Here is a 54,076-nt window from a genome sequence, read left to right as displayed (position 1 = left end):
ACCATGTTCCAGGCTGGTCTTGAACTCCTGACCTCAAGTGATCTGCCCGCCTCAGCCTCCCAAAGTGTTGGGATTACAGACGTGAGCCACGTTGCCTGGCCGCATTTTTTTCTTAATAGCAGTGTGTGAGAGTTCCCCTCTAAATTGCATCCTAAGCAGTATCTTTGTATTTGTCAGACTTTTAAAGTTCAAACTTCCTAGTGGCATGTGGTTGTATCCCATAGTTTTATTTCGCACTTCTTTGATTATGAATGATATAGAACACTTTCATATATTTATCAGTCTTTTGAATATTTTATGAGTTCTTTTTGAGTCTCTAGACCATTTTTCTATTGAGTTGTTTTACTGATTTGTAGAAAGACTTTATATATTCTGGATACAAGCCTTTTATTGGTTGCATATGTTACAAAGATATTCTCTACCTTTAATGGCTGCTTGACTTTTCTCTCTCTCTTAATGGTGATTTTTGATTTGTTTGTTTTGAGAAATATCAACCTTTCTTCCTAAGATTATTCAACAACAACAAAGTAACAGTGAGAAACTACTGTCAGTTTAAGTGGGTTTAGCTCCTCAGTTCCAAGGTATATAATCACTTAAATATAACCTGGAAAAAAACCCAAAATTACTTCTCTAAATCATGGTCTTTGTGAAAAAACGAATTAAACCTTCTCTGTTCTCTCATATTGTATTCCAATTTTGGATGTAGCCACCAGTGAGATAGCAGATGTCTAAATTTGGACACATCACTTAAATATTTAGAACACTGGTTTCTTCAAACAGTGGGAAAATTCTTGCCATGCCTACGTTATAGACTTTGTATAATGCTATATCAATGCTAGCTGATACTAACTTAGAAGATGATTATGCATTTTTAAAAAGCTCTTCCTATCCTGATTCCATAATAAGATACTGGACTCCACACATAATAAGACTCCACCACATACTGGATGACCTAGAGCAAGTTAACTTAATGACACTGTGCATTAATTTACTTTGCTATAACAATGGGATAATATATCAATTCCATGTTATTATTACAGCTAGTGTTCAGATAGAACAATTGAGAGAATTTATAAACAAAAGGACTAAGCATGATTTAGTTTTCCTAATTGGCCAGCTCAAGGGAGAGAGTTATAAGGGCTATAGAGTTCTAGATGAAATTAAACATCACCTCAAAGAGAGAGCAACTTACCTCTGGTCAGGCTTTCTTCCTGAAGTGTTTCTTGGGAGAGGGTGAGCAGAGTGGTCAAGAGCCTGTCTATTTATTTCAGTGGGCTAAGCATAGATGTCCTTGAGAGAAGACTTCCTTCGTCCTTTAGGTAATGTAAGTCCTTCAACTTCATTCTTTTTCAAAATTGTTCTGACTATTCTGGGTCCCTTTTATTTCCATGTGAATTTTAGGATCAGCTTGTCAATTTCTGCAACAAGCCCAGCTAAGATTTTGATAGGGTTTACCTTGTTCTTGCTCTCAGGAGCCAAGCAGCCCATCTTTCACCATTAAGTATGATGTTAGTTGTGAGAGTTTCGTATCTGTCTTTATCTCATTAAGGATGTTCTCTTCTATTCCTAGTCTGTTGAGAGGTTTTTTTGTTTTGTTTTGTTTTGTTTTTTTAAGACAGAGTCTCACTCTGTCACCCAGGCTGGAGTGCAATGGTACAATCTCTGCTGTCTGCTCTCTGCAACCTCTACCTCCCGGGCTCAAATGATTCTCCTGCCTCAGTCTCCTGAGCAGCTGGGGTTACAGGTGTGCACCACCACACCCAGCTAATTTTTGTATTTTTAGTAGAGATGGGGTTTTACTGTGCTGGCCAGGCTGGTCTCAAATTCCTGACCTCAGGTGATCCACCCGCGTTGGCCTCCCAAAGTGCTGAGATTACAGGTCTGAACCATCATGGCCAGCCTAGATTTTTAAAAAAAATCATAAATAGGTGTTGAATTTTGTCAAATGCCTTTCCTGCATCTGTGGAAATAATCATGTGTCCTTTATTCTATATAGTCTCTTACATTAATTGCATGTTAAAAAAACCTCATATTCTTGCAGAAATCCCACTTGGTCATGGTGTGTACATTCTTTTTACATATTCCTGGATTTAGTTTGCTAATAATTAAGGATTCTCATGATGATGTTCATGAGGGTTTTGTAGTTTTCTTTTTGTATGATGTCTTTAGCTTTGGGATTAGGGTAATAAGCATCTTACAGATTTAGTTGAGATCTGTTCTCTTCTCTATTTTCTGAAGACTTTGTGAAGGATTGGCATTATTTTTTGGTTAAATATTTGATAAAATTCACCAGTGAAGTTATCTGGGCCTAGAATTCTCTTTATGGGAAGATTTTACATTTCTAATTCAGTTTCTTTACTTTTTATAGGCTTATTTAGATTGTTCTGTATATTTTTTAGTTCATTTTGGTAATTTGTACCTTTCTAGGAACTTTTCCACTTCATATTAGTTGCCTACTTTGTTGGCATAAAGATGTTTACAGCATTTCCTTGTAATTTCTATAGGATCAGTAGTCTGTTCTCTCTTTCATCCCTTTATTGGGTGATTTTTATCTTTATTTTTTTCTTGGTCAGTCTAAAGGTTTGTCAATTTTGTTGATCTTTTCAAATAATCAACCTTTAGGTTTCTTTGGTTTTCTCTATTGTTTTTCCATTTTCTATTTTGTTGATTTCTGCTCTTATCCTTATTATTTCATTTATTTTGTTTGCTTTGGTCATTTTAACTTGCCCCTCCTTTTTTAGCTTCTTAAGGTGAGAGCCTGGGTTATTGATTAGAGACTTTTTTAAAAATATAGGCATTTAAAGCTGTACATTTTCTTCTAAGTACCACTTGAAACTGCATCCCATAAATTTTAATATATTGTAGTTTTGTTTTTATTTAGTTCAAAATATATTTTAGTTTTCACTGTGAATTCTTCTTTGACCTATGGGTTATTTAGAAGAATGTTGTTCAATTTCCAAATATTTGAAGATATTCAAGATTTCTTGCTATTTTTGATGTTATTTTAATTCCATGTGGTTGGACAGCATATTCTGTATGAGTTAAATCTTTTAAAATTTATCAGGACTTGGTTTGTGACCTAGCATATGGTCTTTCCTTGAGAATGTTCTGTGTGAGCTTGAAAGGAATGTGTATTCTGCTGCTTTTTGGTGGAGAATTCTATAGGTGTCAGGTGAAATTGGTTAATAGCATTGTTCAGATCTTGTATATCCTTCCTGATTTTCTGTGTGGTTGTTTTACCAATTAATAAGAGTGAGGTATTCAAATATCCAGCTATTATTGAATTACCTATTTCTTCTTTCAGCACTGTCAATTGTTGTTTTATGTCTTTTGGGGCTTTCATTAAGTGATATACATCTATAATTATTACATCTTTTTGATATATTGACTCTTGTTACGTTATAAAGTGTCTCCTTTTGTCTCTAGCAGTATTTCTTATCTTAAAGTATATTTTGTCAGATATTAATACAGCCACCCCATCTCTCTTGTAGTTGTTGTTTGCATGGTACATCTTTTACCTCTTTTTTTTTTTTTTTTTTTTTTTAGACAGGGTCTCGCTCTATTGCCAGGCTGGAGTGCAGTGGCGTGATCTCAGCTCACTGCAACCTCCGCCTCCCGGGTTCATGTGGTTCTCCTGCCTCAGCCTCCCAAGTAGCTGAGATTACAGGCACGTACCACCACGCCCAGATAATTTTTGTATTTTTAGTAGATATGAGGTCTCACCATGTTGGTCAGGCTGGTCTCAAACTCCTGGCCTCAAGTGATCCGCCCGCCTAGGCCTCCCAAAGTGCTGGGATTACAGGTGTGAACCACTGTGCCTGGCTTACCTTTTTTTTTTTTTTTAACCTTAAAAACCTTTTTAGATTATTTGAATCTAAAGTGTGTCTTTGTATGTAGCATGTATTTGGATCTTGTTTTATTTATTCAATCTGAAAAGCTCTGAGTTTGCTAAGAAAAATCAAGGTGGTTCAGTGATAGAGAATCTCAGAGCAGAAGGGTTTCAGATAGAATGTTCAGGGATGATCTCTTTGTAGAGGTGACATAAAGCTGATACTAAAGATTAGAAGGAATCAAAGTGTGAAGAAGGGAAGGAAAAGGAAAGAGCATTATAATAAAGAGAACAGACCCTGAGTGATAAGAGAGCTTGACATTTTTGAAGAACTGAAAGAGAAAGCTGGTTCATAGTGAGCAAAGGGAATGTGATGGCAGATGAAGGGTAGGATGCTAAACAAGGGTGACACTGCAGAATCTTGAAGTCTGTGGTGAAAAGTTTGTATTTTATTCAAAAAGTAGTGTGAAGTCATTGAAATTTTTGAAGAGTAGAAGAAACTTGATCCAATTTGTGTGTCCTAAATCTGAATCTAAACCTTGATAAGCAAGAAATAGCATATGGTAGGCTGGGCACGGTGGCTTACGCCTGTAATCCCAGCTCTTTGGGAGGCTGAGGCAGGTGGGTCACCTGAGGTTGGGATTTCGAGACCAGCCTGGCCAGCATGGTGAAACCCCGTCTCTACTAAAAATACGAAAATTAGCTGGGCATGGTGGCAGGTGCCTGTAATCCCAGCTACTCTGGAAGCTGAAGCAGGAGAATCACTTGAACCCGGGAGGTGGACGTTGCAGTGAGCCAAGATTGTGCCATTGCACTCCAGCCTGGGCAACAGAGTGAGACTCCGTCTCAAAAAAAAAAAAAAAAAAAAGAAATAGCATATTGTAAATTTTTTCCTAATTCAAATTAAATTGACTTAGAGACTCTTCCCTGCTGAGCTGGTGAGAAATGTATTGTCAGTCATTATTAGGGCTCTGTCATCTCAGAAGTTCCCACTAAACAAACTAACAAGGTTGCTAGAAAATAGAAGGAAAACTTCTAACTTTGAGTTTGTCATGGTCATTGGGATAGTATGTGGATGTTTGTCCATATCCACAGAGTTTCCTTAAAGGATGGTAGTTTTCTGCTTCTATGCCACTTTGGGGTTCATGAGACTGTGGAGATGACAAGTCCTGGTACTCTTTTTGGTGTACCATGGAACCATCATTTTTTAGGTCTCATTCTTTCTTAGAGATGCTGCCTGCGAGTATGGTAGTCAGTTCTCTTTATTATACTTTTTTCCTCCCTCTTCTGACCTTTTCTTTTGTTTTCAGAAATTACTCTAGACTATATACTCTTCTCTTGTTACCATTAAAAACTTAACAGGATTTTACTTTGATTTTTACAAAAGACAGGAAGTGCAATTACCTGGATTAGCTTCTTCTATGAAGAAAAATAAAGCAGCCTAACAGGGTAGAGATTGATAGAGTCTACTATCTTAAATAGAGAGAGTAGGAAACTCTCTCTTAGTAGAGTCATTTGAGTAGAATCCTGAATGCAGTAAAAGAAAATAACATTTCAAACAAAGGGAATAACAAATACAAAGTATCTGGGAATGGAGAGTAGTTGGTGTTTTTGGGGAAAAGTGAAGGTCAGGCTACTGTGGCTGGAGCGAATGAACAAGGTTAAGGAGCTTTAGTAAATGAAGTAGCCAGGTGTAGAGCATGCAGAACTTTGAAAGTCGGGGGAAGGAATTTGAGGTTTTACTGTGAGTGAGATCATAGAAGATTAATTTGTAAAGAGTAGACTTTAGAGGGGACAAGGGTATGCAAGAAAAAGCCAGACTGGACACCTAGATTTTGAACTTACTAAGTAAAGACATTAAGCCAACTGTTACAAATATTTTCAAAGAACTGAAGACAACTATGTCTAAGAATTAAAGTTTGAGAATGATGTCTTACTAAATAGAGAATATCAATTAAAAGATATAAATTATTTTACAAACCAGATGGATATTCTGGTTGACAAATACAATAACTGAAATAGAAAATTCACTAAAGGGACTCATCATCCTTTTTGAACTTGCAAAATAAAGAATCAGTGAACTTAAGATCACCCAGTCTGAGGAACAGAAAGAAAAAAGAATGCAGAAAAATGAACAGAGCCATACAGATTTGTGAGAAACCATCACGTGTATCAATACATGCGTAAGGAGAATCCCAAAAGAAAAGAAAAAGAAAGGGGCAGAAAGAATATTTGAAGATATGATGGCAAGAAACTACAAATTTGATGAAAAACACTAATCTGCACACTAAGAAACTAATGAACTCCAAGTAGGATAAACCTAGAGACACATCATAGTCAAACTATTGAAAGCCAAAGATCAAGAGAGAATCTTGGCCAGGCACAGTAGCTCATGCCTGTAATACCAGCACTTCGGGAGGCTGAGGTGGGCAGATTACTTGAGCTCACGAGTTTGAGAGCAGCCTGGGCAACATGGAGAAACCCTGTCTCTACAAAAAATACAAAAATTAGCCAGGCATGGTGGTGCATGCCTGTAGTCCCAGCTACTTGGGAGGCTGAGATGGGAGGATGGCTTGAGCCCAGGAAATAGAGGTTGTGGTGAGCCGAGATTGTGCCACTGCACTTCAGGCTGGGCAGTAGAACCAGACCTCTCAAAAAGAGAGAGAGAGAATATTGAAAATAGAGAAGGCAGCAAGGCATGTTCAATAAAATTAACAGCTTTCTTTTCATTAGAAACTGTGGATACCACAGAAGGCAGAGGGATGATGTATTCAAAGTGCTGAAAGAAAAGGACTGTCAACTAGGAGTTGTATATTCAGCAAAGCTAGTCTTCAAAAATTAAGGTGAATTTAAAACATTCCCATGTAAACAAAAACAGAGAATTCTTCACTAGCAGACATGCCCTATAAGAAATATGAAAGGGGGTTCTTTAGGTTGAAATGACAGGACACTAAATAGTAACTTGAATCCACACAGATAAATAAAGAGTACTGGTAAAGATAACTCTATAGGTAAATGTAAAAGTCAGTATAAATATTATTTTTGTTTGTAACCTTTTTCTTCTATCTGATTCAAAAGACAACTACATAAAGCAATAATTATAATTATATATTTAATAGTGTATAAGGATATTCTTTTAATGCCAATAATAATAAAAGGAGAGGAGAAGGAATGGAGCTGTACGGGAACAGGGTTTTTATATATTATTGAAATTATGTCAATATTACTCTGAGCTAGATTGCTTTAAGTTAAGATGTTAATTGCAATTTGCCCCAGGGCAAATACTAATAAAAGAACTAAAAAAAGTGGTAAAATAGCTAACAAGTGGATTAAAATGGTATACTAGAAAACTAACACAAAAGAAGGCAGTAATGAAAGGATAGAGGAACATAAAGGCATGTACAGAAAACAGCAAAATGGCAAATGTAAATCTCATCAGTAATTCCAAGAAATGAAATGGGCACTACAGTCAAAAGGCATAGATTAACAGAATGAATAAAATAACATAATCCAACTATATGCTATCTATGAGACAAATATATATTCAGACAAACAAATAGGTTGAAAGTGTAAAGATGGAAGAAGATATAGAATACAACAGTTCTCCAAAAAAGAACTGGAGAGGCTGTGCTAGTATTAGACAAAATAGACTTTGAGACAAAAATTGTTACTAGAGACCAAGAAGAACATTTTATATTAAAAAGGTCAGTCCATCAAAAAAAAATAACAATTATAAACATATGCACCTAAGAGCAGAGCCTCAAAATAAATGAGGCAAAACCCAGCAGAATTAAAGGGAAATAGACAATTCAACAATAATAGTTGGAGATGTCAATACCTCACTTTGAAAAATGAATACAACATGTAGGTAGATGATCACTAGGGAACTAGAAGACTTCAACAACACTATAAACCAACTAGGCTAATAGACACCTATAAAACACTCTACCCAACAGTGTAAGACACATTCTTCTCAAATACACATTTAAAATTCTTTTCTCCGTTTCTTTTTTTTTGGACAGGATATTGTTCTGTGGTCTAGGCTGGAGTGCAGTGGCATGATCACAGCTCACTACAGCTTCAAAGTCCTGGGCTTAAGCAGTCTTCCTGCTCCAGCCTCCCAAATATCTGGGACTATAGGTGTGCACCACCATGCTTGGCTAATTTTTTTGTTTTAGTAGAGAAAGGGTCTCACTATGTTGCCCAGACTGGTCTTGAACTCTTGGCCTCAACTAGTCCTCCCACCTGGCTTCCCAGATAGGGAATTATAGGCATGAGCTACTGCAGCCAACCTCTAGACCTCATGTCAGGCCATAAAATAAGTCTCAATAAACTTAAAAGAATTCAAATTATATAAAGTATGTTTTAACTACAACAGTATAAATTCGAAACCCATAACAAGAAAATTTGGGAGATTCACTAATATGTGGAAATTTATTAACATATTCCTACATAACCAGTAGGTCAAATAAGGAATCACAAGAGAAATTAGAAAATATTTTGAGATGAGTGTAAATGAAAATACAATACACCAAAACTTAGAGGATGTAGCTAAAGCAGTGCTTAGAGAAAAATTTATGGATGTAAACACCTATATTTAAAAAGGAGAAAAATATTAAATTAAAACATAATCTTTTACCCTAGGAAATCAGAAAAGAGCTAACTTGAGCCAAAGCAAACAGAGAGAAGGAAATAAAGACTAGCACAGAAATAAATTAAGTAGAGAATAGAAACACAGTAAAAAAAATCAGTAAAACCAAAAGTAGATTTAAAAAAAAAATTAACAAAATGTACAAACCTTTGACTAGATTAACCAATAAAAAAATACAGAGGACTCAAATTACTGAACTATTAGAAGAAAATATTGGACTAAATCTTCCTGACCTTGGGTAGGTAATGATCTTTCATATATGACATCAAAGGCATACAGAATCAAAGAAAAATTTGATATATTGGTTTCAAATATATATTGGACTTCATCAAAATTGTAAAATTCTGATGTTTTACAGGACACTGTTGAGAAAGTGCAGACAGACTCCAGAATAGGTAGGTGGTGGCGGGGGAGGGCAGCGGATATTTGCAAATCACATATCTGAACTTGTATCAAGAATATATAGAGAATTGACACCCTAACATCACAATTAAAAGAACTAGAAAAGCAAGAGCAAACACATTCAAAAGTGAGCAGAAGGCAAGAAATAACTAAAATCAGAGCAGAACTGAAGGAAATAGAGACACAAAAAACCCTTCAAAAAATTAATGAATCCAGGAGCTGGTTTTTTGAAAGGATCAACAAAATTGATAGACTGCTAGCAAGACTAATAAAGAAAAAAAGAGAGAAGAATCAAATAGATGCAATAAAAAATGATAAAGGGGATATCACCACCGATCCCACAGAAATACAAACTACTATCAGAGAATATTACAAACACCTCTATGCAAATAAACTAGAAAATCTAGAAGATAAATTCCTCGACACATACACTCTCCCAAGACTAAACCAGGAAGAAGTTGAATCTCTGAATAGACCAATAACAGGAGCTGAAATTGTGGCAATAATCAATAGCTTACCAACCAAAAAGAGTCCAGGACCAGATGGATTCACAGCCGAATTCTACCAGAGGTACAAGGAGGAACTGGTACCATTCCTTCTGAAACTATTCCAATCAATAGAAAAAGAGGGAATCCTCCCTAACTCATTTTATGAGGCCAGCATCATCCTGATACCAAAGCCGGGCAGAGACACAACCAAAAAAGAGAATTTTAGACCAATATCCTTGATGAACATTGATGCAAAAATCCTCAATAAAATACTGGCAAACCGAATCCAGCAGCACATCAAAAAGCTTATCCACCATGATCAAGTGGGCTTCATCCCTGTGATGCAAGGCTGGTTCAATATCCACAAATCAATAAATGTAATCCAGCATATAAACAGAACCAAAGACAAAAACCACATGATTATCTCAATAGATGCAGAAAAGGCCTTTGACAAAATTCAACAATGCTTCATGCTAAAAACTCTCAGTAAATTAGGTATTGATGGGACTATCTCAAAATAATAAGAGCTATCTATGACAAACCCACAGCCAATATCATACTGAATGGGCAAAAACTGGAAGCATTCCCTTTGAAAACTGGCACAAGACAGGGATGCCCTCTCTCACCACTCCTATTCAACATAATGTTGGAAGTTCTGGCCAGGGCAATTAGGCAGGAGAAGGAAATAGTGGGTATTCAATTAGGAAAAGAGGAAGTCAAATTGTCCGTTTGCAGACGACATGATTGTATATCTAGAAAACCCCATCGTCTCAGCCCAAAATCTCCTTAAGCTGATAAGCAACTTCAGCAAAGTCTCAGGATATAAAATCAATGTACAAAAATCACAAGCATTCTTATACACCAACAACAGACAAACAGAGAGCCAAATCATGAGTGAACTCCCATTCACAATTGCTTCAAAGAGAATAAAATACCTAGGAATCCAACTTACAAGGGACATGAAGGACCTCTTCAAGGAGAACTACAAACCACTGCTCAAGGAAATAAAAGAGGATACAAACAAATGGAAGAACATTCCATGCTCATGGGTAGGAAGAATCAGTATCGTGAAAATGGCCATACTGCCCAAGGTAATTTACAGATTCAATGCCATTCCCGTCAAGCTACCAATGATTTTCTTCATAGAATTGGAAAAAACTACTTCAAAGTTCATATGGAACCAAAAAAGAGCCTGCATTGCCAAGTCAATCCTAAGCCAAAAGAACAAAGCTGGAGGCATCACACTACCTGACTTCAAACTATACTACAAGGCTACAGTAACCAAAACAGCATGGTACTGGTACCAAAACAGAGATATAGATCAATGGAACAGAACAGAGCCCTCAGAAATAATGCCGCATATCTACAACTATCTGATCTTTGACAAACCTGAGAAAAACAAGCAATGGGGAAACGATTCCCTATTTAATAAATGGTGCTGGGAAAACTGGCTAGCCATGTGTAGAAAGCTGAAACTGGATCCCTTCCTTACACCTTATACAAAAATCAATTCAATATGGATTAAAGACTTAAACGTTAGACCTAAAACCATAAAAACCCTAGAAGAAAACCTAGGCAATACCATTCAGGATATAGGCATGGGCAAGGACTTCATGTCTAAAACACCAAAAGCAATGGCAACAAAAGCCAAAATTGACAAATGGGATCTAATTAAACTCAAGAGCTTCTGCACAGTAAAAGAAACTACCATCAGAGTGAACAGGCAACCTACAAAATGGGAGAAAATTTTCACAACCTACTCATCTGACAAAGGGCTAATATCCAGAATCTACAATGAACTCAAACAAATTTACAAGAAAAAAACAACCCCATCAAAAAGTGGGCAAAGGACATGAACAGACACTTCTCAAAAGAAGACATTTATGCAGCCAAAAAACACATGAAAAAATGCTCACCATCACTGGCCATCAGAGAAATGCAAATCAAAACCACAATGAGATACCATCTCACACCAGTTAGAATGGCAATCATTAAAAAATCAGGAAACAACAGGTGCTGGAGAGGATGTGGAGAAATAGGAACACTTTTACACTGTTGGTGGTACTGTAAACTAGTTCAACCATTGTGGAAGTCAGTGTGGCGATTCCTCAGGGATGTAGAACTAGAAATTCCATTCGACCCAGCCATCCCATTACTGGGTATATACCCAAAGGACTGTAAATCATGCTGCTATAAAGACACATGCACACGTATGTTTATTGCGGCACTGTTCACAATATCAAAGACTTGGAACCAGACCAAATATCCAACAATGATAGACTGGATTAAGAAAATGTGGCACATATACACCATGGAATACTATGCAGCCATAAAAAATGATGAGTTCATGTCCTTTGTAGGGACATGGATGAAATTGGAAATCATCATTCTCAGTAAACTATCGCAAGGACAAAAAACCAAACACCGCATATTCTCACTCATAGGTGGGAATTGAACAATGAGAACACATGGACACAGGAAGGGGAACATCACACTCTGGGGACTGTTGTGGTGTGGGGGTAGGGGGGAGGGATAGCATTGGGAGATATACCTAAAGTATAACAAAAATAAATAAATAAATAAATAAATAAATAAATAAACAAAAAAGAATATATAGAGAACTGTTACAAGTCAACAATAAAAAGACAACCCTATTTATTTATTTATTCTGAGACAAAGTCTTGCTCTTGTCCCCCAGGCTGGAGTGCAGTGGTGCCTCAGCTCACTGCAACCTCCGCCTCCCAGGTTCAAGTGATTCTCCTGCCTCAGCCTCCCAAGTAGCTGGTATTACAGGCGCTTGCCACCATGCCTGGCTGATTTTTGTATTTTTAGTAGAGATGGGGTTTCACCACGTTGGCCAGGCTGGTCTCGAACTCCTGACCTCAGGTGATCCGCCTGCCTGGGCCTCCCAAAGTGCTGGGAATACAGGCATGAGCCACCATGCCTTGCCAACAACCCAATTTAAAAGTAGGCAAAGAATTTGAATAGAAATTTCCTCAAAAAAGATATACAAATGGCCAATAAATACATGAAAAGATGCTCAGCATCACTAATCATTAGGGAAATGCAAATCAAAACCACAGTGAGATACCACTTCCTATCCACTAGGATGGCTAAAATAAAAAAAGACAGAAAATTACTAGTGTTGGCGAGGATGTGGAGAGATTGGAAACTTCATTCATTGCTGGTGGGGTTGTAAAATGGTGCAGCCACCTTGGAAAAGAGATTGGCAGCTCCTCATACAGGTAAACATACAGTTACCATATGACCCAACAATTTCATTCCTGAATACATACCCAAGATACATGAAAATATATATCCACACAAAAACTTGTATATGAATGTGCATAGCAGAATTATTCAGAATTAACCAGAGAGTAGAACAACCCAAATGCCCATCAACTGACCAATAAATAAACAAAATATGATATATCCATACTATGGAATATTATTCAGCAAAATAAAAAGGAATGAAGTACCAATACATGCTGTAATATGGATGAAACTTAGAAAAATTATACTAAGTGAAAGAAGCCAGACACAAAAGGCCACATATTGTTTAATTCCATTTATATGTAATATCTAGAATAGCCAAATCCATAGAAATAGATATTAGATTAGTGGTTGCCAAGGGATGGAAAAGGGGGATCAGGGAGTGATTGCTGATGGATACGGGCTTTCTCTTTGATATGACAAAAATGCTCTGGAATTAGAGGTGATGGCTGTGTAATTTAGAACTACGCTTTACTTTAAATGAATTTTATGGTATGTGAATTATCAGTAAAGCTGTTAAGAAAAGTAAGTTCACTCAGTTTTACATTTAAAACAAAAGATCCCTAATTGTGATGGATGGAAGAACATACTCACTCTTCAACAAGGCCAGTACATTAACCAAAGAACATTTGATGAAGGAGTCCATCAGTTCTTGAATTTCCTGATGAAGAAACAACTGGTTGGCTAGCAAAGAAAAGCTGTACTTTAGAAATTTATCTTTTTGTTTCTTAGATGGTCTACTAAACTATGCTTCAAAAATAGGATTGTAGAAATCTGAATATAATAGTAATTACAAGAAATATAAATGCATTGAACTTAGCAATTAGAAGAGACATATTCACTTAATGTTCAACAAATACTCAGTGCATATTATATGCCAGGCTCTGTTGTAAATACATGGGGCATCAGCAAGCAAACTAGACAAGAATTTCCACCCTCATGGAACTAATGTTCTAGTTAAGGGAAAAAGTCCAATGAAATACACTGGTTAAGTATGTTTTTTGTATGTTAAAATATATTAAGTGCTATGAATAAAATAGAGTAGGGTAAGCAAGGCCGGGGGTGCTGGGAAGTTGCAATTTAATGTTCTCAGATTCAATAAAAAGTTTAGCTATATTATGTTTACAAAAGACACAAAACTCAAGAATACAGAAAGGTTGAGTGTAAAGGAATTATATATACACTAGACAATTAGAAAAAAGTATGCTGATATGGCAATATTAGTATCAGACAAAATGATCTTTAAGGCAAATGATGTTAAGGATTTTAAACTTGCTTGGGCATTATAATATAGCATATAAATATTAAAACAAATACAAAATTATAGGGAATAATTGATAAAGCTGTAATTATTGTGGGATATTTTAATGTACCTATTCAATAAATAGAGCAAATCAAAAAATAAAGCAAATAAATAAAGCAAATCAAAGTGCAGTAAGGTTATTGATAATTTGAATAACACATTTCACAAGTTTGATACAATGAACACATAGAGAACGCTGCATGTTCATTTCAAGTCCTTATAGAACATTTTTTAAAAATTCCCCACATACTAGGTTATAAAACAAACCTCAGCTTCCCAAAATAAGGAACTGAACAGACCATGTTCTCTAATAATCATTCCTTGAAGTCAGAAAGTGACAAAAGTGACTTTTAAAAGCTCATGTTTTAAAAATTTAAATATACAGTTAAATAGCTAATGAAAAAGTTATGATGTCACTATAGAAATTAGAAAATATTAGAATGGAATGAATATAATAAAAATATATATCAGATCTTGAGGGATGCATTTAGATTGTCTTGGAGTGATATTTACAGCCTTAAATGACTAAATTTCAAAGGAAGAAAGCCTGGAATTAATGAGCTAAGTTTTGTTAAGTTAAGTGAAAATTCTGTATTGTATTTTAAGGTTCAAGTGCTGAAATCACTTTATTTTTTTAATTGCAAAATTGGGTTTTTCTTCCATTTAATCTCTTGAACCCAAATCTGCCTATCGACCTCCTTGGGTTTCTTCTACCCCTTGAATTGTTAGTGAACTCCAATGACATATACAGTGACAAACAGGAAGTATGCTGAAATCTGAGGCAATAAAATAGGTTTACAACCTAGTGTGATCCTAGACAGAATTAATAGTGGTCTGGCATTTAGAATGAGAAAGTGGTGGCTGTTTCTCAGTTGGACCAGCCCTCCAGATATATACTAATAGCTGTACATTATCGTTTAATTCAGAAGAAAGTAGCCTGGATGCTAAAGGGTTATGTGAACATAATATGAGAAACAGCACGTGGAATAGAGACATAGAGAATGAAAAAGAAAAAAACGTCATTGGATCATAAAGCAACAAGGCTCACAACTGGGGCATTCTCTCTTCTGAGAAATCTGCTCTGACATCCTTCTCCTCTCCCCAGCCTCCCAATAGGTGTATCTTCCATTTGTTCCGTAGTAGCCTGTGATTCCCTCCACTACACAAGTTTATTTTATTTAATTTTAATTGTCCATTTACATTTATATTGCTTTTATTAAACTGTTTCCCTCAGTAAGCAAAGACTGATTTTTAAATCATTTTTGCATTTTCAAGCCCAACTGTGGTGCTGAGTACTTAATTTGATCTGTATTGAATGAATAATTGAAGTTATTGAAGGAAGGAAGGATGAACTAATGAATTAAAGCAATTGATTATATTTTTTTCTCTGTGGCCCTGAGGATTAGCCCTAGAGCATGTATGTAGAATATGCAGACAGATATACTTGGGTTCTGTATGAAGATAAATCTTAACTGCCATGGGCTGGCAAGATGGCTGAATAGGAGCAGCTCCGGTCTGCAGCTCCCAGCAAGATCAATGCAGAAGGCAGGTGATTTCTGCATTTGCAACTGAAGTACCCAGCTCATCTCAGCCCATGGAGGGCGAGCTGAAAGCAGGGTGGGGTGTTGTCTTACCCGGGAAGTGCAAGGGGTCGGTGAACTCCCTCCCCTAGCCAAGGGACTGTGCCATAAGGAACGGTGCACTCCGGCCCGATACTATGCTTTTCCCACGGTCTTTGCAACCCATAGACCAGGAGATTCCCTCGGGTACCTACAAACCCGGGCCCCGGGTTTCAAGCACAAAACTGGGTGGCCATTTGGGCAGACACCAAGATAACTGCAGGAGTTTTTTTTCATACTCCAGTGGCACCTGGAACACCAGCGAGACAGAACGGTTCACTACCCTGGAAAGGGGGCTGAAGCCAGGGAGCCAAGTGGTCTAGCTCAGTGGATCCCACCCCCACGAAGCCCAGTAAGCTAAGATCCACTGGCTTGAAATCCTTGCTGCCAGCACAGCAGTCTGAAGTCGACCAGGGATGCTCAAGCTTGGTCAGGGGAGGGATGGGGGGGTGAGGGGGGTGGGGCATTGCCATTACTGAGGCTTGAGTAGGCAGGTTTCCCCTCACAGTGTAAATAAAACTGCCTGGAAGTTCAAACTGGGCGGAGCCCACCACAGCTCCACAAAGCCTCTATAGACAGACTGTCTCTCTAGATTCCTAGTCTCTGGACAGGGCATTTCTGAAAGAAAGGCAGCAGCCCCAGTCAGGAGCTTATAGATAAAACTCCCATCTCCCTGGGACAGAGCACCTGGGGGAAGGGGCAGCTGTGGATGCAGCTTCAACAGACTTAAACATTGCTGCCTGCTGGTTCTGAAGAGAGGAGTGGATGTCCCAGCACAGCTCTAGAGCTCTGCTAAGGGACAGACTGCATCCTCAAGTGGGTCCCCAAACCCCATGCCTCCTGACTGGGAGACACCTCCCAGCAGGGGTCAACAGACACCTCATACAGGAGAGCCCCGCCTGGCATCTGGCGGGTGCCCCTCTGGGACGAAGCTCCCAGAGGAAGGAACAGGCAGCATTCTCTGCAGCCTCTGCTGGTGTTACATAGGCAAACAGGGTCTGGAGTGGACTTCCTGCAAACTACAACAGACCTGCGGCAGAGGGGCCTGAGTGTTAGAAGGAAAAGTAAACAGAAAGAAATGGCATCAACATCAACACAAAGGACGTCCACACATAAACCCCTTCCAAAGGTCACCAACATCAAAGACCAAGGTAGATAAATCCACGAAGATGAGGAATACCAGCGCAAAAAGGCTGAAAATTCCAAAATCCAGAATGTCTCTTCTCCTCCAAAGGATCACAACTCCTCACCAGCAAGGGAACAAAACTGGACGGAGAATGAGTTTGACAAATTGACAAAAGTGGGCTTCAGAAGTTGGGTAATAACAAATTCCTCTGAGCTAAAGGAGCAAGTTCTAACCCAATGCAAGGAAGCTAAGAACCTTGAAAAAAAGGTTAGAGGAATTGCTAACTAGAATAACCAGTTTAGAAAAAAACATAAATGACCTGATGGAGCTGGAGAACACAGCACAAGAACTTCATGAAGCATACACAGTATCAATAGCTGAATCGATCAAGCAGGAGAAAGGATATCAGAGATTGAAGATCAACTTAGTGAAATAAATTGTGAAACAAGATTAGAGAAAAAAGAATGAAAAGAAATGAACAAAGCCTCCAGGAAATATGGGACTATGTGAAAAGACCAAATCTACGTCTGATTGGTGTATCTGAAAGTGACGGGGAAATTGGAACCAAGTTGGAAAACAGTCCTCAGGATATTATCCAGGAGAACTTCCCCAACCTAGCAAGACAGGCCAACATTAAAATTCAGGAAATACAGAGAACACCACAAAGATACTCCTCGAGAAGAGCAACCCCAAGACACATAATCATCAGATTCACCAAGGTTGAAATGAAGGAAAAAATGTTAAGGGCAGCCAGAGAGAAAGGTTGGGTTACTCACAAAGGGAAGCCCATCAGACTAACAATGGATCTCTGCAGAAACTCTACAAGCCAGAAGAGAGTGGGGCCAATATTCATCATTCTTAAAGAAAATAATTTTCAAGCTAGAATTTTCTATCCAGCCAAACTAAGCTTTATAAGTGAAGGAAAAATAAAATCCTTTCCAGACAAGCAAATGCTGAGAGATTTTGTCACCACCAGTCCTGCCTTTACAAGACCTCCTGAAGGAAGCACTAAATATGGAAAGGAAAAACTGGTACCAGCCACTGAAAAAACATACCAAATTGTATAGACCATCAACACTATGAAGAAACTGCATCAACTAATGGACAAAATAATCAGCTAGCATCATAATGACAGGATCAAATTCACACATAACATTATTAACCTTGAATGTAAATGGGCTAAATGCCCCAATTAAAAGACACAGACTGGCAAATTGGATAAAGAGTCAAGACCCATCTGTGTGCTGTATTCAGGAGACCCATCTCAAGTGAAAAGACACACATAAGCTCAAAATAAGGAGATGGAAGAATATTTATCAAGCAAATGGAAAGCAAAAAGAAGCAGGGGTTGCAGTCCTAGTCTCCAATAAAAGAGACTTTAAGCCAACAAAGATCAAAAAAGACAAAGAGCGGCATTACATAACAGTAAAGGGATCAACGCAACAAGAAGAGCTAACTATCCTAAATGTTTATGCATCCAATACAGGGCACCTAGACTCATAAAGCAAGTTCCCAGTGACCTACAAAGAGACTTAGACCCCCACATAATAATAGTGGGAAGACTTTAACACCCCACTGTCAATATTAGATTAATGAGACAGAAAATTAACAGGCATATTCAGGACTTGAACTCAACTCTGGACAAAGTGGACCTAATAGACATCTATGGAACTCTCCACACCAAATCCGCAGAATATACATTCTTCTCAGCACCATGTCACACTTATTCTAAAATTGACCACATAATTGGAAGTAAAACACTCCTCAGCAAATGCAAAAGAACAGAAATAATAACAAACAGTTTCTCAGACCACGGTACAATCAAATTAGAACTCAGGATTAAGAAACTCACCCAAAACTGCACAACTACATGGAAACTGAACAACCTGCTACTGAATGACTACTAGGTAAATAATGAAATTAAGAGAGAAATAAATTCTTTGAAACCGATGAGAAGAAAGACATAATGTGCCAGAATCTCTGGGACACAGCTAAAGTAGTGTTTAGAGGAAAATTTATAGCACTAAAATGCCCACAGGAGAAAGTGGGAAAGATCTAAAATTGACACCCTAACATCACAATGAAAAGAACTAGAGAAGCAAGAGCAAACAAATTCAAAAGCTAGCAGAAGACAAGAAATAACTAAGATCAGAGCAGAACTGAAGGAGATAGAGGCACAAAAAACCCTTCAAAAAATCAAAATCAGTGAATCCAGGAGCTGGTTTTTTGAAAAGATTAACAAAATAGATAAACCAGACAGATAAAGGAGAAAAGAGAGAAGAATCGAAGAGACACAATAAAAAATGATAAAGGAGATATTCCCACTGATCCCACAGAAATACAAACTACCATCAGAGAATACTATAAACACCTCTATGCAAATAAACTAGAAAATCTAGAAGAAATGAATAAATTCCTGGACACATACACCCTCCCAAGACTAAACCAGGAAGAAGTTCAATCTCTGAATAGACCAGTGACAAGTTCTGAAATTGAGGCAGTAATTAATAGCCTGCCAACCAAAAAAAGCCCAGGACCAGATGGATTCACAGCCGAATTCTACCAGAGGTACAAAGAGGAGCTGGTACCATTCCTTCTGAAACTATTCCAAACAATAGAAAAGGAGAGAATCCTCCCTAACTCATTTTATGAGTCCAGCATCATCCTGATACCAAAACCTGGCAGAGACACAACAAAAAATGAAAATTTCAGGCGAATACCCCTGATGAACATTGATGCGAAAACCCTCAATAAAATAATGGCAAACCGAATCCAGCAGCACATCAAAAAGCTTATCCAACACAATCAAGTCAACTTTATTTCTGGGATGCAAGGCTGGTTCAATATATGCAAATCAATAAACATAATCCATCACATAAACAGAACCAATGACAAAAACCACATGATTATCTCAGTAGGTGGAGAAAAGGCCTTTGACAAAATTCAACACCCCTTCATGCTAAAAGCTCTCAATAAACTAGGTATTGATGGAACACATCTCAAAATAATAAGAGCTATTTTTGACAAACCCACAGCCAATATCATACTCAATGGGCAAAAGCTGGAAGCATTCCTTTTGAAAACCGACACAAGACAAGGATGCCCTCTCTCACCACTCCTATTCAACGTAGTATTGGAAGTTCTGGCCAGGGCAATCAGGCAAGAAAAAGAAATAAAGCGTATTCAGATAGGAAGAGAGGAAGTCAAATTGTCTTTCTTTGCAGATGACATGATTGTATATTTAGAAAACCCCATCGTCTCGGCCAGGCACGGTGGCTCATGCCTGTAATCCCAGCACTTTGGGAGGCTGAGGCGGGTGGATCACGAGGTCAGGAGATCGAGACCATCCTGGCTAACACAGTGAAACCCTGTCTCTACTAAAAATACAAAAAAAAAAAAAAAAAAATTAGCCAGGTATGGTGGTGGGTGCCTGTAGTCCCAGCTATGTGGGAGGCTGATGCAGGAGAATGGTGAGAACCCAGGAGGCGGAGCTTGCAGTGAGCCTAGATCGTGCCACTGCACTCCAGCCTGGGCTACAGAGCGAGACTCCATCTCAAAAAAAAAAACCCATTGTCTCAGCCCAAAATCTCCTTAAGCTGACAAGCAACTTCAGCAAAGGCTCAGGATACAAAACCAATGTGCAAAAATCACAGGCATTCCTATACACCAATAATAGACAAACAGCCAAATCATGCATGAACGTCCATTCACAATTGCTACAAAGAGAATAAAATACATGGGAATAAAATTTACAAGGGATATGAAGGACCTCTTCAAGGAGAACTACAAACCACTGCCCAAGGAAATAAGAGAGGACACAAGCAAATGGAAAGACATTCCATGCTCATGGATAGGAAGAATCAATATCGTGAAAATGGCCATACTGCCCAAAATAATTTATAGATCCAATGCTATCCCCATCAAGCTACCACTGACTTTCTTCACAGAATTAGAAAAAACTACTTTAAATTTCATATGGAACCAAAAAAGAACCTGTATAGCCAAGACAATCCTAAGCAAAAAGAACAAAGCTGGAGGCATCATGGTACCTGACTTCAAACTATACTACAAGGCTACAGTAAGCAAAAGAGCATGGCACTCGTACCAAAACAGATATATAGGCCAGTGGAATAGAACAGAGGCCTCAGAAATAGCACCACACATCTACAACTATCTGATCTTTGACAAACCTGACAAAAACAAGCAATGGGGGAAGGATTCCCTATTTAAAAATGGTGTTGGGAAAACTGGCTAACCATATGCAGAAAACTGAAACTGGACCCCTTCTTTACACCTTATACAAAAATTAACTCAAGATGGATTAAAGACTTAAATGTTAGACCTAAAACCATAAAAACCCTAGAAGAAAACCTAGACAATGCCATTCAGGACATAGGCATGGGCAAAGACTTCATGACTAAAACACCAAAAGCAATGGCAACAGAAGCCGAAATAGACAAATGGGATCTAATTAAACTAAAGAGCTTCTGCACAGCAAAAGAAACTATCATCAGAGTGAACAGGCAACCCACAGAATGGGAGAAAATTTTTGTAATCTATCCATCTGACAAAGGGCTAATATCCAGAATCTACAAGGGACTCAAACAAATTTACAAGAAAAAAACAACCCCATCAAAAAGTGGGCGAAGGATATAAACAGACACTTCTCAAAGGAAGACTTTTATGCAGCCAACAAATATATGAAAAAAAGCTCATTGTCACTAGTCATTAGTGAAATGCAAATCAAAACCACAATGAGATACCATCTCATGCCAGTTAGAATGGCAATCATTAAAAAGTCAGGAAACAACAGATCCTGGAGAGGATGTGGAGAAGTAGGAACGCTTTTACACTGTTGGTGGGAGTGTAAATAAGTCCAACCATTGTGGAAGACAGTGTGGTGATTCCTCAAAAATCTAGAACCTGAACTACCATTTGACTCAGCAATCCCATTACTGGGTATATACCCAAAGGATTATAAGTCATTCTACTATAAAGACACATGCACATGTATCTTTATTGAAGCACTATTCACAATAACAAAGACTTGGAACCAGCCCAAATCAAATGTCCATCAGTGATAGACTGGATAAAGAAAATGTAGCACATATACACCATGGAATACTATGCAGCCATAAAAAAGGATTAGTTCATGTCCTTTGCTGGGACATGGATGAAGCTGGAAACCATCATTCTCAGCAAACTAACACAGGAACAGAAAATCGAACACCGCATGTTCTCACTCATAAGTAGGAGTTGAACAATGAGAACACATGGACACAGGGAGAGGAACTTCACACACCGGGGCCGGTCAGGGGTGGGGGACTAGGGGAGGGATAGCATTAGGAGAAATACCTAAGGTAGATGATGGGTTGATGGGTGCAGCAAACCACCATGGCACATGTATACCTATGTAACAAACCTACACATTCTACACATGTATCCCAGAACTTAAAGTATATATATAAAAAAATCTTAACTGCCAAAAAGTGGAAGGAACTGCTTGACAGGTAGTACACTCCATTTCTACCCAAGGAGATGTTCTGGATAAAGTAGACAACCAACAAATGGGGATACTACAGAGTCACCTCATTTTTATTGAATTCAGCAAACTTACTAAGATCTGTTACATACTAGGATGCTGTACTAGGCAAAAAAGTGAAACATTTATGGCCTGTGTCCAGAATACCTTATGGTCTATTTGGAGATGGTGGTGGTAGACTAGATATTTAAACAGACGTCTTCAGTTGATTGTGTGGCAAGTCATAAAATGGAGTACTGTGAGAGCTCAGGGAAATGTACTCAAATGCTGGATTTATAATTTTATAATCACTGTAGCTGACCAAAGGGCAACTTCTAATTTGACTGCAATATGTTTTCTTTTAGTTATACCATCATAAAAACCTGTTTTAGATAATCTTGGGAAGATTTTACACTCTTCTCTTTTTTTTTTTGAGCCAGTCTTGCTCTGTCACCCTGGCTAGAGTGCAGTAGCATGATTTCGGCTCACTGCAAACTGCGCCTCCTGGGTTCAAGTGATTCTCCTGCCTCAGCCTCCTGAGTAGCTGGGATTACAAGCGTCCACCACCATGCCCTGCTAATTTTGTATTTTTAGTAGAGACAGGGTTTAACCATGATGGCCAGGCTGGTCTCGAACTCTTGACATCAGGTGATCTGCCTGCCTCAGCCTCCCAAAGTGCTGGGATTACAAGTGTGAGCCACCATGACCGGCCGATTTCACACTCTTAGACTTTGCTGCGCTAACTCATGTTAGGAAAATCTTTCTTCTGTTGACACTATTGTCAGTGTCCTGTCTTTGACTTTGGCTAGCATGGGAGAATCCTTCATGACTGCTGTAAAAAATAAGCTTTGTAAATTCCTTCAATTATTTGGTAAGAGCCTTGGACTAGGAGTTAGACGTCTAGGCCCTAATTCTGATCTGCCCCTCTTTTTCTATATGACTTTGACCTAAGTTCCTTGATTACTTTGGGAATCAGTTTTCTTATCTGAAGAATGGGAAACCAAAGCATTGGCTGGACTTTTCTCTTGGGTATTGTGAAGGCACATGAGATGAGAATACCTGTGGAAATTATCAGGGAAGGTATAAGTTATCTGGGACTCTAGTGTACATTTTAACTATGGTCAGCGGTGTAAAACATAACATTGTCATGAAAACATGTTAGGAAGCAGATGTGATCACGTGAATGTGAATTGTGAGTGAGAGGTAGGACCACTGTCTGTCTGTCTATGCTAGAGTCCTTGGGACTAGTGGGTGAGGAAAGGTGGGATGGGTTTTCTCCACCCTAATCTTTATTTCTCTTTCCATTCTAATTCTGGACAATGTTCAAATTCTACACGGGTTTGTGAGAGTAGTTTGAAAAAGGGATTTGTAGAGCTTCTCTAAGTGACCTCCCTGATTGCTAGCCATTTCCTACCCTCTCTTCTTTCCAACGTCCAGACTCCTCTCACAAACAAGCTTAGCTGAATCTGCCAACTTCATGAAGTTGTTAGAGGAAGAAAGGGCAGGAAAGCTTGGATACAAGGCATCAAAGACCAAGAAGGAGACATTGAGTAGTGTCCTTGAGGATTCTCTGGACCGTCTGGAAAACTGGGAGGTCTATGAGGGCCTCTGCTGTGGAGAGGATATCAAACTCACTGCTATGCTCTAAATGTTTGTGTCCCCCTGGAATTCATATGTCAAAATCATAACCTGCAAGGTGATAGTATTAGAAGGTGAGGTCTTTTGGGAGGTGATTAGTGCGCTTGTTAAAGAGACCCAAGAGAGCTTCCTGACCCCTCCCATTATGTGAGAACACAGCTAGAAGGCTCCATATGTGAACCAGAAAGCAGGCTCTTACCAGACAATGAATCTGCTGGGTGCCTTCATCTTGGACTTCAAGCCTCTAAAACTGTGAAAAATAAATTTCTCTTGTTTATAAGTCACTCAGTCAAAGGTATTTTGTCAGAGCAGCCCGGCTGGACAAAGACACTTGTAAAAATGGGAAAGGAGGTGGATGGGGTTGAAAGGGCTGCTTAGGGTCCTTGAGAGACCTTCAGATCACCTGATAATATGAATGCTTGGGACCTTGGCTTTGAAGGTTGAGATTTGGTTGAGAAAGTATTCCAGTCCTCAAACCTGTCCCTTAAATGCACCTCTGGGTCTCTCTCAGTGTTACAGTTATATTGAACACTTATTTTTGTTGATGGCTAATTAGGTGCTAGGCATTAAGACCATTATTTATATTACTTTTTGACAATTTTTTATTAAATGCCTGTAGAAAAAAATTAAGTATTTTCTCAGTCTTTCATCATATCTGAATTATTGCACTCACTTTGATTAATTCATGGGACATTTTCTTAATAGCTTGTTAGTTTATTGCCTTTGTAAAGTTCCTTTTTGCCTGTATTTTGGTATGATTAGCATTAATGTTTTGTACTCACTGTGTTTCTGGCTCAGTACTAGTGATACATGTGGAAAAATAAATTAATATATGCCCCTTCTTTGGTAGAGTGTAGTCCATTAAAGGAAAATTTAAAATGTCAATCAGTGATTTTAATATGGTAGTGGTATGTGCAAAGTCTGGTGGCAACACAGAAGATGCAGTTAACTCTGCTTTAGGATAGAGAGGATTGAGAGTTCACAAGGAAAGGACTCTTGAATTAGAATTTCATGTAGACAGTGGTAGTAAGAGAAGTTTTAGGCTGATGCTGTTTCATGTGCAAATGTACAGTAAAAAAATTACACTATTTTGAGAACAGCAATAATTTTTTATATTAGAAGAACATAAAATTTGAAAAAGGAAACTATGGTGTTCAAGATGTTAATATATGCAGGCTTGTATTATGGAGGGTCAGGTGGATCATGACATAGAACTTGGATTTTGCTTTGTTGGGCAGTTCTCAAACTTAATTGTGCATAGGAATCGCTTGAGAATCTTGCAAAAGTACAGATCTTGATTCAGTAAGTTAGAGTAGAGCCTGAGAGTGCATTTCTAACAATCTCCCTGCTACATTGGGAGCAGCAAGGATATACAGAATAGAAAGCACTGTAAGGTTCAATCAGGGGAGTGAGCCAGTTACCTTGGACATTATAGAAAGACGACTCAAAGAGAAAGGCTGTTTCTTTCCAGCCCCATATAAATTGAATTGTTACCATTGTACAAGTCCTGTGTAAGGGTGGCTTCCCTCATAGAGCTTGTAGATGTGAGGAGGAATGTTCCTGGGAGATAAGAAGCCATTGAATTGTTTATGTTTGTCATTTGTGCCAACCAAGAAAAGGACTTTTGTTTCAGTTCTGAGGGGTGAAGGAGGTGGGCATAAGGAGTGGGGCTAGTGCCTACAGCTAGAGGAGACTGGTACTTAAGCGAGAGCCTGTTGCTCTGTGCTCCCCAGGCACCACAGAAGCAGCAGAGACTTTTCCGTAGGTACTACCATGGCAAGAGGGCTCTACAGCTTCTCATCACTCACTTGGAAGAGGATGATGAGTGGGACATCATCAGGTATTATAATGTCATGTCTGAGGAGGAAATCAAAAGGATGAAGGAGATTGTGAAGCTCAAAGTAAGTTTCTCAGTTGGTTCTCACCACATTTTCCCTCTGCCACTTCCTGAGACCTACCTTGCTGTCATTATTTTAGAGAAACTTAAGGGAAAAGCTGGTAGCAGAGTTTTTTATGGTTTGTTGCCTTTTTCTTTTTAATTGACATAATTGTATATATTTATGGGGTACAGTGTGATATTTTGATATGTGTATATAATGTGTAATGATTAAATCACGGTAATTAGCATATCACCTCAAACATTTATCTGTGTGTGTATGTGAACATTCAAAATCTGCTCTTCTAGATATATGAAAATAGAAAATTAATTGTTAATTATATTTACCTTACAGTGCTATAGAACACTAGAGCTTATTCCTCCTATCTAGCTTTTACATTTGTATCTATTAACCAACCTTTTGCTATCCCACCCTTTCTCTTACACTTCCCTGCCTCTAGTAACCACTATTCTACTCTCTTCTGTGAAATCAATTTTTTTTAGCTTCAATATGTAAGTGAGACCATATGTTATTTATCTTTCTCTGCCTGGTTTAATTTCCCTTAACATAATGTCCTCCAGGCTCATCCATGTTGCTGTAAATGACAGAATTTCATTCCTTTTGTGGTTAAATAATATTCCACATATATATATATATATATATATATATATATATATATATATATATACACATACCAGATTCTCTTTATCCATTCATGTTAATGGACACTTAGGTTGATTCCATATCTTGGCTATTGTGAAGAGTGCTACAATAAACATGGAATTGCAGATATTTCTTTGACATACTAATTTCCTTCCCTTTGGATATGTACCTAGTGGTAGGATTGCTGGATCATAAAGTAGTTCTATTTTAGTTTTTTTGAGAACCTCCATAATGTTTTCTATAATGGCTTTATTAATTTACATTCCTACCAACAGTGTGTAAGAGTTCCCTTTTCTCCACAGCCTTGCCAGCATTTGTTATTTTCTGTCTTTATTAAAATAGCCATTCTAACAGGTGTGAGAAAATATCTCATTGTGGTTTTGGTTTGCATTTGCCTGATGATTAGTGATGCTGAGCATTTTTTCATATACCTGTTGGCCATTTCTATGTCTTCTTTTAAGATGTCTGTTCAGCTTATTTGCCTATTTTTTAATCGGATTATTATTATTTTTTGCTATTGAGTTGTTTGAGTTCTTTGCATATTCTGGCTATCAATTCCTTGTCAGATGAATAGTTTGCAAATATTTCCTCCCATTCTGCAGGTTGTCTCTTCACTCTGTTGATTGTTTCCTTTGCTGTGGAGAAGGTTTTTTTGTTTGATATAATCTCATTTGTTTATTTTTGCTTTTGTTGCCTGTGCACAAAAGAGATCCTTGCCATAAAAATTTTTGCCCAAAGGATATGAACAGACACTTCTCAAAAGAAGACATTTATGCAGCCAACAGACATATGAAAAAATACTCATCATCACTGGTCATCAGAGAAATACAAATCAAAATCACAGTGAGATACCATCTCACTCCAGTTAGAATGGCAGTCATTAAAATGTCAGGCAACAACAGATGCTGGAGAGGATGTGGAGAAATAGGAATGCTTTTACACTGTTGGTGGGAGTGTATATTAGTCCAACCATTGTGGAAGAGAGTGTGGCGATTCCTCAAGGATCTAGAAGAAATACCATTTGACCCAGCAATCCCATTACTTGGGTATATACCCAAAGACTATAAGTCATGCTACTATAAAGACATATGCACACGTATGTTTATTGCGGCACTGTTCACAATAGCAAAGACTTGGAACTAACCCAAATGTCCATCAATGATAGACCGGATTAAGAAAATGTGGCACATATACACCATGGAATACTATGCAGCCATAAAAAAGATGAGTTCATGTCCTCTGCAGGGACATGGGTGAAGCTGGAAACCATCATTCTCAGCAAACTATCACAAGGACGGAAAATCAAACACCACATGTTCTCACTTATAGGTGGGAGTTGAACAATGAGAACACGTGGACACAGGGAGGGGAACATCATACACTGGGGCCTGTCGTGGGGTGGGGGGCTGGGGGAAGGATAGCATTAGTAGGAGAAATACCTAATGTAAATGATGAGTTGATGGGTGCAGCAAACCAACATGGCACATGCATACCTATGTAACAGACCTGCACATTGTGCACATGTACCCTAGAACTTAAAGTATAATAATAAAAAAAAAAGAATAAAAATATAAATAAAAGTAAGTCTTGGTGCAAAAAAAAAAAAAAAAAAACTTTGCCCAGACCAAATGTCTAGAAGTGTTTCCCCAATATTTTCTTCTCGTAGTTTCATAATTTGGGGTCTTACATTAAAGTAGTTCATTCATTTTGAGTTGATTTTTGCATATGGTGAAAGAGAGGGGTCTAGTTTCATTAATCTGCATGTGGGTATTCTGTTTTTCCAGCACCATTTATTTAAGAGGCTATTCCTTCCCCAGTACTGTTTTGGCATCTTTGTTGAAAATCAGTTGGCTGTAAATATATGGATTTATTTCTAGGTTCTTGGTGCTGTTCTATTTTTATGCTAGTACCATGCTGGGTTTGTTTAGCTTCTTGAATCTGTAATGTTTATGACTTTTACCAAATTTGTGAAAATTTTGGTCATTCTTTCTCTAGTTAGTTTTTCTACCACATTCTTTTTTTTCTTTTTCTGGGATTCCACTTATACATATGTAAGACCTTTCATTGTTGTCTGATAGTTCCCTGAGGCTCTGTTAATTTGTTTCTGTCCTCTCTTCTTCAGATTATATAAATCTATTGTCTACTGCTAATCTCAATGATTCTTCCCTCTGTCATCTCTATTTTCATGTTAACCCCATCTATTAAAGTTTTTAATTCAGACATTGTATTTTTCAGTTCTATAATTTTTAGTTATTTATTGTTGTTTTTTGTTCTTTTCTGAAACTTGTCTTCTTTTCACTATGAGTATTATTTTTCTTTACATCATTGAACATGACTGTAATTAACCACTCTGAAATCCTTGTCTGTGAATTCCAACATCTGTTTCATCTTTGGGTTGATCTCTGTGTCTTTTCTCTCGGAAATAGGTCACATGTTTCTGGTCCTTCACATGTCAAGCAACTTTCTATTGTATCCTGGTTGCTGCTGGGGGAACTCCAGATTCTGTTATATTCCTTTGAAGAATGTTGTCTTGAACTCCTGACCTCAAGTGATCCACCAGCCTTGGCTTCCCAAAGTGGTGGAATTACAGACATGAGCCACCATGCCTGGCCGGAAGAATGTTGTTGTTGTTAATTAGCAAGCAATTAACTTGGTTGGACACAAACTGCAAACTGTTTTTTTGTGCAGTATATTTCTTTTATTCTTGGCTGGGCTACTTGCAGTATAACCTACATATGTGTTGTTTAGCAGTCTGCCAGAGATTTGGGCAGAGTTTACACACAGATGGAGTGTCTCCATGCCTCTCTTTTTACTGGGATTTCCTTTTTACTTTTCAGAATTTGTGCTTGCTCCAGACTCTGTAATCTGATATTTTAGGTTAAGAAAACTGGGTTTTCTATCAAAATTTTAGCAGCTGTATATGCCATCAACTATGGTATGTCCTGAGGCTAATAGGCATTTTAAAAACAGGAAATCACCCTTTACTGTTCTCTTCATTCAAGGGTCAACTTCCACCCATTATCTGCCTGCTTTTGTTTACTCTCCATTGACTTCTACTAATTGTATTTTGTATTTTATCCAGAGTTTATAGTTGTTATCTGTGTGTGGGTCACTGTGATAGAAAAATGCTCAACCATATTTTTCACATCTTTTATTTTTAATAAAAATAATTTACTCATAGTAATTTTTTATTCTTATGATTCATATATTTGGTCTCAATTTGACATATTATTCTAGGTTAATTTTCTGTATTTATTATTTTATATTTTCCTGTTTTACTAGGATATATCTTGGAATTGGCCATTCTAGGTCAACTCCATTCTTTGATTTTTCTTCTTTCAAGGACTCCAGTTATACCTATGTTGCTCTTCTTTGTGATTCTTTTATATTTATCACTATTTCTGGCCCTGTTAACCTCTGTGTTCATTTTTGCTTCATTTTCTTGACTTTTCTCATTGTCCTCTGTGTTGTTTAGTACATTTTTGGTCATATCTCTTTCTTTCTTAGGCACATTATAATTTAGTATTTGTTTCTACGATTATTTTATCATTTTCTTCAATAACTTTCCTGAGTTTTATCAGTTTCTATTTTACGTCTTTTGTTGTCCATATCCATTCTGAGTTTTTAAATTTCTGATTTTTGGCATTCTTTCATATCTACAGTTGTTTGCTTAATTATATTTAATTAATCTTACTGTATTTTATTATAGTTCTCTTTTTTTTTGGACAGGGCAGGATTGTTTTGTTGTGTTTTCAACTCCTGAGAAATTTTGATTATATTTTATGTTTTTCTATTTATAGTAACTTATGTGGATGTTGGGTTTAATTTTATTTTTGTTGTTCATATGTTTATTTGTGTTGGATTTTCCTGAACCAGTGATCTTGAGTCAACTGTTTCTTTTATTTCCATAGTGAAATGCAGTTTTTTCAATTAAAGGTACTTTTATGGTATGTCTTCTTCAAATTGTTTCTTAATGTATAATTTTAATAGAGCTCTTACTCTCAGCCACTTCATTCTCTTCACCACCAAACCTCCAATGGACATTTCACTTTTCATGGTTCCTCTTTCACCCCAGGAACAGTGCCTTCCTTATACTATCTCTATGAGCTTTACAAGCTCTTGTGTTTAAAATATCCATAAGCCAGTTCTCTAATGCACTAAGTCTTAGATGTTCTCTCGGTACTTTTCCACTCAGGGTGGAGCCCTTTTCCTCTGAAAGCAGGACCTTAGATGATATATATGTTTACACCACATTAAAAGCACACTGCATCGTTTACTCTTTCTGCAGTCTGAGACTGGTTCTTGGCATAGTTGTCACTGGAGTACTCTGCTGACATTTAATATTTATTTATTCACTTCTAAGAAGACAGAAATTTGTACTATTCTGTGTTTCCCAGTTACAATGTAGGCATAAATAATGGGTAATTTTTTTCTTCGTTGGTGGTTTTCAGAAATTTATGTAGGTAAAGTTGCTTTTAGAAGGATATCTTCTTCTATGACACCCTGTTACATTTCAAATAATCAATGTCACTAACCAGAACTTTTTCAGCTGTTTGAATTTGCTTTTCTTTTCAGCAAATGACATATGCTATGCATGAATGTTAAAATAGCTGAAAAGAATTGCCTGTATTTAAATATTAAAAGAGTTGCCTATATTTAAATATTAAAAGAATCGCCTATATTTAAAGAATTGCCTTTTATTTGAATAAAATAAATATATTGCCTATGTTTAAATGAAATAGCTGAAAAATTGCCTATATTTAAATATTTAAATACATAAATCTACTATTTTTTATGTTAAGTATTTTTTTATCAATACTCATTTAGCCCTTACTAGATCATCCCTCAAGAGCAGTGCCGTCTTTGAAAATAGTCAAGGGATGGAAGAGGCAATCTTATTTGAAAAAACTTGTATCACTTCTACTGTCATACTTTGTAAAACATTTTTATTTAGAACATCTCAACAGGGGCCAAAATGCCTCATTTCTAACTGCCATACTTCACACAGAAATATAGGCATACCTCAGAGATATTGCAGGTTCAGTTCTCGACCACCACAATAAAGTTAGTATCACAATAACAAGAGAGCCTGTCCTTTGAAGCGTTGAAGCCAGGCATTGACATCTGCTCTCTAGCTATGAAAGTCCTAGATGGCACCTTCTTCCAATAGAAGAGTGTTTCATCTACATTGAAAATCTGTTGTTTAGTATAGCCACCTTCATCAGGGATCTTAGCTAGGTCTTCTGGATCACTTGCTGTAGCTTCTACCTTGCATTCTTGGGATCAAAAACTTTATTCGATCATGATGTCTTATCTGTCTGATATATTGATGGATTCAACTTACTAATGTTTTTCTTGCAGATTTTAAAATCTATGTACATGAGGTATATTGCTCTTTAATTTTCTTTTTCTATATTGTCTTTCTCTGGTTTTGTTATCAGGGTAATGCTCACCTCATGAATTGGGAACTCTTCCATACTCTTCTAGTTTCCAGATAGTTTATATAGAATTGCTAGTATTTCTTACTTATTTGGTAGAATTCACTAAATGGACCCATTTGTGCTGGAATTTTCTTTGTTGGAATATACTTTAATAAGTATGGGATCATTCACATTATTTCTTCTTGAATGAGCTTTTGGTAGTTTGTGTCTTTCAAGGAATGTGTTTGTTTCATCCAAGTTGTTAAATATATTAATGTCAGAGAAATCTGTAGTGATAGTCCTTTCATTCCTGATATAAGCAAGTTGTTTCTTCTTTTTTTCAATATCAGTTTGACTAGAAGTTTCTTTAATTGATCTTTTCAAGGAGTTAACTTTTTAAAAAATTTTCAATAGGTTTTTGGGGAACAGGTGGTGTTTGGTTACATGAGTAAGTTCTTTAGTGGTGATTTTTGAGATTTTGGTGCACTTGTCACCCAAGCAGTGTACACTATATCCAATGTGTAGCCTTTTATTCCTCATCCCTTCTCACTTACCCCCGAATCCCCAAAGTTCAGTGTATTATATCATTCTTTTGCTTTTGCATCCTCATAGCTTAGCTCCTACTTATGAGTTAGAACATACGATGTTTGGTTTTCTATTCCTGATTTACTTCACTTAGAATAATGGTCTCCAATTCCATCCAGGTTGCTGAGAATGCCATTATTGTGTTCCTTTTTTATGCCTGAGTAGTATTCCATCATATGATTTATTTTCGTATGTCTTATGCTACTATAAATATGCATGTGCAAGTATCTTTTTTGTATAATGACTTCTTTTCCTCTGGGTGGATACCCAGGAGTGGGATTTCTGGATCAAATGGTAGATCTACGTTTAGTTCTTTAAGGAATCTCGACACTGTTTTCTATAGTGGTTGTACTTAGTTCTTTAAGGACTCTCCACATTGTTTTCTATAGTGGTTGTACCAGTTTACATTCCCACCAACAGTGTAAAAGTGCTCCCTTTTCACTGCATCCACACCAACATCTATTATTTTTTGATATTTTGGTCATGGCCATTCTTTCAGGAGTGAGGTGGTATCATATGGAGGTTTTGATTTGCATTTCCTTGATCATTAGTGATGTTGAGCATTTTTTTTCATATGTCTGTTGGCCGTTTCTGTACCTTCTTTTGAGAATTGGCTATTCATGTCCTTAGTCCACTTTTTGATGGGATTGTTTTGTTCTTGCTAATTTGTTTGAGTTCCTTGTAGATTCTGGATATTAGTCCTTTGTTGGATGTGTAGATTGTGAAGATTTTCTCCTACTCTGTGGGTTGTCTGTTAACTCTGCTGATTATTTCTTTTGCAGTGGGGAAGCTTTTTAGTTGAATTAAGTCCCATCTATTTATCTTTTTGTTTGTTTGTTTGTTTGCTTTTGGGTTCTTGGTCATGAAGTTTTTGCCTTCTAGTCAGTGTCCAGAAGGATTTTTTCAATGTTATCATCTAGAATCTTTATGGTTTCAGGTCTTAGATTTAAGCCTTTGATCCATCTTGTTGATTTTTGTATAAGGTGAGAGATGAGGATCTGGTTTCATTCTTCTACACGTGGCTTGTCAGTTATCTCAGCACCATTTGTTGAATAGGGTGTCCTTTCTCCACCTTATATTTTTGTTTGCTTTGTTAAAGATCAGTTGGCTGTAAGTATTTGGCTTTATTTCTGGATTCTGCAATCTGTTCCCTTGGTCTATGTGCCTGTTTTTATACCAATACCATGCTGTTTTGGTGATTATGGCCTTATAGTATAGTTTGAAGTCAGGTAATGTGATGCCTCCAGATTGTTCTTTTTGCTTAGTCTTGCTTTGGCTGTGGGGGCTCTTTTTTGGTTTCATATGAATTTTAGGATTGTTTTTTCTAGTTCTGTGAAGAATGATGTGGTATTTTAATGGGAATTGCATTGACTTTGTAGATTGCTTTTGGCAGTATGGTCATTTTCACAATATTGATTCTACCCATCCATGAGCATGGGATCTGTTTCCATTTGTTTGTGCCATCTATGATTTCTTTCAGCAGTGTTTTATAGTTTTCCCTGTAGAGGTCTTTCACCTTTCAAGGAGTTAACCTTTGGTTTCACAGATTTTCTCTATTATGTCTTGCTTTCATATTTCATTGATTTCTGCCCTTCTACATAAATTTTTTCCTTCTTCTTGCTTTGCATTTAATTTGTTGTTCTTTTTCTAGGCTCTTAGAGTAGAAGGTTAGGTTATTGACTGGAAACTTTTCTTTTCATAAAAACATTTAATAATCTACATTTTCTTGTAAGCATTGTTTTGACTATATTGTGCCAAAATTTGAAAAAAAAATTCTTACATTGGGATAAATTTTAGATTTATGTAATAGTTTTAAATAGAATATAGAGTTCTCTCATATATTTCATCATTTGCTCTAATGTTAATAACTTACATAACCATGGTACATTTTTCAAAACTGAAAAATTAACATTGATATATTACTATTACCTTAAGATCCAGACTTTATTCAGATTTAACCAACTTTTCTGCTAATGTCCTTTTTCTGTTCTAGTATCCAACCCAAAATAGCACAGTGCATCTAGTCATCATGTCTCTTTCATTTATTCTTTCCTTATTTTTAAAGACCTTGATGGTTATTAAGAGTCATATGTTTTATAGAAGGGCCACCAACTTAGATTTTTCTGATGTTTTCTTATGATTACACCAAAGTTATCAATTTGAGGGAAGAATGTACCCTTCATGTTGCATAATTTTAGGGGAATGTGACTGATGAAGTAAACTTTGATCACTTGGCCAAGGTCATCACACAAGTATGATATGTTGTCCCTACATGTAAATGCAACTCAGAATGTTTTCTAATTTCCTTTATGACTTCCACTTTGACTCATGAGTTATTTAGAAGCATGTTGCTTATTTCACAAATATTTGGGGATTTTCCAGATATTTCTGTTATTCTAATTTTATTCTGTTGTGGTCAGATAACATACTTTGTGTGCTTTCAGTTATTTTAAATTTGTTGAGGATTGTTTTATGACCAAGAATATGATTTAGCTTGATGAATGTTTCATGTGCACTTGAAAAGAATGTGTATTCTGCTGTTGTTTAGTTGAATGCTCTATAAATATCAACTAGGTAAAGTTGGTTGATAGTGTTGTTCAGGTCTTCTGTATCCTTACTTATTTTTTCTCTATTTTTTCTATCATTTATTGAGGACTGTTGAGGTGTAACTGTAATTGTGGGTTTGTATGTTTTTATTCAGGTCTATCATTTTTGCTTCATGTATTTTGAAACTCTTGGTTAGGTAAGTACATAATTAGGATTGTTATGTATTCTTGGTTAATTTATCACTTTATCATCGTATAATGTCCCTGTTTATATATATATTTATATATATATAAATATATATTTTATTTTTATGTATATATATTTTTATATATAAATATTTATATTTATATATTTTATATATAAATATAAAATATTTCTTGTTCTGAAGTCTACTTTTTTGATACTAATGTAGCTGCTCTAGCTTTCTTTTGATTTATGTTTCAACAATATATCATTTTCCATCATTTTATTTTTATTAAATTAATATACTTTATTTTTAAAAGAAGTTTTAGGTTTACAAAAAACTTAGCATAAAGTACAGTGCTTCTATAATCCCCTACCCCCATATAGTTTCTCCTATTATTAACATCTTGCTTTCACGTCGTGTATTTGTTACAAGTGATGCACAAATATGGATACATTATTATTATTATTATTTTGAGACAGAGTCTCCCTCTGTCACCCAGGCTGGAGTGCAGTGGCATGATCTCGATCTCGGCTCACTGAAACCTCCACCTCCTGAGTTCAAGCTATTCTTCTGCCTCAGCCTCCTGAGTAGCTGGATCTACAGGCATGCACCACCATGCCTGGCTAATTTTTTCATTTTCAGTAGAGATGGGGTTTCACCATGTTGGCCAGGCTGGTCTCGAACTCTTGACCTCAAGTGATCCGCCTGCCTCAGCCTTCCAAAGTGCGGGGATTACAGGCATGAGCCACAGCACCCAGCCTGATACATTATTATTAACTAAAGTCCACAATTCACATTAGAGTTCTCTCTTTGTGTCGTACAGTTCCGTAGATTTTGACAATTGTATGACATGTGTCCACCGTTACAGTTTTATACAGCATAGTTTCATTGCCCAAAAAATGTTCTGTGCTCCACTTACTCATCATTCCCTCTGCCCGCAAACTCCTGGCAACCGCTGGTCTTTTTACCATCTGTATAGTTTTGCCTTTTCCAGAATGTGATGTAATTTGAGTCATACGTTATTTAGCCTTCTCAGATTGTTTTCTTTCACTTAGCAACATGCATTTAAGGTTTCCCCCTGTCTTTTTGTGTCTTGATAGCTCATTTCCTTATATTGCCAAATAATATTTTATTGTATGGCTGTATCAGTTTGTTTATCCATTCATCTATTGGAGGACGTCTTGGTTGTATCCGGGTTTTGGCAATTATGAATAAAGCTACTGTGAACATTTGTATGCAGGTGTTTGGGTGTACTTGGATTTTCAACTGATTTGGGTAAATACCAAGTAGCATGATTGCTGGATTGTATAGTAAGACTATGTTTAGCTTTGTAAGAAACTGCTGAACTCTCTTCCAAAATGGCTATAGCATTTTGCATTCCTACCAACAGTGTATAAGAGTTTCTATAGCTATATGTCCTCACCAATATTTGGTGTTGCCTGTGTTTTGGATTTTCATCATTCTGACAGATGCATAGTGATATCTCATTGGTGTTTTAATTTACAATTCCCTAATGACATATAATATTTAGCGTTTTTTTTTCCCCCTGAGATGGAGTCTTGCTCTGTTGCCCAGGCTGGAGTGTAGTGGTGCGGTCTCAGCTCACTGCAACCTCCGCCTCTCGAGTTCAAGCAATTCTCCTGCCTCAGCCTCCCAAGTAGCTGGGATTACAGGCGCCTGCCACCATGCATGGTTAATTTTTGTATTTTTAGTAGAGAAAGGGTTTCACCATGTTGACCAGGCTGGTCTCGAACTCCTGACCTTGTGATCTGCCCGCCTCAGCCTCCCAAACTGCTGGGATTACAGGTGTGAGCCACCACGCCTGGCCAATATTTAGCATCTTTTCATATACTTACTTGCTATTTGTATATCTTCTTTGATGAGGTGTGTTTGTTTAGATATTTTTGCCCATTTTTAAAGTTGGGTTATTTATTTTCTTATTGTTGAGTTTTGAGAGTTCTTTATATATTTTTAATAATAGTCCTTTATCAGATATGTGTTTTGCAAATATTTTCTCCCAGTCTGTGGCTTTTCTTTTTATTCTCTTGACATATTTTACTTTTAACCCATCTTTGCCTTTATGTTTAGGGTTATCTCCTTATAGAAAGCATATAATCATGCCCTTTTCATCCAATTGAACAATCTCTTTTAATTTGTATGTTTAGACCATTTATGCTTAATATAGTTATTGATATAGTTGGACTAAAATCTGTCATTTTTCTTGCTATTTTTTATTTGTTCCATCTGTTTTTTGTTCTTTTTTTCCCCTTTTCTGCCTGCTTTTGAATTGGCTATTTTTTTTATTATACTTTAAGTTTTAGGGTACATGTGCACAATGTGCAGGTTTGTTACATGTGTATACATGTGCCATGTTGGTGTGCTGCCCCCATTAACTCGTCATTTACATTAGGTATATCTCCTAATGCTATCCCTCCCCCCTCCCCCCACCCCACAACAGGCCCCAGTGTGTGATGTTCCCCTTCCTCTGTCCATGTGTTCTCATTGTTCAATTCCCACCTACGAGTGAGAACATGCAGTGTTTGGATTTTTTGTCCTTGCAATAGTTTGCTGAGAATGATGGTTTCCAGCTTCATCCATGTCCCTATAAAGGACATGAACTCATCATTTTTTATGGCTGCATAGTATTCCATGGTGTATATGTGCCACATTTTCTTAATCCAGTCTATCATTGTTGGACAATTTTTTATGCTGTTTTTTTCCTTCCATTATTGGCTTATTTATAACCTCTTTTAAGCAAATTTTAGTGGTTGTCCTTAAGTTTACAGTATGCACCTTTAATTAATCACAGTCAGCCTTCAAATAGTATGTATAATACATATAAGGTGTAAGAACTTTATGATACTCCTAATTTTTTCCTCCCAATTTTGTGCTATAGTTTTCATGCACTTTATTATATACTATGATCCAACATACTGCTACTATTTTTTGCTTTAGACAATTATGTTTTAGATAATTAAAAATAAGAAAAAATATTTTATGTTTATCTTCATTTATCCATTCCCAGACATCTTTATTACTTTGTGTAGATTCAAGTTCTTGTAGGGCAGGTCTGTGGATAATGAATTATCTCAGCTTTTATTTGTCTGAAAAGATATTTAGGAATTTGAGTTTCCAGTCCAGCATAAGGAGTTTTAAAAAGTTGCCACTCCGGCCGGGCGCGGTGGCTCATGCCTGTAATCCCAGCACTTTGGGAGGCTGAGGCAGGCAGATCACGAGGTCAGGAGATCGAGACCATCCTGGCCAACATGGTGAAACCCCGTCTCTATTAAAAATATAAAAATTAGCTGGGCATGCTGGCGGGCGCCTGTAGTCCCAGCTACTTGGGAGGCTGAGGCAGGAGAATCGCTTGAACCCGGGAGGTGGAGATTGCAGTGAGCCGACATCACGCCATTGCACTCCAGCCTGGGTGACAGAGCGAGACGCCATCTCAAAAAAAAAAAAAAAAAAAAGTTGCCACTCCATCCTAACAACAAATAAAAACTGAACAAGCTGAAGAATTCACAATCTTCTTAGATCTATAAGAGAGGTGAGGTCACAAGGTAAACTTCTGCCCCCAGAATTGGGGAGAAAAACAGGCAGATACAGAAAATCGCAACTTACCAGAGCGGAAACCCACCTCCATGAGAACAAGTACCAGGATAGAAAAACCTGAACTATAGTTGACAAATTGTGGAGGCTCAGTGTGGACAAGCCTGAGTAATAAAAACCCCAGGGGATTCCAGTCATCAGGTATCCCTCACGCTTCTGTAAGTTTTATGTGAAGATTGGAGAAAAATCTCCTTACGCTTCCAGCAGGGGGAGGAAAAAGGAACGTTTTTGTAATATGTCAGAGCATTCTGTTCTTGACCAGACCTGAGCCTAACCTGCTGAAGTTTTATAAGAGCTCGACCCATCTGGGGCAAGGGAAATAACTCCAGCCCCCTCTGTCTATCCTTTCCCATTTAAAGGGGGGATAAAAAGCTGAAAAGGACTGGTGAAGTTCACTGTCTAGCAACACAGGCTCACCAAAAGACCGAGATCTAATCATAGGACTATGGAACACTTCCCCACCCTCTGTATCTTACCACTACATTACTAAAAGCCTATGTAGCCAGGCGCGGCAGCTCATGCCTGTAATCCCAGCACTTTGGGAGGCCAAGGCGGGAGAGTCACTTGAGGCCAGGAGTTCAAGACCATCCTGGCCAATATGGTGAAACCCCATCTCTACTAAAAATACAAAAAATAGCTGGGCGTGGTGGCACACACCTGTAATCCCAGCTACTCGGGAGGCTGAGGCAGAAGAACCACTTGAACCCTGAAGGCAGAGGTTGCAGTGAGCTGAGATCATGCCACTGCACTCCAGCCTGGGCAACAAAGTGCGACTCTGTCTCAAAAACAAATAAACACACAACCTAAAAGCCTTTTTACCACAATTCCTTTTACCCCATACACCTTTCAGCAGTGTGCTACAAGGCATATTAAAAGGCAAAAAACACAATTGGAAGAGACAGAGCAACCATCAGAATCAGACCCAGATCTGGCAAGGATGTGAGAATTATCAGACTGGGAATTTTAAACAACTATGATTAATATGCCAAGGGCACTAATAGAAAAAGTAGGTAACATGCAAGAACAGATGAGTAATGTAAGCAGAGAAATGCAAACTCTAAGAAAGATTTAAATCAAAGGAAGATGCTGGAAATAAAAACATAGTAACTGAAATTAAGAATATCTTTGGTTAAGCTCATCAGCATACTGGACACAGATGAGGAAAGAAACAGTGAGACTAAAGATATGTCAATAGAAATTTCCCAAAATGAAAGGCAAAGAGGAAATAAAACTTTAAAAAACAGAATATCCAAGAACTGTAAGACAACCACAAAAATGTAAGTACATGTAATGATAGTATTGGAGAAGAAACTGAGAAAGGAACAGAAGCAATATTTGAAGCAGTAAGGAAATAATTTTCCTCAAATTAATGTCAGACATCAAACCACAGATCTAAGAATCAGAGAACACCAAATAGGATAAAATTTTAAAAAGCCCCCAAAATGAAAAACTATACCTAGGCATATCATATTAAAACTGCAGAAATTTTCGGATAAAGAAAAAAAAATCTTCAAAGAAAGCCGGGGGTGGGGGTGGGGGAATCTTATCTATAAAGGAGCAAAGATAAGACATATTTCTACCTTCTGAGAAATCATGCAAGCAAGAAAAAATTGGAGTGAAAAATTAAAGCATTGAGAGAAAAAAAAAAAAAAACCCACCAACCTACAATTCTGTCCCTGCAGAATTATCCTTCAAAAGTGAAGATGAGATAAAGACTTTCTCAGATAAACAAAAATCGAATGAAATTGTTGCCAGTAGATCTTCCTTGTAAGAACTGTTAAAAGAAGTTGTTCAGGGAGAAGGAAAATGATATAGGTCAGAATCTCAGATCTATATAAAGAAAGCATCAGAGAAGGAGTAAGTAAATATAAAATAAACACATTTTTCTTATTCTTAATTGATGTAACTGATAACACTTTGTTTAACAATATTAAAAAGATACTCCTCGAGAAGAGCAACTCCAAGACACATAATTGTCAGATTCACCAAAGTTGAAATGAAGGAAAAAATGTTAAGGGCAGCCAGAGAGAAAGGTCGGGTTACTCACAAAGGGAAGCCCATCAGACTAACAGCGGATCTCTCGGCAGAAACTCTACAAGCCAGAAGAGAGTGGGGGCCAATATTCAACATTCTTAAAGAAAAGAATTTTCAACCCAGAATTTCATATCCTGCCAAACTAAGCTTCATAAGTGAAGGAGAAATAAAATACTTTACAGACAAGCAAATGCTGAGAGATTTTGTCACCACCAGGCCTGCCCTAAAAGAGCTCCTGAAGGAAGCACTAAACATGAAAAGGCACAACCGGTACCAGCCGCTGCAAAATCATGCCAAAATGTAAAGACCATCGAGACTAGGAAGAGACTGCATCAACTAACGAGCAAAATAACCAGCTAACATCATAATGACAGGATCAAATTCACACATAACAATATTAACTTTAAATGTAAATGGACTAAATGCTCCAATTAAAAGACACAGACTGGCAAATTGGATAAAGAGTCAAGACCCGGGGGGAGGAGCCAAGATGGCCGAATAGGAACAGCTCCGGTCTACAGCTCCCAGCGCGAGCGACGCAGAAGACGGGTGATTTCTGCATTTCCATCTGAGGTACCGTGTTCATCTCACTAGGGAGTGCCAGACAGTGGGCGCAGGTCAGTCGGTGAGCGCACCGTGCGCCAGCCGAAGCAGGGGCGAGGCATTGCCTCACTCGGGAAGCGCAAGGGGTCAGGGAGTTCCCCTTCCAGGGGTGACAGACGGCACCTGGAAAATCGGGCCACTCCCACCCGAATACTATGCTTTTCCGACGGGCTTAGGAAACGGTGCCCCAGGAGAGTATAGCCCGCACCTGGCTCAGAGGGTCCTACGCCCACGGAGTCGCGCTGATTGCTAGCACAGCAGTCTGAGATCAAACAGCAAGTCGGCAGCGAGGCTGGGGGAGGGGCGCCCGCCATTGCCCAGGCTCGCTTAGGTAAACAAAGCAGCCTGGAAGCTTGAACTGGGTGGAGCCCACCACAGCTCAAGGAGGCCTGCCTGCCTCTGTAGGCTCCACCTCTGGGGGCAGGACACAGACAAACAAAAAGACAGCAGTAACCTCTGCAGACTTAAATGTCCCTGTCTGACAGCTGTGAGGAGAGCAGTGGTTCTCCCAGCACGCAGCTGGAGATCTGAGAACGGGCTGACTGCCTCCTCAAGTGGGTCCCTGACCCCTGACCCCCGAGCAGCCTAACTGGGAGGCACCCCCCAGCAGGGGCAGACTGACACCTCACACGGCCGGCCAGGTACTCCAACAGACCTGCAGCTGAGGGTTCTGTCTGTTAGAAGGAAAACTAACAGAAAGGACATCCACACCAAAAACCCATCTGTACATCACCATCATCAAAGACCAAAAGTAGATAAAACCACAAAGATGGGGAAAAAACAGAGCAGAAAAACTGGAAACTCTAAAAAGCAGAGTACCTCTCCTCCTCCAAAGGAACGCAGTTCCTCACCAGCAACGGAACAAAGCTGGACGGAGAATGACTTTGACGAGCTGAGAGAAGAAGGCTTCAGACGATCAAATTACTCCGAGCTACGGGAGGATATTCAAACCAAAGGCAAAGAAGTTGAAAACTTTGAAAAAAATTTAGAAGAATGTATAACTAGAATAACCAATACAGAGAAGTGCTTAAAGGAGCTGATGGAGCTGAAAACCAAGGCTCGAGAACTACGTGAAGAATGCAGAAGCCTCAGGAGCCGATGCGATCAAATGGAAGAAAGGGTATCAGCCCTGGAAGATGAAATGAATGAAATGAAGCGAGAAGGGAAGTTTAGAGAAAAAAGAATAAAAAGAAACGAGCAAAGCCTCCAAGAAATGTGGGACTATGTGAAAAGACCAAATCTACGTCTGATTGGTGTACCTGAAAGTGACGGGGAGAATGGAAACAAGTTGGAAAACACTCTGCAGGATATTATCCAGGAGAACTTCCCCAATCTAGCAAGGCAGGCCAACATTCAGATTCAGGAAATACAGAGAACGCCACAAAGATACTCCTCGAGAAGAGCAACTCCAAGACACATAATTGTCAGATTCACCAAAGTTGAAATGAAGGAAAAAATGTTAAGGGCAGCCAGAGAGAAAGGTCGGGTTACCATCAAAGGGAAGCCCATCAGACTAACAGCGGATCTCTCGGCAGAAACCCTACAAGCCAGAAGAGAGTGGGGGCCAATATTCAACATTCTTAAAGAAAAGAATTTTCAACCCAGAATTTCATATCCTGCCAAACTAAGCTTCATAAGTGAAGGAGAAATAAAATACTTTATAGACAAGCAAATGCTGAGAGATTTTGTCACCACCAGGCCTGCCCTAAAAGAGCTCCTGAAGGAAGCGCTAAACATGGAAAGGCACAACCGGTATCAGCCACTGCAAAATCATACCGAAATGTAAAGAACATCGAGACTAGGAAGAGACTGCATCAACTAACGAGCAAAATATCCAGCTAACATCATAATGACAGGATCAAATTCACACATAACAATATTAACTTTAAATGTAAATGGACTAAATGCTCCAATTAAAAGACACAGACTGGCAAACTGGATAAAGACTCAAGACCCATCAGTGTGCTGTATTCAGGAAACCCATCTCACGTGCGGAGACACATATAGGCTCAAAATAAAAGGATGGAGGAAGATCTACCAAGCAAATGGAAAACAAAAAAAGGCAGGGGTTGCAATCCTAGTCTCTGATAAAACAGACTTTAAACCAACAAAGATCAAAAGAGACAAAGAAGGCCATTACATAATGGTAAAGGGATTAATTCAACAAGAAGAGCTAACTATCCTAAATATATATGCACCCAATACAGGAGCACCCAGATTCATAAAGCAAGTCCTGAGTGACCTACAAAGAGACTTAGACTCCCACACATTAATAATGGGAGACTTTAACACCCCACTATCAACATTAGACAGATCAAAGAGACAGAAAGTCAACAAGGATACCCAGGAATTGAACTCAGCTCTGCACCAAGCGGACCTAATAGACATCTACAGAACTCTCCACCCCAAATCAACAGAATATACATTTTTTTCAGCACCACACCACACCTATTCCAAAATTGACCATATACTTGGAAGAAAAGCTCTCCTCAATAAATGTAAAAGAACAGAAATTGTAACAAACTGTCTCTCAGATCACAGTGCAATCAAGCTAGAACTCAGGATTAAGAATCTCACTCAAAACCGCTCAACTACGTGGAAACTGAACAACCTGCTCCTGAATGACTACTGGGTACATAACGAAATGAAGGCAGAAATAAAGATGTTCTTTGAAACCAACGAGAACCAAGACACAACATACCAGAATCTCTGGGATGCATTCAAAGCAGTGTGTAGAGGGAAATTTATAGCACTAAATGCCCACAAGAGAAAGCAGGAAAGATCCAAAATTGACACCCTAACATCACAATTAAAAGAACTAGAAAAGCAAGAGCAAACACATTCAAAAGCTAGCAGAAGGCAAGAAATAACTAAAATCAGAGCAGAACTGAAGGAAATAGAGACACAAAAAACCCTTCAAAAAATAAATGAATCCAGGAGCTGATTTTTTGAAAGGATCAACAAAATTGATAGACCGCTAGCAAGATTAATAAAGAAAAAAAGAGAGAAGAATCAAATAGATGCAATAAAAAATGATAAAGGGGATATCACCACCGATCCCACAGAAATACAAACTACCATCAGAGAATATTACAAACACCTCTATGCAAATAAACTAGAAAATCTAGAAGAAATGGATAAATTCGTCGACACATACACTCTCCCAAGACTAAACCAGGAAGAAGTTGAATCTCTGAATAGACCAATAACAGGAGCTGAAATTGTGGCAATAATCAATAGCTTACCAACCAAAAAAAGTCCAGGTCCAGATGGATTCACAGCCGAATTCTACCAGAGGTACAAGGAGGAGCTGGTACCATTCCTTCTGAAACTATTCCAATCAATAGAAAAAGAGGGAATCCTCCCTAACTCATTTTATGAGGCCAGCATCATCCTGATACCAAAGCCTGGAAGAGACACAACAAAAAAAGAGAATTTTAGACCAATATCCTTGATGAACATTGATGCAAAAATCCTCAATAAAATACTGGCAAACAGAATCCAGCAGCACATCAAAAAGCTTATCCACCATGATCAAGTGGGCTTCATCCCTGGGATGCAAGGCTGGTTCAATATACGCAAATCAATAAATGTAATCCAGCATATAAACAGAACGAAAGACAAAAACCACATGATTATCTGAATAGATGCAGAAAAGGCCTTTGACAAAATTCAACAACCCTTCATGCTAAAAACTCTCAATAAATTAGGAATTGATGGGACGTATCTCAAAATAATAAGAGCTATTTATGACAAACCCACAGCCAATATCATACTGAATGGGCAAAAACTGGAAGCATTCCCTTTGAAAACTGGCACAAGACAGGGATGCCCTCTCTCACCACTTCTATTCAACATAGTGTTGGAAGTTCTGGCCAGGGCAATTAGGCAGGAGAAGGAAATCAAGGGTATTCAATTAGGAAAAGAGGAAGTCAAATTGTCCCTGTTTGCAGATGACATGATAGTATATCTAGAAAACCCCATTGTCTCAGGCCAAAATCTCCTTAAGCTGATAAGCAACTTCAGCAAAGTCTCAGGATACAAAATCAATGTGCAAAAATCACAAGCATTCTTATACATCAATAACAGACAAACAGAGAGCCAAATCATGAGTGAACTCCCATTCACAATTGCTTCAAAGAGAATAAAATACCTAGGAATCCAACTTACAAGGGATGTGAAAGACCTCTTCAAGGAGAACTACAAACCACTGCTCAAGGAAATAAAAGAGGATACAAACAAATGGAAGAACATTCCATGCTCATGGGTAGGAAGAATCAATATCATGAAAATGGCCATCCTTCCCAAGGTAATTTACAGATTCAATGCCATCCCCATCAAGCTACCAATGACTTTCTTCACAGAACTGGAAAAAACTACTTTAAAGTTCATATGGAACCAAAAAAGAGCCCGCATCGCCAAGTCAATCCTAAGCCAAAAGAACAAAGCTGGAGGCATCACACTACCTGACTTCAAACTATACTACAAGGCTACAGTAACCAAAACAGCATGGTACTGGTACCAAAACAGAGATATAGATCAATGGAACAGAACAGAGCCGTCAGAAATAATGCCACATATCTACAAGTATCTGATCTTTGACAAACCTGACAAAAACAAGAAATGGGGAAAGGATTCCCTATTTAATAAATGGTGCTGGGAAAACTGGCTAGCCATATGTAGAAAGCTGAAACTGGATCCCTTCCTTACACCTTATACAAAAATCAATTCAAGATGGATTAAAGACTTAAATGTTAGACCTAAAACCATAAAAACCCTAGAAGAAAACCTAGGCATTACCATTCAGGACATAGGCATGGGCAAGGACTTCATGTCTAAAACACCAAAAGCAATGGCAACAAAAGCCAAAATTGACAAATGGGATCTAATTAAACTCAAGAGCTTCTGCACAGCAAAAGAAACTACCATCAGAGTGAACAGGCAACCTACAAAATGGGAGAAAATTTTCGCAACCTACTCATCTGACAAAGGGCTAATATCCAGAATCTACAATGAACTCCAACAAATTTACAAGAAAAAAACAAACAACCCCATCAAAAAGTGGGCGAAGGACATGAACAGACACTTCTCAAAAGAAGACATTTATGCAGCCAAAAAACACATGAAAAAATGCTCACCGTCACTGGCCATCAGGGAAATGCAAATCAAAACCACAATGAGATACGATCTCACACCAGTTAGAATGGCAATCATTAAAAAGTCAGGAAACAACAGGTGCTGGAGAGGATGTGGAGAAATAGGAACACTTTTACACTGCTGGTGGGACTGTAAACTAGTTCAACCCTTGTGGAAGTCAGTGTGGCGATTCCTCAGGGATCTAGAAGTAGAAATTCCATTCGACCCAGCCATTCCATTACTGGGTATATACCCAAAGGACTATAAATCATGCTGCTATAAAGACACATGCACACGTATGTTTATTGCGGCATTATTCACAATAGCAAAGACTTGGAACCAACCCAAATGTCCAACAATGATAGACTGGATTAAGAAAATGTGGCACATATACACCATGGAATACTATACAGCCATAAAAAATGATGAGTTCACGTCCTTTGTAGGGACATGGATGAAATTGGAAATCATCATTCTCAGTAAACTATCGCAAGAACAAAAAACCAAACACCGCATATTCTCACTCATAGGTGGGAATTGAACAATGAGAACACATGGACACAGGAAGGGGAACATCACACTCTGGGGACTGTTGTGGGGTGGGGGGAGGGGGGAGGGATAGCATTGGGAGATATACCTAATGCTAGATGACGGGTTGGTGGGTGCAGCGCACCAGCATGGCACATGTATACATATGTAACTTACCTGCACATTGCGCACATGTACCATAAAACCTAAAGTATAATAATAATAATAATAATAATAATAATAATAAAAGAAAAAAAAAAAGAAAAAAAAAAAAAGAGTCAAGACCCATCAGTGTGCTGTATTCAGGAGACCCATCTCACGTGCAGAGACACACATAGGCTCAAAATAAAAGGATGGAGGAAGATCTACCACACAAATGGAAAACAAAAAAAGGCAGGGGTTGCAATCCTAGTCTCTGATAAAACAGACTTTAAACCAACAAAGATCAAAAGAGACAAAGAAGGCCATTACATAATGGTAAAGCGATCAATTCAACAAGAAGAACTGACTATCCTAAATATATACGCACCCAATACCGGAGCACCCAGATTCATAAAGCAAGTCCTGAGTGACCTACAAAGAGACTTAGACTCCCACACATTAATAATGGGAGACTTTAACGCCCCACTGTCAACATTAGACAGATCAATGAGACAGAAAGTCAACAAGAATACCCAGGAATTGAACTCAGCTCTGCACCAAGCAGACCTAATAGACATCTACAGAAGTCTCCACCCCAAATCAACAGAATATACATTTTTTTCAGCATGACACCACACTTATTCCAAAATTGACCACATAGTTGGAAGTAAAGCTCTCCTCAGCAAATGTAAAAGAACAGAAATTATAACAAACTATCTCTCAGATCACAGTGCAATCAAGCTAGAACTCAGGATTAAGAATCTCACTCAAAACCGCTCACCTACATGGAAACTGAACAACCTGCTCCTGAATGACTACTGGGTACATAATGAAATGAAGGCAGAAATAAAGATGTTCTTTGAAACCAACAAGAACCAAGACACAACATACCAGAATCTCTGGGATGCATTCAAAGCAGTGTGTAGAGGGAAATTTATAGCACTAAATGCCCACAAGAGAAAGCAGGAAAGATCCAAAATTGACACCCTAACATCGCAATTAAAAGAACTAGAAAAGCAAGAGCAAACACATTCAAAAGCTAGCAGAAGGCAAGAAATAACTAAAATCAGAGCAGAACTGAAGGAAATAGAGACACAAAAAACCCTTCAAAAAATTAATGAATCCAGGAGCTGGTTTTTTGAAAGGATCAACAAAATTGATAGACCGCTAGCAAGATTAATAAAGAAAAAAAGAGAGAAGAATCAAATAGATGCAATAAAAAATGATAAAGGGGATATCACCACCGATCCCACAGAAATACAAACTACCATCAGAGAATACTACAAACACCTCTATGCAAATAAACTAGAAAATCTAGAAGAAATGGATAAATTCCTTGACACATATACTCTCCCAAGACTAAACCAGGAAGAAGTTGAATCTCTGAATAGACCAATAACAGGAGCTGAAATTGTGGCAATAATCAATAGCTTACCAACCAAAAAGAGTCCAGGACCAGATGGATTCACAGCCGAATTCTACCAGAGGTACAAGGAGGAACTGGTACCATTCCTTCTGAAACTATTCCAATCAATAGAAAAAGAGGGAATCCTCCCTAACTCATTTTATGAGGCCAGCATCATCCTGATACCAAAGCCGGGCAGAGACACAACCAAAAAAGAGAATTTTAGACCAATACCCTTGATGAACATTGATGCAAAAATCCTCAATAAAATACTGGCAAACCAAATCCAGCAGCACATCAAAAGCTTATCCACCATGATCAAGTGGGCTTCATCCCTGGGATGCAAGGCTGGTTCAATATACGCAAATCAATAAATGTAATCCAGCATATAAACAGAACCAAAGACAAATACCACATGATTATCTCAATAGATGCAGAAAAGGCCTTTGACAAAATTCAACAACCCTTCATGCTAAAAACTCTCAATAAATTAGGTATTGATGGGACTATCTCAAAATAATAAAAGCTATCTATGACAAACCCACAGCCAATATCATACTGAATGGGCAAAAACTGGAAGCATTCTCTTTGAAAACTGGCACAAGACAGGGTTGCCCTCTCTCACCACTCCTATTCAACATAGTGTTGGAAGTTCTGGCCAGGGCAATTAGGCAGGAGAAGGAAATCAAGGGTATTCAATTAGGAAAAGAGGAAGTCAAATTGTCCCTGTTTGCAGACAACATGATTGTATATCTAGAAAACCCCATTGTCTCAGCCCAAAATCTCCTTAAGCTGATAAGCAACTTCAGCAAAGTCTCAGGATACAAAATCAATGTACAAAAATCACAAGCATTCTTACACACCAATAACAGACAAACAGAGAGCCAAATCATGAGTGAACTCCCATTCACAATTGCTTCAAAGAGAATAAAATACCTAGGAATCCAACTTACAAGGGACATGAAGGACCTCTTCAAGGAGAACTACAAACCACTGCTCAAGGAAATAAAAGAGGATACAAACAAATGGAAGAACATTCCATGCTCATGGGTAGGAAGAATCAATATCGTGAAAATGGCCATACTGCCCAAGGTAATTTACAGATTGAATGCCATCCCCATCAAGCTACCAATGACTTTCTTCACAGAATTGGAAAAAACTACTTTAAAGTTCATATGGAACCAAAAAAGAGCCCACATCGCCAAGTCAATCCTAAGCCAAAAGAACAAAGCTGGAGGCATCACACTACCTGACTTCAAACTATACTACAAGGCTACAGTAACCAAAACAGCATGGTACTGGTACCAAAACAGAGATATAGATCAATGGAACAGAACAGAGCCCTCAGAAATAACGCCGCATATCTACAACTATCTGATCTTTGACAAACCTGAGAAAAACAAGCAATGGGGAAACGATTCCCTATTTAATAAATGGTGCTGGGAAAACTGGCTAGCCATATGTAGAAAGCTGAAACTGGATCCCTTCCTTACACCTTATACAAAAATCAATTCAAGATGGATTAAAGACTTAAACATTAGAACTAAAACCATAAAAACCCTAGAAGAAAACCTAGGCATTACCATTCAGGACATAGGCATGGGCAAGGACTTCATGTCTAAAACACCAAAAGCAATGGCAACAAAAGCCAAAATTGACAAATGGGATCTAATTAAACTCAAGAGCTTCTGCACAGCAAAAGAAACTACCATCAGAGTGAGCAGGCAACCTACAAAATGGGAGAAAATTTTCACAACCTACTCATCTGACAAAGGGCTAATATCCAGAATCTACAATGAACTCAAACAAATTTACAAGAAAAAAACAAACAACCCCATCAAAAAGTGGGTGAAGGACATGAACAGACACTTCTCAAAAGAAGACATTTATGCAGCCAAAAAACACATGAAAATGTGCTCACCATCACTGGCCATCAGAGAAATGCAAATCAAAACCACAATGAGATACCATCTCACACTAGTTAAAATGGCAATCATTAAAAAGTCAGGAAACAACAGGTACTGGAGAGGATGTGGAGAAATAGGAACACTTTTACACTGTTGGTGGAACTGTAAACTAGTTCAACCATTGTGGAAGTCAGTGTGGCGATTCCTCAGGGATCTAGAACTAGAAATGCCATTTGACCCAGCCATCCCATTACTGGGTATATACCCAAAGGACTGTAAATCATGCTGCTATAAAGACACATGCAGACGTATGTTTATTGCAGCACTCTTCACAATAGCAAAGACTTGGAACCAACCCAAATGTCCAACAATGATAGACTGGATTAAGAAAATGTGGCACATATGCACCATGGAATACTATGCAGCCATAAAAAATGATGAGTTCATGTCCTTTGTAGGGACATGGATGAAATTGGAAATCATCATTCTCAGTAAACTATCGCAAGAACAAAAAATCAAGCACCGCATATTCTCACTTATAGGTGGGAATTGAATAATGAGAACACATGGACACAGGAAGGGGAACATCACACACCAGGGACTGTTGTGGGGTGGGGGGGAGGGGGGAGGGGTAGCATTGGGAGATATACCTAATGCTACATGACGAGTTAGTGGGTGCAGCGCACCAGCATGGCACATGTATACATATGTAACTAACTTGCACATTGCGCACATGTACCCTAAAACCTAAAGTATAATAGTAATAAAAAATGCATTCAATTTTGTGTGTGTATATAAATATACACATTTATGTGTGCTTATGAATAAGTGAAATGAATGACAGCAGTGATGCAAGGGATGGGAGGGAGAATTAGAAATACTTGGTTATTAGGTACTTGTACTATATGGGAAGTGGTATAGTATTATTTGAAAATGGATTGGGGTTAGTTATAAAAGTATATTTCAAACTCTAGGACAACCACTTTAAAAAGTAAGAAAAAGAAGTATAATTGGTATGGTAAGAAAAGAAAGAAAATGGAATTATAGAAAATGCTCAATTAAAACCACAGAAGGCAGAAAAAGAGTGGAAGACAGAAATAGGAACAAAGAACAAAGGCAACAAATAGAAAACAGTAACACATATGGCAGATCAAACTATATCAGTAAACACTTCACAGTCACTCTGGAAGGCAGTTTGGCTGTCTCTTACAAAATTAAACATGCTCTTAGCAGATGATCCAGCCATTGCACTCCTTAGAATTTACCCAAATAAGTTACAAACTTATGTTCACCCAAAACAGCTGCATACAGCTGTTTATAGCAGCTTTCTTCATAGTTGCCAAAACCTGGAAGCAACCAAGATGTCTTGCTTCCAGGTTTGGAAGGATGGATGGATAAATAAACTGATACATCCAGGCAATGAAATATTGTTCAGTGCTAAAAGGAAATGCACTATCAAGCTATAAAAAGACATGGAGGAACCTTAAATGCATATTGCTAAGTGAAAGAAGCTCATCTGAGAAGGCCAGCTTCAAGTGATTCTCATGCCTCAACCTCCCGAGTAGCTGGGATTACAGGTGCATGCCACCATGCCTGGCTAATTTTTTCATTTTTAATAGAGACAGGGTTTCACCATGTTGGCCATGCTGGTCTTGAACTCTTGACCTCAAGTGATCTGCCCACCTCGGCCTCCCAAAGTGGTAGGATTACAGGCATGAGCCACCATGCCCACCCCCATTATATGTTTGTCAAAACCCACAGAATGTACACCACCAAGAGTAAACCCTAATATAAACTGTGGACCCGGGATGATAATGATGTGACAATGTAGGTTCATTGATCTAACACATGTACCACTGTGATGCAGTACATCAATAGTGGGGATGTTTATGCATGTGTAGGGGCATGGATAGATGAGGAGCCTGTACTTCCTGCTTAATTTTGCTGTGAACCTAAAACTGCTGTTTTTTAAAAGATTTTTTCCCCTTCAATTTAAAAGATTATTTCACTTGGTGTAGAATTCTAGGTTGATAGCAATTTTTTTTTCTTTTATTCCTTTAAAGATCTCACACCATTGTCTTCTGGATTATATAATTTCTGAATATGTCTGATGTAATTCTTATCTTGTTTATCTGTGTGTAATGTTTCTTTTTATCTTGTTATGTTTAAGATTTTCTATTTGTTTTTGCTTTTCAGCAGTTTAAATATAACGTATCTTTCTAAGTGTGATTTCTTTTAGTGGTGGTGGCGTATTTATCCTGATTGTAATCTCTGAGTTTATTTTTTTAAAAAAATACATATATATATATTTAATATATATCTAAATATATATATTTTTATATATTTATTTATTTTAGAGACAGGGTCTTGCTGTGTTGTCCAGACTGGTGTTGAACTCCTGGTTTCAAGTGATCCTCCCACCTGGGATTACAGGCATGAGCCACCATGCCCAATCATCTCTCTGAGCTTCTTGGATCTGTAGTTTGTATCTTTCATTATTTTCTGAAGATTCTTGGCTAATTTCTCTTTAAATATTTCTTATTTAAAAAATATCTGCTTCAAATACCTAATATAGATGACGGGTTGATGGGTGCAGCAAACCATCATGGCACATGTATACCTATGTAACAAACCTGCACGTTCTGTGCATGTATCCCAGAACTTAAAGTATAATAAAAAAAAATTTAAAAAAGAAAAATTAAAATAAAATCTACTTCCTTCCTCTGGAATTTTAAAGCTTAGGAGAAGAGTTGTGTACACTTCCAGAAAAAAAGTGGAGTTGAGTCAGTTTATTAGGATGTGGTGTGGGTTTGGGATTTTTTTGTTTTTGTTTTTGTGGTTGCCTTCAGTGTACCTCCAACTTCAAAGCATTGTGCTTAGAGTAGAGGCTGGGTTTCCAGAGGTTTTTTGTTTTGTTTTCTTAAAATGTTCCTGCTTTACTTGCAGCTTTCAGAATTCCCAATGCACCTGTACCTTGGAGGGATGTTTCTTGATGCGTGCTTGCCCCTTGCCCAGCAGTGGTATCCTGTTCCTTGTTACTCATGCTTGCTAGTCCAGTGATGGGGACCAGTGAGGACTCTCTACTGTCCTGGTCCAGCCTCACTATTAGACAGGCTGAAAGTTCTGTCAGCCTGTGGGAAGGGCAGGAAATGGCCTGGCCCAAGTTCATTAGAGATTTTTGTTATTGGTTTGTTTGTTTGTTTGTTTGTTTTGAGACAGAGTCTTGTTCTGTCACCCAGGCTGGAGTGCAGTGGTGCAATCTCAGCTCACTGCAACTTCTGCCTCCTGGGTTCAAGCAATTCTCCTGCCTCAGCTTCTGAGTAGAGGGGATTACAGGCATGTGCCACTATGCCCAACTAATTTTTGTATTTTTAGTAGAGAAGGGGTTTGCCATGTTGGCCAGGCTTGTCTCAAACTCCTGACCTCAAGTGATCCACCCATTTCAGCCTCCCGAAGTGTTGAGATTACAGGTGTGAGCCATCGCACCTGCATGAGGTGTTCTACCACTGTTGGAAGGGTAGAATGTTCTTTCCAGGTCAAGATCCATCAGAGAAACAAGGAAAAGTGTGGCTGTCTTGGAGAGG

General features: G+C 38.0%; 1 long non-coding RNA gene across 1 annotated transcript; it reads left to right on the top strand.

Moving 5' to 3' along the window:
• The first annotated feature begins 25,612 nt into the window (after positions 1-25,612).
• LOC134739633 (uncharacterized) lies at positions 25,613-53,201 on the top strand. Its single transcript, XR_010126479.1, has 3 exons — positions 25,613-25,751; positions 35,097-35,138; positions 52,850-53,201. It is a non-coding gene; the product is annotated as an uncharacterized LOC134739633 (long non-coding RNA).
• The last annotated feature ends 875 nt before the right edge of the window (positions 53,202-54,076 follow it).

This window comes from Pongo pygmaeus, chromosome 4 (genome assembly GCF_028885625.2).
Source record: "Pongo pygmaeus isolate AG05252 chromosome 4, NHGRI_mPonPyg2-v2.0_pri, whole genome shotgun sequence".
NCBI lineage: Eukaryota > Metazoa > Chordata > Mammalia > Primates > Hominidae > Pongo > Pongo pygmaeus.
Note: the sequence above shows the minus strand (reverse complement) of the source record. Positions and strands in the feature narration are given on the sequence as shown.